The sequence below is a fragment of the Lolium perenne genome, chromosome 4, assembly GCF_019359855.2.
Source record: "Lolium perenne isolate Kyuss_39 chromosome 4, Kyuss_2.0, whole genome shotgun sequence".
Classification (NCBI taxonomy): domain Eukaryota; kingdom Viridiplantae; phylum Streptophyta; class Magnoliopsida; order Poales; family Poaceae; genus Lolium; species Lolium perenne.
The window spans coordinates 83,770,095-83,842,183 of record NC_067247.2 but is presented as its reverse complement, the minus strand read 5'-3'; the positions used below and the strand labels follow the sequence as shown (position 1 = coordinate 83,842,183).

The window sequence follows — 72,089 nt, the reverse complement described above, 5'->3', positions numbered from 1 at the left end:
GCCAAGGCCTGGGTCGCGCCAGCCACATGTGTGGGCCCCCTGTGGCCCTCCTCTGGTCCCTCTCGGGTGTTCTGGAAGCTTCGTGGAGTTCTAAGATGCTGGGCGTTGATTTCGTCCAATTTCGAGAATATTTCCTTACTAGGATTTCTGAAACCAAAAACAGCAGAAAACAGGAACTGGCACTTCGGCATCTCGTCAATAGGTTAGTTCCGGAAAACACATAAAATCATCATAAAGTATGTATAAAACATGTAGGTATTGTCAATAAAGTGGCATGGAACATAAGAAATTATCGATACGTCGGAGACGTATCAGCATCCACAAGCTTAGTTCCTACTCGTCCTCGAGTAGGTAAACGATAACAAAGATAATTTCTGAAGTGACATGCTACTAACATGATCTCAATCATACTATTGTAAAGCATATGAGATGAATGCAGCGATTCAAGACAATGGTAATGCAATGAGTAAACAACTGAATCATATAGCGAACACTTTTCATGAATAGTACTTTCAAGACAAGCATCAATAAGTCTTGCATAAGAGTTAACTCATAAAGCAATAATTTCATAGTAGAGGTATTGAAGCAACACAAAGGAAGATTAAATTTCAGCGGTTGCTTTCAACTTGTAACATGTATATCTCATGGATATTGTCAACATAAAGTAATATAATAAGTGCAATATGCAAGTATGTAAGAATCAATGCACAGTTAACACAAGTGTTTGCTTCTAAGACAGAAGGAGATGGGTAAACTGACTCAACATGAAAGTAGAAGGAAGACCCTTCGCAGAGGGAAGCATTGATTGCTATATTTGTGCTAGAGCTTTTATTTTGAAAACAAGAAACAATTTTGTCAACGGTAGTAATAAAGCATATGTATTATGTAAATTATATCCTACAAGTTGCAAGCCTCATGCATAGATTACCAATAGTGCCCGCACCTTGTCCTAATTAGCTCGGATTACCTGGATTATCACCGCAATACATATGTTTTAACCAAGTGTCACAAAGGGGTACCTCTATGTCACTTTGTACAAAGGTCTAAGGAGAAAGCTCGCATTGGATTTCTCGCTTTTGATTATTCTCAACTTAGACATCCATACCGGGACAACATAGACAACAGATAATGGACTCCTCTTTAATGCTTAAGCATTCAACAATTATTAATTTTCTCATATGAGATTGAGGATATTTTTCCAAAACTGAAACTTCCACCATGGATCATGGCTTTAGTTAGCGGCCCAATGTTCTTCTCTAACAGTATGCATGCTCAAACCATTCAACTCATGGTAAATCGCCCTTACTTCAGACAAGACGGACATGCATAGCAACTCACATGATATTCAACAAAGAGTAGTTGATGGCGTCACCAGGAACATGGTTATCGCACAGCAAGCAACTTATAAGAGATAAAATGCATAAGTACATATTCAATACCACAATAGTTTTTAGGCTATTTGTCCCATGAGCTATATATTGTAAAGATAGAGGATAGAAATTTGAAGGTAGCACTCAAGCAATTTACTTTGGAATGGCGGAGAAATACCATGTAGTAGGTAGGTATGGTGGACACAAGTGGCATAGTGGTTGGCTCAAGGATTTTGGATGCATGAGAAGTATTCCCTCTCGATACAAGGTTTAGGCTAGCAAGGTTATTTGAAACAAACACAAGTATGAAGCGGTGCAGCAAAACTCACATAAAAGACATATTGTAAACATTATAAGACTCTACACCGTCTTCCTTGTTGTTCAAACTCTTACTAGAAATTATCTAGACCTTAGAGAGACCAATTATGCAAACCAAATTTTAGCAAGCTCTATGTATTTCTTCATTAATAGGTGCAAAGTATATGATGCAAGAGCTTAATCATGAGCACAAAAATTGCCAAGTATCACATTGCTCAAGATATTATACCAATTATCACATGTAGCATTTTCTGTTTCCAACTATATAACAATTAACGAAGCAGTTTCAACCTTCGCCATGAAAATTAAAAGCTAAGAACACATGTGTTCATATGAACCAGCGGAGCGTGTCTCTCTCCCACACAAGCATGCATTTATTCAAACAAAAACAAAAATAAAAACAAATAGACGCTCCAAGTAAAGTACATAAGATGTGACGGAATAAAAATATAGTTTCACTAGAGGAACTTGATAATGTTGTCGATGAAGAAGGGGATGCCTTGGGCATCCCCAAGCTTAGATGCTTGAGTATTCTTGAAATATGCAGGGATGAACCACGGGGGCATCCCCAAGCTTAGAGCTTTCACTCTCCTTGATCATATTGTATCATCCTCCTCTCTTGACCCTTGAAAACTTCCTCCACACCAAACTCGAAACAAACTCATTAGAGGGTTAGTGCATAATCAAAAATTCACATGTTCAGAGGTGACACAATCATTCTTAACACTTCTGGACATTGCTCAAAGCTTCCGAAAGTTAATGGAACAAAGAAATCCATTCAACACAGCAAAAGAGGCAATGCGAAACAAAAGGCAGAATCTGTCAAAACAGAACAGTCCGTAAAGAAGAATTTCTAAGAGGCACCAGAATTGCTCAAATGAAAATGCTCAAATTTAATGAAAGTTGCGTACATATCTGAGGATCACTCACGTAAATTGGCAGAATTTTTTGAGTTACCTATAGAGAATTCAACCCAGATTCGTGACAGCAAGAAATCTGTTTCTGTGCAGTAATCCAAATCTAGTATGAACCTTACTATCAAAGACTTTACTTGGCACAACGATGCAACAAAATTAAGATAAGGAGAGGTTGCTACAGTTATAACAACTTCCAAGACACAAATATAAAACAAAGTTGCTGTAGTAAAATAAACACATGGGTTATCTCCCAAGAAGTGCTTTCTTTATAGCCATTAAGATGGGCTCAGCAGTTTTAATGATGCACTCGCAAGAAATAGTATTTGAAGCAAAAGAGAGCATCAAGAGGCAAATTCAAAACATATTTAAGTCTAACATGCTTCCTATGAAAAGGAATCTTGTAAATAAACAAGTTCATGAAGAGCAAAGTAACAAGCATAGGAAGGTAGAACAAGTGTAGCTTCAAAAATTTCAGCACATAGAGAGGTGTTTTAGTAACATGAAAATTTCTACAACCATATTTTCCTCTCTCATAATAACTTTCAGTAGCATCATGAGCAAACTCAACAATATAACTATCACATAAAGCATTCTTATCATGAGTCTCATGCATAAAATTATTACTCTCCACATAAGCATAATCAATTTTATTAGTTGTAGTGGGAGCAAATTCAACAAAGTAGCTATCATTATTATTCTCATCATCAAATATAGGAGGCATATCGTAATCATAATCAAATTTATCCTCCATAACAGGCGGCACCAAAAGACTACTATCATTATAATCATCATAAATAGGAGGCAAAGTATCATCAAAGTAAATTTTCTCCTCAATGCTTGGGGGACTAAAAAGATCATGCTCATCAAAACCAACTTCCCCAAGCTTAGAATTTTCCATATCATTAGCAACAATGGTGTTCAAAGTGTTCATACTAATATGTTCCATGGGTTTTTTAATTTTCGCATCAAACCATCCATGTCTTAACTCAGGAAATAATTTTAAAAGCTCACTGTTGCTTTCCATTATGCCAAACTAGTGTAAACAAGAAACAAAAAGATGCAATTGCAGGATCTAAAGGAAATAGCTTCGAGTACTTACAACGGCGCCGAAAAATAGCTTAGTAGCCGAGATCCGGAGTGTGAGTACCTTTTACCTTTCCTCCCCGGCAACGGCTCCAGAAAAGTGCTTGATGTCTACGGGTGCTTCTATTCTTGTAGACAGTGTTGGGCCTCCAAGAGCAGAGGTTTGTAGAATAGCAGCAAGTTTCCCTTAAGTGGATCACCCAAGGTTTATCAAACTCAGGGAGGAAGAGGTCAAAGATATCCCTCTCAAGCAACCCTGCAACCACAAAGCAAGAAGTCTCTTGTGTCCCCAACACACCAAATACACTTGTCAGATGTATAGGTGCACTAGTTCGGCGAAGAGATAGTGAAATACAAGTAGTATGGATGTATATGAGTGGTAATAGCAATCTGAATAAAATATGGCAGCGAGTAAGCATGCAACAAAACAGTAAACAAACGGAGATTCGATGCTTGGAAGCAAGGCCTAGGGATCCTGCTTTCACTAGTGGACACTCTCAACAATGATCACATAATAGGACTACTCTACACCCTCTTGTTGGATGATGAACACCACTAATTGTGTAGGATTATACGAACCCTCAATGCCGGAGTTAACAAGCTCCACAATATTCGATATTCATATTTAAATAACCTTAGAGTGCAAGATAGATCAACACAATTACACTGAGAACTAACATAGCATGCACATTGTCACCATCACACTATGAAGGAGGCATAGATCACATCAATACTATCATAACAATAGTTAACTTCATAATCTACAAGAGATTACAATCATAACCTACGCCAAGTACTACACGATGCACACACTGTCACCATTACACCGTGCAGGAGGAATAGAGTACTTTAATAACATCACTAGAGTAGCACATAGATGATATTCAACTAGATCACATAAAGAGAGAGATGAACCACATAGCTACAGCGGAGCCCTCAGCCCCGATGGAGAACTACTCTCTCCTCATGGGAGACAGCAGCGTTGATGAAGATGGCGGTGGTGTCGATGGAGAGGCCTTCCGGGGGCACTTCCCCGTCCCGGCGGCGTGCCGGAACAGAGACTCCTGTCCCCCAGATCTTGGCTTCACGATGGTGGCGGCTCTGGATGGTTTCTCGTACCGTGGCTTTTCCGTATCGATGTTTTAGGTCAGGGACCTTTAAATAGGCGAAGAGGCGGAGTCGGAGGGGGTACAGAGCCGCCACACAATAGGGCGGCGCGGCCAAGGCCTGGGCCACGCCAGCCACATGTGTGGGCCCCCTGTGGCCCTCCTCTGGTCCCTCTCGGGTGTTCTGGAAGCTTCGTGGAGTTCTAAGATGCTGGGCGTTGATTTCGTCCAATTCCGAGAATATTTCCTTACTAGGATTTCTGAAACCAAAAACAGCAGAAAACAGGAACTGGCACTTCGGCATCTCGTCAATAGGTTAGTTCCGGAAAACACATAAAATCATCATAAAGTATGTATAAAACATGTAGGTATTGTCAATAAAGTGGCATGGAACATAAGAAATTATCGATACGTCGGAGACGTATACTCCCGAACTCCGATTCGAATGAAACCAATTTTGTTTGGAAGATAACAACAAATGCTATCCTATAGAAAGTGCAAACTCAAGAATCTGTAGGAGGGAATTTTATCATGAATATAAAAGGTAGAACCTTATATCATGAATAACCGGTAAAATCACCCAACCTTGAAAACTCAATAGAAGATGCATGCGAACTCCGTTTTCGATGAACTTGGGCTTGTTGTAAAGCTAGCAACAAGCTCAAGAACCTTACACATAGAAACACCAAGAAGCAATAAGGATATGCCAAGTATGCAAAGGGTTGAGCTCCCTAAGACGATGTGATCAAGTTACCCAACCGAAAGCCCCTCTTGATAGTGCGGCTATCTATCCTATAATCCGGTCTCCCAACAACCACCTTGAGACCGGTAAAAGGAAAACCTAGAAAGGCCATACCTTTGCCTTGCGCATCCCGCTTGATCTTGATGATAACTCTTCAAGCTCTACTCAAACCGGAATGCCTCACTTGATCAATGTTGCTTAGTGAAGACTCACAAATGCTCCCCCATACACTATGATGGGAAAGCTCCATTGATGCATATCTTCACATGTCCATTATGACCAAATGGACGGCAAGCTTCAAGCATGTGATCCACTCAAGATGCTCATCTTGAACTTGCCCAACTCAACCTTGTATCTTCTCATACTCACTTAAGATAGAGCATGGCTAATATTGAGTTTCACATAAGAACCCCATCTTCATTTCTTCTTCTTGATCATATCACATATATATCTTCAAACCGATGATCTTGATGCCAATACACAAAGTATACCTTTATCTTCATGGCATCCATACTTGAATCCAACACATGGAATACAAGTAGTACCTATGGAATATTCCTTCATATAAACTCAATGAAAACATTAGTCCATAGGGGTTGCCATTAATTACCAAAACCACACATAGGGGCAATATACCCTTACAATCTCCCCCATTTTGGTAATTGATGACAATCACAATAAGAGGGTTTATATAATGAATATTAGAAACAAGTACGCAACTTATCCGAGAATAAGTTGTATACAAGAGGTTGTATTTGATATGGTCAAGTAACACAAAGCTACTAGCCCATATCAAAACCGGCTCTACTCACACAACTACAACAAATGCACGGGATGTGAGTAGAACTAATATATATAGAGAAAACTCCCCCACAATGTATGCACGTGTGATGAACATGAATTCATTGCATACATTGTCAAGATTAACCTTTGGGATAATTTCCACTATATATATACAACCATGCAAGACATATAAATATGGAATGCATGAGAGGCAAAACACTTAAGCACAAACCAAACTTAAGTATAAAACCGTTCCCTTAAACCCTCTAAACTTCTCCCCCATTGGCATCGAGTGCCAAAATGGGTGAAAAATTTAGAAAGCCAATATAGTGTGAGTCCCTCCCCAAGGTGTGCACTTCTCATAATTTGAGTGGAATCAAATGCACATATCCAATGATGAATACTTGAAGGGAGTCAAACTATATTGAGGATCAAAGATTGCATAAGAATAACATGATGGAGAAAGTTTTTCACAAATAAAGCAAGCAATCAAAGATCCAATTGGACAAACAAAGATATCATGATAAGAGAGATATAGTGCTCTAAATAAAATAAGAAAGCTCCCCAAGGTTCGTGCACAATTTATAATGTTTGCATCTGAATACAATATGCACAAACATGGAATCCTCACTCCCTATATATCATTTAGAACACAACTAAGATAAAGAAAATATGCTTATCAAGAACAACTTGAGTCCAACAATTACGAGATATGAGTGCGTGAAGAAAAACAAATAAACCAAGCACTCATAAATCTTCTTTACCAACAACACTAAAATCAAAAGGATAAGAAGATGGTTGGCAAAGAACAAGGATATGAAGTTGATGGATTAACGCTCTCATGTATATGAGTTTCTAAAGTGGACAAGACGATCCATAAAGAAACATGCACACACAAGAGATTAATAAAATAAATAAGACAAGATATCCAAGATGAAGTCATAAAATATACCAAAAGATGTTTGCTTAAGAAGCATATATAGCCTATGGCTCCAATTTTCACTTATGGTATATGAATGAGCTTCAACCAAGAAAATCTCAAAAACATCACAACTAACGATAAGGGAAGTAAAGCTAGTTGGAATGTTTTGAGAGAGGCAACAAGTATCACAAATAGAAATTTATTTCGCAATTTTTTATCAAAATTGCACATAAGAATTCTTTGAGGAATTGATATGCAATAAATTGCTAGAGGGCATATTTGGGTAGGTGAATCATAAACATGATTTATATATATTCCCAACATATGCATCTTCTCAAATCACTCAAATGTACAATAAGAAGTTTTACTTTAAAAAGGATTTTTTTAAGAACCGCAATATTTTCGAAATAAATAATTTGATGCCAAGATACAACCTACAAGAGGTTGGATGCTATATGAGAATGCATGAATAAGATACTTGTTACCGAGATAGCAATGGCTTGATGTAGTAGATAAGAGTTCATCGATCATCCTAGCTTGACTCCGATTCTCATATGGTGACAACAGCTTCCTTATAGATGAGACAAGCCTCCATTGCATCTCCAATGTACCTAAAACATCATTCAAGTACATCTTTGTCCCCAAACTTATTGGGTCCAACATGGTTAGACTAACCACAATACATAGGATACACTCCATATCAATATGTGCATATTTAGATGAAATTTGAATTTCATGCACATCTTAGCCATTTAGGATTTGATGGAGTATACCCTATACAATGGATCAAAGAAAGAAAGCATGCTAAGAATATAAACAAATTACATATAAGCATGCATAAAGACTTTAAAGATCCAAGGAAAATATACTTTGGAAAAAACACAAAATGAATTGAAGAAGGCATAAAGATGCGACCAAACAAATTTGTTGTCCAAAATATATCAAAGACGCAAATCACAAAAGATTTGTTCAACAAAGTTCAACAAACAAACTAAGAAGAAACTATTGAGCATAAAGGATGAAATAAAGAAAACATTCTTAAGGATTTATCTCATTCAACAAATAAAGCATAGAAGAAGGAATGAGATAGCAAAACTCCCAAAAGAGAGCAAGGTTCGAGCAAATAAACCAAACCCTCCACACTTTTCACAATGGCATAATGTACCGTAAGGAAAAGGTATGTATTCCAAAACAAACACTTGATATGAATCAAGAGGATTTATCAAAAGATTTTTCAAAGGGACAAGGAAGACATATGGGAGCAACAAGGATTTGTTGGAAATAAAATAAGGCAATAAGAAACAATCCAAGGTGAAGGTGATCCATAGATTCAACCACATACAAGGTTATCAATTGTCAAAGACAATGAGTATATTGGAAATAATTTCCGGTGGTGTATTGACAATGATAGTAAGGATCATCTTCACAATAAAAGGCATAGGATTAATGTTTATAGGATTAAGCACTATGCATGGACGAAGATTCTTGATGGCTTCAACTAGTCAACCAATCACGCATAGCAATGATTAGAAAGACTTGAAGCAAATGGTGTCCCAAATAAAATATAGAGATATGTATTTGAGGAAAAACCGCACCAAGAATTTCTTATTCAAACAAGAACCCACAAGATGAGTAATAAAAGATTTTTAATAGGAATGGAGCTTGTTTGAGCAAACATGCCACCTAGGAATAAGATAATTAAGAGCATCAACTCTAAGTGGCATAACCTCATATGTTCACATTTTCTAGGCTTGTGATATGTACAAAACATATTACTCCCCCATAATGTGATAAAACATTTCTTCTAAACAAGAGGCAACTAAAATTCAACTAGAGATGATTAATGGATATTTAGAATTTGAATTTCTCATGAGTATGACACACCACATAGTGACTAGATAATCTTGCAATATCAATACTAAGTGGTGATACCCATATACACACATTTTATAGAAGGAGAAATGCACAAAGCATAACACTCCCCCAAAATGGGATGTTCCATTAATCACTCAAAGAGAGCCAAATAAGATGTCATCAAGATGCATTAGGCTCACAACAATACACAAGTATATGAAGAGTCAAACAAACATACTTGAATACACAAGATAGGTAAGTAAGACACAACACATACACACACATATTTGGTACAAAACCAAACATGCAAAGGGGGCAAGTCACTTACAATAAATATGATGAGTTGAAGTATAAGTTACCGCAAAGAGGAACATTGGATATAAGATATAGATGATAATCCATACGACTTGGCTTGGTCAAAATATAATATATGAAGATCCCTTAATTCTTCATGAAGTAGCCAAGTCTCCAATGCCCTCCATATGCACCTATTTATCAAGTTTGAGCTTGTTGGTCCCCAACCAAGTTGGGTCCTAAGAGGTTAGTCACAATAGGCTTGGCAACCCAAATGGTCATTTTCTTGAAACCACTTTGAGTTCCAACAAACATGGCAAACACATTGCCATCCTTATCCTTCCCTAGAGAATAATCATCATCAACAATTATAGGGTTAGATAAGGTACCACCTAAGCATGAAGAAGCAAGATGCCCCTTCTCACGGCATAAGTAGCAAGTGTTCCCCTTTTTCTTCTTTATTGATTTCTTCTCTTGGGGAACTTTATCTTGATTCTTCTTGGGCATTGGCCTATCTTCAACTTGAGGTCGAGCTTGAGCTTGAGCTTGACCTTGTGGCCGTTTCCCTTGTTGCTTCTCACTTAAGTGCTTCTTCTTCATTGGGCATGATCTAACATGGTGCCCTTCAACTTTGCACTTGAAGCAAACCAACTTGGCCGGATCCTTGACTTTGTCTTGGCCCTTCTTCTTGTTGCTCTTGCTCTTGGACTTGATCTTGTTATTGGAGTTGAATCCAAGTCCACTCTTGTCATTGGGGGATTGTTGCACACTCAACATCTTGTCAAGTGCGGATTTCCCTTCATGATGCTTTTCCAAGTCTTTCTTCAAAGAAAGGACTTGGGCCTCAAGCTCTTTTATTTCCTCTACATGGTTAGTAGAAATACAAGTACTAGAGGAAGTAGAAGCTTCATTGTTAGAGCAACAAGGCAAAGTGAGTAATCCAACACAAGGTGTATCACTAGTTTGACTAGATGGATTACAAGGACTAGCACATGGCAATATAGCATTTGTAGTAGAGATTGTGCTAATGTCCACATGAGGCTCATAAGATGTTACCTTAGTGATACTAGCCTCATGAGCTAACTTTAGCCCATCATAGGAAATTAGAAGGTCATCATGAGAGCCCGAGAGCTTTTTATGACTTTCTTCCAATTCCCTATAATTGCTAGTTAGCAACTCAAGTTGAGCCCTTAACTCAACATTCTCCTTTAAGATAGATGCTTCACAAGAATTAGAATTAGTAGCACAAGCATCAACAATAGTTTTCTCATTTTCATGCATATAGGATTCAATTTTTTGTGTAAGCATAAAATTAGTATGCTTCTCATATTTTAGCTCATGCTTGAGGAGAGTGAATCTCATTTCCCCATTTTCAACATGGGACTCCAACTCCACTATGGTTTCCCTATATTTATTCAAGGTATCCATAGAGTGTTCGAGATTAGCACGAGCTTCTTTATTACCATGAAGAGAAGCATATACCATTGCCATATTATGCACCAAGGTATTATATTCATCATCATTATCATCATCATCATTCTCATCGTTAGAGGATGTGTTAGGAGTCAAAGTAGGAGATACCTTTGATCCTTTTGCCATAAGGCACATGTGCAAACCGGAGAATGAAGATGAAGATATTCTTGAATCCTCATTTGAAATCGTGTCTTGATCCATAGAGTGTTCGGTTTCCTCTACATTGTTAGTTAACAACCAACTAGAGGAAATAGAAGCATTTTGATTATGGGAACAAGACAAGGTAAGCATATCATCATGAGATCTATGTAAGCAATTTACACATGATATGCAAGAACTATCAACACAAGCATGTAGATTATTTTCAATGCAAGATGTGTTTAAGTCCATAGAGGAAACATTACAATGAGATAGAGATGAAGAGTCATCACTATTGAGCACAATATCAACATTGCAATTTCCCTCACCACACACCATATCATTACCTTGTGTCTTGCAACACGTTGGTGAAGTGGAAGAAGATGATAACTCATCACGACCGGAGGTGGAAGCAACTTGGAGCTCTTCATGATGTGAAGGGGAAGAGAGATCCTCGGAGTCACCACCGACCGATTAAGAAGTGGATCCACCAAACATTTCCTTAAGCTTGATCCACATCTCATGAGACGACTTTCGCTTTATATATATCAAGAACCTACGAAAATCAGGTCTCAAGGAGAATAAAAGCTCATTAGATACTTGAGCTTCAAGATGTAAGTTTTTCTCATCCTCTAAAGATAGATTTTGAGAATCCATCGGAGGAGAAAAACCGACATCTAGAAATTGCTCTATATTTGGACACAAGGTCCGAAGATTACAAAGCAAGCAATTTCGCCACAAAAGATAATTTGTGCCATTAAAGACAATTGTGTCATTGTGCACTATACTAGCCGACATCTTTACTCTCAAGGCGGTGAAGCCTTAAACAAGGAGAGACCTTGCTCTGATACCAATTGAAAGATCGAGATGTCGCCTAGAGGGGGGGTGAATAGGCAATTAAAAACTCTTGCGGATTTGTCTTGTAAGAATGCGGAATTAAACTATCGTTTAGCTTACAAGCACAAACCCTAAATATGCTAAGCTCAACTAAGTGTAACAATATCAACTAGAGCTAAGCAAGATAGGCACAAGATATATGTAGCACAAGTGATAGCAAGATATATGTACTTCAAGCACGATGGCTATCACAAGGAAAGAGAGCTCGGGTATAGAAATAACCGAGACACGCGGAGATGAGGGTGTATTCCCGTGTTCCCTTCCTTTGCAAGAAGGTACGTCACGTTTGGAGGAGTGGAGGTCCCACGAAGGATTCCCCGCGCCACGAAGGCTCACCCTATTCTCCGAACCACACCCACGATGGATATTGGCCCTTTCCTTATGGTTAGATTTTCCTCCGCTCCGGAGATGGCAAGCTCCACAACCACTTCACAAGCTCCACGAAGGAGAAGCCCGGGCCTCTTCACAATCTTCTTGAAGAGATCACCGGAGCACCAACCGCCAAGCCAACTAGGAGGTCTCCCTCCAAGAGTAACAAGCTCACGGTCTCTCACTCGAACTAATCGTGGTGGATAGCTCAACACTATGCAATGATGCAAAGCAAGAACACTAGAGGTGTTCAAGTCCTTCACTCTCAAATCCCACCCAAGCAACAAATGCTAAGATCGATGAGATTGGAGAGGAAGAGCAATGGGGAAAGTCAACAAAAGACTCCAAGATCTAGATCCAAAGGGTTCCCCTCACTTAGAGGAGAAAATGATTGGTGGGGATGTAGATCTAGATCTCCTCTCTTAGATCCCTCAAGAAATAGCAAGAGTTATGGGAGGAATCAAAGGGGAGAGCAAGTTCTTCAAAATGCAACAATGGAGGAGAGAGAATGGGAAGAACTAACTTGCTCAAGGTGGAAGAAGGGCTATTTATAGTCCAAGGAGAAAAATAACCGTTGGGGAAAAAGCTGTGTGAAAATCGTAGGAAAAACGGCCCAAAAAGGTGGCCCAGCCGGCTGCCAAACCGGCTGACCGGTTTTGGCGCTGAGGTGGCCTGCGGCCCATCCGGTCCGGCCGGCCCAGCAACCGGGCTGAGCAGCAGCCGCGCTGTGCGTCGAATAGCGTAGGCCGCGCGGGGGAGGCAGGCCGTGTGGGCCGAGTGCGGTGAGGCGGCCCGGTTGGGAAACCGGTCGGGCTGGGGGCAGCGTCGGGCAGTCCGGTCGCGGACCGGGCCTGCGGCCGGTCACGGGCCAAACGCCACTGGACACGGTCCGGTTGGCACAGGCTCCCGGGCTGGTCACGGCCGGGTGGGCCGGCGCTTGGCCCGGTAGGCCGGTCGGCCGGCCGGCTGCCCCTCCTCCTTTCCTTTTTTTCTTTTTATTCTTTTCTCTTTTTCCTTTTTCTTTAATAACAATTGCTCCCGAACTCCGATTCGAATGAAACCAATTTTGTTTGGAAGATAACAACAAATGCTATCCTATAGAAAGTGCAAACTCAAGAATCCGTAGGAGGGAATTTTATCATGAATATAAAAGGTAGAACCTTATATCATGAATAACCGGTAAAATCACCCAACCTTGAAAACGCAATAGAAGATGCATGCGAACTCCGTTTTCGATGAACTTGGGCTTGTTGTAAAGCTAGCAACAAGCTCAAGAACCTTACACATAGAAAAACAAAAAAACAATATGGATATGCCAAGTATGAAAAGGGTTGAGCTCCCTAAGACGATGTGATCAAGTTACCCAACCGAAAGCCCCTCTTGATAGTGCGGCTATCTATCCTATAATCTGGTCTCCCAACAACCACCTTGAGACCGGTAAAAGGAAAACCTAGCAAGGCCATACCTTTGCCTTGCGCATCCCGCTTGATCTTGATGATAACTCTTCAAGCTCTACTCAAACCGGAATGCCTCACTTGATCAATGTTGCTTAGTGAAGACTCACAAATGCTCCCCCATACACTATGATGGGAAAGCTCCATTGATGCATATCTTCACATGTCCATTATGACCAAATGGACGGCAAGCTTCAAGCATGTGATCCACTCAAGATGCTCATCTTGAACTTGCCCAACTCAACCTTGTATCTTCTCATACTCACTTAAGATAGAGCATGGCTAATATTGAGTTTCACATAAGAACCCCATCTTCATTTCTTCTTCTTGATCATATCACATATATATCTTCAAACCGATGATCTTGATGCCAATACACAAAGTATACATTTATCTTCATGGCATCCATACTTGAATCCAACACATGGAATACAAGTAGTACCTATGGAATATTCCTTCATATAAACTCAATGAAAACATTAGTCCATAGGGGTTGTCATTAATTACCAAAACCACACATAGGGGCAATATACCCTTACACCTCAGCACTGGAGCGGGACACGGTAAGTTGGACATGTGATAACGATCACACGTGAGACCGCTTCTTCTGGCTCCATATCTATCACTACCTGCACGTTGTGCACGATCCGTTTTAGATGGATCTCCCCTGTATTCTCTCCCTCTCCCTCGTGCATGTAATCTCCTATATGTAACCCCTCACGAGGATGAATACAACATAGAGTTTCAGCTGAATATAGACTCTTACATGGTATCAGGATAACGATCCTACCTACGCTTCCGCCATGACCGGCACCTCGTCGCCGGCCACCTCCCAAACCTCCTCTCTCTCTCCTCTCAGCCTGTCTCCCTCCCTAACCTCTCCACCATGTCTCCAGAGGCCCGTGTCAACTACCTCGCCGGTCTGAACATCGGCTTCTACGTCCACCACAAGCTCGACCTCGTCGGCGTCAACTACTCCATGTGGCGGTAGGACATGGAGCTCGCTATCGGGCTCCACGGTGTCGAGGATCACATCGCCGCCGACTTCGACGATCACGACGGCGATCGTGAGTGGCACCGCACCCAGTTCGTCGTCAAGCTGTGGATCTACAGCACCTGCACGCCGGAGTTCAAGCAGCTGATCATGGACACCAAGGCCACCGCTTTCGCCCTCTGGTCCACCATCGAGAACATGTTCACCAGCAACGTCTGCTCGCGCAAGGTGAAGCTCCTCTTCGAACTCCATGATCGGCATCAGGGCACCAAGTCCATCGCTGCGTACGCGTCTAGCCTCCAGCGGATCGCTCACGGCCTGCGCGACATCGGCAAGCCCATGGACGATGAAGATCTCGTCGTCTACCTCCTGCGCGGGCTCGACGGCCGCCACCGCACCGCGCGACAGCTCCTGGAAGAGCGGACCACCGTGCCGACCTTCGCGTCCGCCCAGTCGACGCTGCATCTCGACGAGGATCGCCTTGGTGGCCCTCGGGCCACCACTGAGCAGCCCACCTCCACCGTCTTCTACACCAACGGATCCCACGGCAGTCAGGGGTCCTATGGCGCGCCCTACGACGGTGGCCAGGGATCTGTGAAGGTCGGCACGGTGGTCCGCTCTTCCAGGAGCTGTCGCATGGTGCGGTGGCGGCCGTCGAGCCCGCGCAGGAGGTAGACGACGAGATCTTCATCGTCCATGGGCTTGCCGATGTCGCGCAGGCCGTGAGCGATCCGCTGGAGGCTGGACGCGTACGCAACGATGGACTTGGTGCCCTGACGCAGATCATGGAGTTCGGAGAGGAGCTTCACCTTGCCCGAGCGGACGTTGCTGGTGAACATGTTCTCGATGGTGGACCAGAGGGCGAAAGCGGTGGCCTTGCTGTCCATGATCAGCTGCTTGAACTCCGGCGTGCAGGTGTTGTAGATCCACAACTTGACGACGAACTGGGTGCGGCGCCACTCACGATCGCCATCGTGATCGTCGAAGTCGGCGGCGATGTGATCCTCGACGCCGTGGAGCCCGATAGCGAGCTCCATGTCGTGCCGCCACATGGAGTAGTTGACGCCGGCGAGGTCGAGCTTGTGGTGGACGTAGAAGCCGATGTTCAGGCCGACGAGGTAGTTGACACGGGCCTCTGGAGACATGGTGGAGAGGTTAGGGAGGGAGACAGGCTGAGAGGAGAGAGAGGAGGAGGTTTGGGAGGTTGCCGGCGACGAGGTGCCGGTCATGGCGGAAGCGTAGGTAGGATCGTTATCCTGATACCATGTAAGAGTCTATATTCAGTTGAAACTCTGTGTTGTATTCATCCTCGTGAGGGGTTACATATAGGAGATTACATGCACGAGGGAGAGGGAGAGAATACAGGGGAGATCCATCTAAAACGGATCGTGCACAAGTGCAGGTAGTGATAGATATGGAGCCAGAAGAAGCGGTCTCACGTGTGATTGTTATCACATGTCTAACACTGCCTTTGGCGTTCTTTGCTGTACTGCTTTTGAGTTTGCCGGTTCTAGCTTTTTCTAACAAAATAAAAATAGAATTGTAACAGAAGCGGACAACTGCTACGCCCGAAGTTGTAGGTCATGGTTTTAGCAAGCTGTAAACTGAACTACTTCGATTCTGAGAATCTAATTAATTTAAATTTAGTCCCTCGCGTAAAATTGCTTCGAGTAGCAAATCAGTCTTTTTTCCTCGAGGGTCTGCCATTAATCCTCACACAAGGTTCATCGGGCTTGCTTCTTGTTGTGCTCGATCAAAGAATGAGAAGCACTGAAACGAGTTGCTCGTCCAAGAAATCATAAAGATGAAACCAACAATGTCAGAAGTCACTTAAACCAACGAAGCGAAACTGAAAGGGTAATGAACCTGATCAACAGCGACAGAGATGAAAAGTATGTTAAATATAATAAACATGGTGCGTCCAACAGTTGAGAGAACGATGAGTTAGCATGCATATATCTTGGATTCAATCACCCTTATGCAAATGAATTTGGCAGAAGTATAACACGTTGTATGCGTAATTCTCATGATGCAAGTTGCCTATAGGGATTGGGGCACCGTGCCTTGCTCCTATAGGCTAAATTGGGCGCCAATCAATAGCAAGTTCGTTCATCTTTATCACATATGGTGACACCGCCCAACATGGCAAATTGCCCTGCTTTCATTCTTGTGTTATCTCATTATCTTGTGTTAATTGGCTTGATTAATGTTAATGGGAGCTAGAGCTATACCTAAGGCTGGTCATAGTGGTAAGTATCATATAGTAGTATCATGCATATGATACTATCTCTATAGTGGTTAGTATCATGAAGTAGTATCATAGTCATGCTATATTTATTGCTTTTTAGAATCTCAATGTAAATTTGTGCACAAGATTTGTTTGGCATTAACTTTTCTGTGACATGTGCTATGATACAGTATCTACCTATGTTACTCTAATCTCCTCTCTCCTCCTTAATTAGCTGCCACATCAGCATTTTTGTGGGACCAATGTGCATGATACTAGCTATGATACTAGCACTATGGCTAGCCTAAAAGCCTACATGACCGGTAATACCCACAATTAGAACCAACGGTGATCCTATTTCACCCCATTTGTTTATCATTTGTGTTGAAGGCATGTCGAGTTTGACAAGGAAGAGCACACAAGACGGCTCGCTGCAAGGAGTGCGGATCAAGAAAGAAGCACCCATAATTAATTGTTTTTCTGGTTATATGTACGACAGAATGCTACTAATATTTATTTATTTTTGAAAAGAGGGCAAAAGCCTTGGCCTATTCCATTGATTCACAATTTACATCAAATAAAAGAAAACATAAAGATACAACCCAAGCCTACTCTCTCGGCATCAAGTAATCCACCCGTTTAGCGCAGGCAAGGGCCCATAACTTAGCCTCGTTCCTAGTCTTCTCAAAAATCACCAACGGGGGTGCTTGCTTATCTCCCAAGTTCCATATGCTACCAATATTACAAGCATAGGAGGAAAGTGCCGAGTTTATCAAAAACATTCTATTGTTCAGCATTAGCGCGATTGGTTTATTTGAATATATCCTCCATTTTCTTTAGTAAGGGCTGCACCAGAAGACAGTCAAGGGGGGTGGTATTAAGAAAATCATTCAAATGACAAACGACGTTTTGAAAGTACAATGTGGTGAATCGAAACAAAGGGTAATTTAAGTGAGAGCTCATTTAAGTATTTCGTGCGGTCAAGAATTGAAGGAGGGATGACACATTCTTTCATCGTGGGGAAGGAAGTAGTAGTACTAATTAAGTCACTGGTGCAAGCCATCCCTGATGTACCGACATGCTTTTGCGACCATATAAATTCTCCCAAAAGGCAGTATTGGTGGGGGAAGCAAAATGGGCAAAATGATACCAAACCAAATCGAGTACCTTTGGGAGAAAATGACAGCTCCAAAATATTTGGGAGAGTTGGGTTTCAGATGCCAACATTTTTAGTCTTAACTCTTTCTGCTCGACAGGGACGGCGCTTACTTCAGCACCCAAATTCACTGACAGTGAGACTACTGAAAGCTATATACTGAGTATTAGAGTAACAAAAAGGACATTTCTCAAAATCGGATGGCAATTGTTGAAGGACGTGATGTGTTAAAGTTGGGTGAGATTAAGAAAAAAGTAGGTACTGGAAAAGCCAACGAGAATACGGGAAAAGAAATGGAGTCCTAGAGTTGGTTTCTGACCTCGTAGACTTGGCTAATAGAAATGGAAAAGTAATGGACAGTGAAGCCAGCTATTGCACATTCCACTAAGCTCCATGAACGAAGAAGATCGTTAGGATTGGCACTATGACAGAAATGGAGCCTTCCCACTTCTCAGTGAGATCCCAATACGGTAGCTAGGCACGAAGAGAAGATTGGCTTGAGCGAAGAGCAACTACTTCCGGTACAACAACTGCCTGGAGACTTCCCCAAAACTCAACCCCAACAGAGAAAGTCAGTTACAGTTCAGTATGAAGAAATCACCGGTATGTAAGTTATGTGGGCAGAAAACAGCACTTGGGATCATGCACCCCTAATTGCATCATGTATATTTTATCTTCATCCTCGAGAATTCATTGGTGTGCATGCAAACACTGGTTTGAAGGACAAATATAAAATTCCTGCATCCGCCAAATAAATTACTCTCCAATCCCTTTTAATTGACTCGGAGTTTAGTGCTCCCTCTGATTCATATTAATGGGCTCAACTTTGTCAAGATTCTTATGTATCTAGTTAAGTATTTAGATTAGATGCATGTGTATCTAGACAAAGTTAAGTCCATTAATATGAACCGGAGGGAGTACAAATTCTACTAAATCCGAGTCAATTAAAAAGGTTTGAAGGGAGTAGAGAAAAAGCAACAGAATGGGTGGATGGCTCGGGATATTTAGGCTATCACTATGTTTCATGTCCTTCAACAGCTCCAGAAGAGTATTTTACAGCAATATATAGCTTCCATCCACTAGCATAAATAGGTGACTTACACACTCTAGCAGATGCATTCTGCTTCGTCTGGTCTACGATTGAAATAGATAGATTGGTCTTCAGCCTGTTGTGCACTTCTGCATAGTGTGAATCCCTCCTCCCATTGAGATGCTACATGATACTAGCTAGTTTGTTGCCTCTGCGTGATAAAACGATTAGTCCTCATCAGCCTCAGGAATGTAGTCCCTAACCTTCACGTCAGCATCTTCTCCATACTGGATGCAACTGTCGATGTTTGACAGCACATATTGAATGCTGGAAAAGCAAGGATGGTAAGGGACATGAAAACAGAATCAGTATGTACAGACTCGAGACTAATTGATCCATACATGCCATGGAAATAACTGAGGGGTGATCTCAGCATGCTGTGGTATTACACATACTAATTAACCCAGCTATAGCACATGCAATTCAACTGAACAATCATCTCGCTATAGAAGCTTTCCCAATTCCCACCCAACTGTGTTCACTCCACAATTAGAAAACAAAAATCAAAGGCCAGACCAGTATATGACCGCAAAACACCATATTACTAGAGTAAATTGTGAAGTGTTCTACAAATATGATCTGTCAATGTTGCATCCGTAAGCATACTAGTATAAGCCGCATGTGCAGGGATCAAAATTTTAAGTGGCAAAGGGCATTTGACGCACACCCAAAAAACACTATGTAAAAAGGCTTTGACATTTGGGAATTGTAACCAAGAAAACAAACAGCATTACCTGCTCTCTTTTCTCAAGTCAAGTGGTATGAAATTCACCATGCTGTAATCATCGACCTACAAGATTGTAGTACTGGCATCAATATTGGATACCTAACGAACAAGAATATAGGAAAACAAATGGAAAAAATGAAGCACATGAAAGACAAGTGGCATCTCTATGCTGATATGTACAAAGAAATAAAACAAGGTAACTACATTAATACAGCCATCTATTCCAAATGTTGACCTAGAGCATGCCAACATGAATTTCTCGGTCTCGTACACCTTCACACACCGATAAATCAGCCCAAGGAAGAGCCCAAAAATGACACCACTATTAATAGGTAAACTGTATTATTTTTCCTAGACCATGAACTTCATGCTGGGCTTAACAAAATAATAAGTAACGATCAGAAAGTGGAATGCTATCACTACTGAAGGAGTAAAAGAAAGCATGTGTGCGAAAATCCCTGCAATCTTCACGAATCCATAGATACCTACTGTAGGTTCCTTCAAATAATGGTATTTGCACAAATCGAAGCTCTCTAAAGCTTTTTATCTACTTATAAGTTCGAGAAGTCCAGACTCCCCAATCACCATAGCCAAACATGGTATTCGCACAAATCAAAGCTCTCTAAAGCTTTTTATCTACTTATACGTTCAAGAAGTCCAGACTACCGAATCACCATAGCCAAACATAGTTTTGGTTATCTAGCTGGAATATAAATTGGCACGGGCTATCATGCTAGACAGGTTAAACTTCCTGGCCTAACTTCAAATAAAGCAAAGGCGAGTTGGCCACAGTTCATGGAATCACAACAGAAGTGCATCATGGAACTCAAAACATAATTTTTAAGCAAGTCAGTTTTACTAGTGCATGGTCAGAGCTCAGATGCCAGAACTTAATGGGTCGTTCTAAATGAAAACTTAAGCCATGTGTCATCAGAGAAAATCTAACCACGCTGATATTTTCATTAATATAAGTCCAATGCAGGAGATACAAGTCCAGTAATTATGAGTGTAGGACATAACAGACGTAGCTGACAGCAATATATTGACAGTTACAGGGCTACATGAAGGATGAAATTCTACAGAATTAAGAATTTCAGGTTCATAGAAGGCATACCAGATCAGCCAAAGCCTTGTTTAACTTGCCAAACCGAGGTGCCATCTCTCGATTCAGCTGTGACAGAAGAACTGCTGCCTCTGGGTTTAGATAGCTAGAAATACAAAAAAAAAAAAAAGTCGTACAAAAAGGGGCGACTTTAAAACGTTAGAGCGAAGCAAAGCGTAAAAGAATGATAGCATACTCTTCTACATCTTTTTTGTTTGAAACCAGGTCCATCTTCGAAAGGATGTTGATATGAGGAAGTTCAAGTTGAATCATAGCAGAAAGAGAAGCCATGCAACCACTAATGTATTTGGTTACATCACTGACAAACTGCACCAAGAAAAACAAACAGAAATCAGCCTGGGTTTGGAGTCCAATGTTGTCATAAAAGAAAACTGTATTAGTGATTCAAACCTGCGAATCCAAAAGATACACAGCGCAAACAGTGAAATTTTTCCGTTTCAGATACTCGACAAAGTTACGTAGAACTGGAACATGAGTGAAGAGTTCAATCTGGCCTGCCAAAACAATATGTGGAACCTTGGGTTAACCTTTTTAGGTAATGTTAAGCAAGCTAGGTATGTCAGACTTTCCATACAGTAAAACATGCTACAGAACCACAGAAGAGATGGATTAAGATGGCAACATGTACACAGTTAGTGCACAAGCATAACATAATAAGTAAAGAAAAACTCATTAGACTAGGCCCATGCAGGTGTTTATGTGTAAAGAATAGCAGGTGACATGAAGTTAACAAAATATAATTAGAGCATGAAAACAGGCATTATGACGATTACCTGGACAGTCAAACACAAGATAGTCATCGTCCAAATAGTTCTCCAATTGTTCATCCAACCAATCATCCAAATTGTCTTCAAGGTGCCTAAGGGTTTCTTAAGGAAACAACAACTGCCAGCATAAGATCCTCTAAAAAAAAATCGTTGCCAATATAAAAATGTTCACATCCTCTTGGAATTGCATGATCAAAATGAATTTGGTCAGAGCCTAGATTACAAATGTAGCTCTTTTTCTTTGACTTTTGAGTACAAAAACATAAGGGAATAATAAAATTGGCAGCACAACAGTGCCTATCAATCTTGTGCATAAAGAAACATTCCTAGCAAATGACTTGAACAAATGGAGCGGAAAATTGAAACAATAACTGAAAGTCATAGTATCTGCTATTGGGATAGCAAATCATGCGGGCAAAGTGAAAGTATTTGCTCTTGGAACATATGCATACAACTATTGCTGGTGAAAAGTAAGCAGAAGGTAAATATAATTTCTAGGCATAATGAAGCATATTTGCGACCATCCCACCAGGACGTAATAAAGCACTAGCATGATCTAGAGGATCGTCCAGATCCAGTGACAATTTACCAAGCAAGTAGGGTCTTCCAAAATTAATATGTACCACATCTGTGAGCCTCAGGGTACTCGCAGAACAATTGTCAGTGATGTGCTACAATAGCAAATCTGCCGCAGCAGCCTAATGTTGCAACTCCAACCCCATTATAGGTACCAAAGTGAAACGACAGGGGCACTTCATAACTAAATACTAGCTTGGAAGGAAGACAACAATCAACATGCTTTCACACAATAGGATACTCCATGCAGTAGATGAGGCCGCCGTTCGGCCCCATCCCAAGCTCCTCCATGACATCATCCAACGAAATGAGGTCTCTGATATCTACAAAAATAAGACCGAAAGAAGCTGAGTAAGAGGCATATCTAAATATGAGCACAGAGGCATAAAGAAATATAGTCTTACCGGTAGATACAGGGTAGCTGAAGTGCTCTGCGGCTGGATCCAGATTGACCATGTGAATCCTCCTGCCCACCGTCTCGCAGTGCTGGAACAGACCGGAGCAGTAGGTGGACTGCACAGCAATGACAGTAAATTAGAACACGCCATTTCTTCTAGGCTTGTCCCTAGTCGCTCTAACATCAGGTTCAACCCACTTCGATCAGGCGGGTTACCCCGAATATGTGTCGGTACATAGCTATCTCACTCCAGTGGACTTGACTAAACCCTAGATAAATAAATAAAAATTAGAAGTAAACAAGTATTTCGGCTGGAATCACCTAAAATACTAGGAAAGAAACCGAAACCCAGAAGCAATCAACAGCACAAAACAAACAATACTCCTCGACGGAATTGAATGGAGCATGAACCGAAAAGGAAGTGGGCGAGGGGGTAACCTTGCCGCTGCCGGCTGGGCCGATGACGAGCTGCGCGAAACCCATGGCGCCGCGGGGCTGTCGGACGAGTGGGGAGGGGGAGGGGGGTCGGGGTAGGGTTTAGAGAGAGGGGAAGGGGGTGCTGGGTTGAAGCAGGAGGGGGGATTAGAAGGCGGAGGAGATGGCGGCGGCGCACCAGACGAGGGCAGCGAGGAGGGTCCCGATTAGGCGGCGTCTCCCGGAGGTTGGTCGGCGTTGGCTGGCTCGCGTCGCGGGGTTGGAGACGAGACGAGAGCAGAGGAGGGTTTGTGGCGGCTGGGAGTGGGAGTGGGAGTGGGAGTGGGAGTCGTGTGGAGCGTGTTGGGCTTGGGCCACAACTACACCGAGTCCGGACTACCGCTATACGCCGCGGGTCAATTTGCTTGCTTGCGAGCCGGTTTTCCAACCACTTTTTTGTGTTTTGGGCTGACAATCTGACATGAACCCTAAAGCTGCTTTGGGGAGGCTCGCGAGGAATGCCTAAATTGACCTTTTCCACTCGTGCAAGGCGCCGATGTGCGCAAAGAGAGAAATAGCTTGCGGTGGAGCAAGCGCCATGATGGCAGGAGCTGAAAAATTAGCTCCGTCGTTTGGCAAGATATGTAGCCTCATTATCCTCTTATTAGGTGTCATGCACGTCTCGGCTAATATGAACCTAATGTAATAGAAAAAAATAGAACAATGAATGTTCTTTTGAGATAAATACATAATGGTCTACTTTAACAATCGAAAGGATGTCATCAAAATTATAAGCTCCAGCGTGGCAGCGTAGCCGGTGAGAGAGATCAAGAGAACAAAGAATAGCATGGATCTTTGTGGTAATTAATGTAAGCGCATATTAATGTTCTTTTCTCACAACACCAACTTGTAAAAGGTATTAATGTAAGCGCATATCACAGACCGGGCAGACTGATCTTAATTAGTTTCAGCTCGGGCCTGTGGTCCGTACGCGTGCATATACATATTTATTTGTGGGCATGCACCCTGTGAAGCACCAATGATAAATCATGATGCCAAGTGCTAAACTATAGAGTGCTACTCTGAAACAAGTAGTTATATGAGCACATGCAAGATTGCGTGGTGGTGCTTTCTACCAAATCGCCTATGATAATTTGCAACGTGGAATATCTATAAGACATGTACTTAGGGACGTGCAGGGGACGGATACTAAGATACTCCATGACTCCAAACAGATACATAAATTCTGCTACACCATACTGGCACAACATGTTAAAACAAACTCCGGAAAAGAGGACTTGTGTATTTATCCCGAAACAACAATAATACCTCAATACTTTTCAGTAGTCTTGAAATCGTGCAAAACAGAATTCGTAATCTACGAATATAGATACACAGTTAATGAAGAATAATAGACTCAACTTTTACATGACAATATGAACAAAAAGGATCTCTTCGAGCTATAAATGATCAGCTTCAGTAACATAAGTACATCCTATTGGCTTGATGGTAAATTTACCTGAACCATTTCTTCATATGTGAACCGCTACTTATTGCTAGTAACATGAGTATTAGAAAACTTATTGCTTCCTGTTACTTAAGGCCTCTCCTAGAACAACCAAAAGAGCAAAGGAGATAATATTAGTTAACAGTATAACTGGTCTACTTAGGAGCCTCCACAGCGATTTGGCGCTCTTAACCGTCAGATCTTACTGCCAACGCTCCTGATCGTCTCTGTATTCACGCAGCTTCACTGAACTCGTTTAGCCCGTGAATTAGCGTCAAATGGGCCGGCCTACGTTTAAGGGCGGCTACTCGGCAGGTCGAATTAGACCATTTCTCATGGTTCGGGCCGCGATAAGCTCTGATGGGCCGGTCCTGCTTCAGACCTTCTATTTTCTTCCGCACCGGAGGTTTCCTTTCCTCTCCCCACCGCTGCCGTTTCCCCTTCGCCTGCTTTCTGCCCGCGATTGACGGCGGCCAAAAACCGGCAAGGCGAGGCAACGCGAGCACAACCGCAGTTGGGGTGCTTCCTATGGTGACCTGGGGCTTTCGCAAGGCGGTGGCGTCGCTGCAACCATCCTGCCCCACACGGTCTGTACGCGACGGCGAGCAGTCCAGCATATTCTTCGTGCCCCCAACCCCCAGCGTAGATGGCTGGGGATTAAAGAATTCCTAGAGTACGAGCTAACCCCTTGCAGTTTGATAAGTATCCTCACTGTTCATCATATCCTTTTGGTTGAACACTCAGGTCCAGCCTCGTTTCGCTATGCCATTTCACTTAGTTGATGTTTTATGGTTGTATTCCTAGCTAGCCTGCCAATATGATTCTGTGTGTCTTGTGTGCTCAATCCAATGGGGATGAGAACAGCAAGTCACTTAAGATCTATGTTTTGAGGCTAATTCACTTACGATATTGTTTGGAAAAATCTATCATTTCTACCATTTATTTAAGTTAGAATATACAATGCATGCCCACCCAATAACAGATATATTAATTTAGTATTTCTTGCAGGTACTTCCATGACGCTGAATCAGTTCTAGCTCTAGGCACTCATCCTATATATTGGACCTTCAGATACCACACCGTCTTCCTAGATTAGTACGGATCTGAGACGTGTGACCTGCTGAGGGAACAAGCGGGGCAACTTTGTACAAGAACTCGACCTCACAAGTCACAACCAGCCGACCACTAGATCCTCACTACCAGCGGGCACCGACCTTCACCTCGCCATGACGCTCGGCAACCACAGCGACCTCTTCGCCTCTGTGCAAGCTGATCTTGGTGACTGGTGAGCTCCTTTGCAACGCCTCACTACACCCCTCCTAATGCATGTACTCATTTTTCTTGTCCAAACTGGTGGTTGATGTAATGATGTATGTGAATTCTGAAGGCACTCTTCTGTTTGTGTGAATCAAGGTTCCTGATGTTTGTGAATCCCATAGCATGCACATGCCGTATTTGAAAGAGAATAAAGTACTTTAGTAGGGATTGAAGTTAACATATTAAATCTTCAGATTTGTACACCTTACTCCTATGCAAAAAATTCAATCACCAGACTATTGATTATGTTTGCTTCATGGCCACTTGTTACAGGAAGGGATTATGCCTGTTCTATTGGCAATCTGCAAGCCCAAACATTCCCCTTGCATGACTGCAGGGTTGGATGTCATTATAGTTTAATTTTCAGAGGGCAACAGAAAAGGTCGAAATATTATTTGTCTTACTACAATTTTGATGGCAACAACCAGTTTACTTCGTTATGTTTATACGGAAAACAACTGTTGGGTCTTCATGAATCACATTAATTTAAAAATGAAGCAGTCAAATCATTAATTAAATGTAAGACTGTTATCTCAAGGAGAAGGCATAATCTTACTTGCAAGTTTAAACATACAAAATCTATATTGTATTCCAATCAAAGTTCTGAACTGTGCATAATATCCCGATCTCTTGCGCGCTTCTCAGTCTAACCAATCTTGTACTTCCCTGATGCACGCGTTGAGAAGTGTTCTAGCTTGTTTGGTACTAGATTTTGAGCACATGAAAATTATTCAAGCTTTACTTTCTTATTATCTTAGTGCTTATCTTTGTTGGTGCAGAAGCAAGAGAGTTCACTGAAAGAAGCAGACAAATTACCAATGCCCGCACCCCGTCCTCGAGGTATTTAGAATTTGTTGTGTTCACAATTTAGCCCAGTATCATAATTAGATATGTTTTACAATCTGATCTGAAATATTTTGAACAATGCTCCTACGATTGGGAACCGAAAAATTCTAACCATAAAATCATGTACTATTATTGAAACACAACTAAATAAATGAAATTCTAAAACAAGAAAGAGTATGTAAAGTTTGATAAACCAGGGTCATGTACTTCTCAGTTCAAATGGTTTTAGTGGGCATATCGTCTACTATTGTGAAATATGTTGCTATATCCTCAACACGTATATTTTACAAATAAGCCACAGTACAACTCAATTATCGCGTTTCCTTTAGATTTCGTTTGGAGTATAATTTATTTTTGATTTCCTGGTCTCATCGAATCTTTAGTACTAATATTCCTATATAGCCCTTGATGCTCCTCAGTCGGCACTGTTGTATTCCCTTTTATTACACTGAAGTAACTCTTTTTACTTGGTTTTGTTTTCTGCAAGTATATGGGATACATTATACTCGCGAGTGCAAAATTTGAACCTTATCTAGGAGTAGTTCACATTGCCATAATGCGTGTTTTGATAATCTATGATGTCTAGCATCACTGAATTAAATTTGTTTCATTCACATGCTATCGTCTTCCTTTATGTATGCTCAATTGTTTCTATGCAATGTTACTGATGTAATGGTGCTTCTTTTATACGAAGTATGAATTGGAATGCAGTATATTCGTATTTCACATGATTACCTTACTGCGATCAGGGCATGTCGCATGCAGTATATTCGTATTTCACACATGCACCCTGGAATGTGAAACATGAGTTGCAGACAATGTTGCCAGTGAAGATGTTGTTTGTGGTCTGATCAAATTTGAATTGGAGTACTTGATCGAGTCATAAATGTTGTTGGCTTGAGATGTGCAGCAGGTGTTTGACATATATAATTTATTTAGTATTTTTTATGACTTGTCATGAAACAAACCCACAAATGAACAATTGCTCTTGTGACTTATAAATGAAGCACATGAGGCTCTTTTCTTAAAAAAAAGATAAGTTATTCTTCCTTAGTTTCATATATATTATGAGTTACATGCAATATTTATTATGTATTGGCATAGTTAATAGGAGAAGATCCTGCCTTTTCTTACCTTTTATTGGTATCCTAAAGTTTCTATCTTCTCTTAACTTTTGTTTGGTAGTGTAATGTTTGTGGTGTTAAATTGTACCCTCTAATAACAATTGAAAGCATCATTTTATTGTCTTTGTTTCATTTGGTTTCAACTAAAAATATTCAATTCTTAAAGAAAGTTCCTTACAGTAACTGTAATTTTAGCAGTTTCATCTTTATTCCGTAAGGATGGACGGGGCATGGCAATGCGAGCCACGGATAATGGTGCTAATTGAGCTGAATGAGCACATCGGCAGCGGCAGCAAGGACATCAATAGACTATGTTGAGCAGCTCAATACTATGGCTCCTCTATGGCTGACCTGATCTAGGACACGTATCTATTTTTGATTACGTATTAAGTCATTGTGGAGTAGAATGGTCACTCTATGCATTCTGATGGAGATGATTGTTGCTTTATGCAAGTGAACTTGGCAGTAGCTTCATTGTCATGGAAATTCAAGTTCTATCTTGGGTATGTCATATTAAACACTTATATTCCTCGCGTTCAACTCTTTCCTTGCTATATTATTGTCTTTTATTTATTTTTCATTGCCATGTTTTATTAATAATGAGCTTATAGAAATTCTATGATCCTATTCTTAAAGTTCACGGGCGCGGCAACGCGCGCTATCATGATCTAGTTAGTATTTATGCTCCAAACACAATCAAGATATAACAAGCAGGTTCATCACCTGAATGAACCGTAACCTTGGGTTAACAAAACGGTAGTCATCATAAACACTACCCTTTCTGCAGATTCATTCTCCTAACTTAGTGTGATAACAAATTCACTCCCAAACAATATAGAAAAGACAGAAAACAGAGGAATGTAAGGTGTTACTAACTTCAGTATTTACAACAATATGAAACCATTTGAGAAATGTAAAATCTCTCTAGGTGTCGTTAACTTCAAAATAGATGTAAGAAGACACAAAGAACACAACTATCATATCCTGCAATGGAGAATAAGCCCAATATAGGAAGTGGAAGATGGCACAACAATAGATTCTTCTTCCTATGACCTGTGTAATGCAATCTGTATTATATTAAATCAGGTATGCAAATCCTGTCTAAAATAAGTGTCACAACTTTGTCTACATACAAATGTATCCTGTAGGCCCTTGGCTCCAGCCATTGCCCACAGTGTCGCTTCCTCGTTGATCTTGGCAAGCAAGCTCTGAAGTATAAATTAAACTTAAGCATAGCACAACTTAGTAGGAACAATTTGGTGCAGAACTAATAGAGAAGGTAGAAGGAACTTAACACTGTATATTGTACTTGCATGAGCAAATGGTTGCAGATAAAATATACGCTATTGTGGAATTCCACTCGAAAATCATTGCACCGGACTGCAATACTATTGACCATGTATTAATTAGCTACTCCTACAAATTTCCGAAGCTCATTGAAGAAGAAAAGATCTGAACCTTCTATTTGTTAGATTGATTTGAAAGCTCAGATAAGATATATACCACACAATATATGGAGAGAGCAATTCGTGCGACATGGTAACTCACCTTCGAGACCTACTAATTCCCTGGGAACTCCTACATGTATTGTAGCTTTGGCTGGGAAATCACGGTCTTCAGGTTAGCCTATCAAAAATGGCCTTCAGGTGGTTCAGTAGAAAATGGCTAACGGAGAAGTCAATTGGTACATCAAAATGAACACCCGCGTTCGATCCAAACAGAACGGAGCACACATGTATGGATACAAATCCAAATTTGTGGATGATATGTAGTTCAAAAAGTGTAAGCAAGTGCTACCTGTGGAGTTGTGCCGTGGTTAATTTACAATACGGAATAAGAACTCACCTTTGTTTGTGGTTCCCCAAACACAAGTATACAGTGCAGAAGGGCATAAACATATTTCTACTAAAAAGCAGTCCTTTGTGCGTGGATTGGGTACTAATTGCAGCATGATTCAGTAATCAAAGTAGCTACTTGTAGATCGAAGTATACTCACGATGATATAGGATCGCATTGGTTAGACCCATTCCATCAAGATGTGTGGCCTTTGCAGAGCGGCTGCGGCAGATTTTGCATCTCCTGCGTGGAAAAACTGTCTCGCTGTTGCTTGCGGCTGCGGCCGTCCGTGTTTTTTGTGCGCGGCAGCAAGCGGGCATCGAGGTTTGGGCACGGAGGCACAGATCGTGGGCGGCTGGTGTGCGGGCGTGGAGGCGCAGGGCGCGGACGCCGTGGCGTGGGCGTGGGGTGCACAGGGCGGCGACCCGCTCGTGGGTGGAGATCGCGGACGGTGAAGGAGCACAACCTCGCACAAAGAACGGTTGCTGCGAGGAAAGCGAGATTAGCGGAGTAAGTTGCGTTGGATATCGGGTGGAAATCCAGAAGCGATGCCGCCACGTTTGACGGAGAAGTGGTGGGGAGAATGGAAAGATCACGTCCGTACGATGTGATTGGATGTACGGTGTAGATGTAATTTTCCTACGGCACTTCGTGCCTTTATAAGTAGTAGAGATAAGTCGGTCACCATTAGTGAAGAATACCTGTTCGAAAAAAAATAGTGAAGAATAAATCAACCCTCGCTTTTCCTGCGAACCTCTGGATGCCCTGCTCTGTCACACTGTCCTTTGAAGAGTGCATTGCGTGTAGCATACTATGTAGTGACATTGCCAAATATGGTTGTCAGCCCGATGATCTTAAAGAAAAAGTATTGTTCATATTATGCACCATGCAAGCTCTATAACGTTGCATATGAATTAGGAACAAATAAGAATTTCATCTAGCTTCCTAAACAAATCACCTGAGCAAGACCGAAAGAGTTCCATCATAAAAAAGTGTTCAGGCCATAACTACTAAATAAAGCATTAGCAAAAACAAATTATTAACACGACACCCAAACAGGGACCAGAAATGCCAAAATAAAAAAATAAGTCGGGGTTGGCCGGTGGCATGGTTGGCGGCGACAGCTCGTCTATTTACTGCCACACGCAGGCACGCCGAGGCCGCGCGCAGTGAGGAACTCGGCATCCTCTCGCCTTGCTTCAAATTCCAATATGTTCGCAGGTGCATCAAGCTTCTGCGCATGATTAAATAATTTCAAGAAATTAGCACAGTATGATGTATGTTCAGAATAAGCTAATTTTGGTTTTTGCCAATTTGCGGCCAATAATTCACACACTTAACACTTTTCAGTAATAATATAGCATATATTAGAATTATAACTTCAAGTAAGTGGTCAGAACAAATTACACATACGAGCTGTCAATTAACGGTCATCAGTTGTGATCCATGCACAGTATTAAAATATATGATTCCATAAATCAATTTACCGATCCACTCTAGCCAAGACTGGCTTCATCATACATTACATGGACTCAGTTGTTACAGTAAGGGTAATAATTGAACTACACACTATTTGCATCATCACACCGTTTGTAGCTATTTTTCGCAATAACTGAGAACTGAACTAAAAAATGGTCAAGGTCATTTAGCTCACCTTAGGTGACTGGTCCAAAATGAAGAAGCGTTTCTGCTTTGCACCATGTAAGTATATATGAATAACTCAATCACAAACATCACCAGAAAATACCTACCTGTGGATGTGGACCTCGGCATCGAAGCTTCCGTAGCGTGTCGCGGGAGCCCGTCGACACAGAGGCTACCACCTGCGTCACCTCCAAAGGTTGTGGTCATCAATGCGTGCACCAGCCTCTCTGTGTGGGGCTTCCACAACGGAACTCTAACCCGCCATGGACATGACGTCAGAGCTCATCTACCTGAGCAGCGAGGGGTAGTCAGTATACACATGTACGCATATATTGGAAAGTCTAATTGTATATATGTGTGTGACTACCAGAGCATGTAAAATGGGATGAACAGTGCATATTGCTTAAGTAGAGAACTAAAAATGCCACCACGCCAGAACAGATCACAAAATCTTCAGTCCTACTGCAATCTAATCAGGGGACTAACAAATCTCTACCTCTTTAGTGTACCTAACAAATGTATTGGAAAGTGAGCATGTGCAGAAAACAAATCCAATTGAAAATTTTCCTTTGTTGTTTAGTTCTGTCAGTTGAGATCTAGGACTTACGCAAGCTTTCTGTAAACAAAGAAGCCATTGTGGTGTTTGACACAGCACACTCTAGCCACACGAGTGGAATACTTGCTCCCTGCATATATTCAGACATATATACGATTGAGAGTCTTGAGGATATTTCAGTAGGCCATGGTAGTAGTGCTATGACAGAAGTTCCAACAATTTAATCATTTGATCATATAACCTTAAGAAAAAATAATTTGCCAAAATTTGAAGAGGAAACCTGGAGGAGACACTATCCAGCGTTAGACAGAGGCAGGGAAGCCTCCCTCTAAGATAAACTGACAGACCTTGGTGGCGAACGACAGATGAGCGGAGGCAGTGGCGTCCTCGCGTCAAGCAGGGCGACGGCGCGCAGGGCAGCAGTGAGGATACGCGTACAGCGGTGCAGGGGCGTCGGCATCCTCGAGTTGTGCAGGCCGGGCAGCGACGCGCTGGGCGGCGCCGGACTTGGAGGTTGGACGGCGCACTCGCCCGTCGGCGGGCTGGTGCGAGGCAAAGGGATGGTGTCGGCATGGCCGTGCTCCGCCGTAGAAGCTCAAGCTCCTCGGGCGTGGCCGGAGGAAGAGGGGTGGCGGCGACCTACACAACTCTTGCAGGCGATGAGGAGCCCACGGGAGGCCGGGAGACGGGATTCACCGGCGGGAGGCATGATGGGCAGAGAAGGCAGCGGGAACTCATGGGAGAGAGGGCGGCGGAGGATTCGGCCGGAGCGAGGAACCCTAGCCTGTACGCTTGGTTCTGGCAACAAAAGAGGACGGGGAGAGGGTAACGCTCGGGTTGGGCCCTTGGACAACAGACAGCCCATGCTGGAAATTGGACAAGCGAAACGACGGGGTGGGAGGGTAAAATCGTCTAAGAAAATATGCATGACGAAATCCAACGACCGGAGGAAACAGAACACGTTCTTCCTTTTAACTAGTACAAATGCCCGTGCGTTGCTACGGGTACTCAAATTTTATTTCTCAATGAATATATATATATAATCCACATCTTAGTATGAAACTTTAAAACAAATCAAGAATATCATAATATACTACATCATGATAATACCGAACGCAATAATAAGACATCATTGTTGTGCATCTGCGTGGTTCAAGTTCTAGATCTTCTTGTTGCTCTTTCACGGTAAGTCTCGCACCCGTGTTATGGACCGTCATAACTATCAACTCAACAATTTCTTATTTTGGATGTATAATAAATTTGTCTGTTCTTTGCAACATGAGAAAAACATGGCATTTGTTGTCAGTTAAGAAGCATGATAGTTAACCTTGTTGTGGTCCACCAAGCAAATTGCTCACCATCCTCCACTCATTCCCCTCAGCTCCTTGGTTGTCCATGTCACATTGCTCAAGCCTTGCGGTTTTAAAGGATAGACTATGCAGCGAACAATTTTTTTGGCTATTTGGTACAACTTGTTTTATTCTCTTACAAAAGTTCGCAACTCCTTGTGTTACAAAATCTCTCTCAAAATTTCAATCATAATAGAAGTATTTGTTTACAAGAACAGTTAGGTAGTATCATTTGTCCTTACAGGCTTACAAACTACTCTGCGGAGTGCATATCTCATAACTTGCATATGTTACAACTTTTTGTCCAATTAAGTTATCCTTTTCAATACTTTCATTTCTAAGCATGTTTTCTCTGTAAATTTTTCAACTTATCAGACTTTTCCATTTAACCATATAATTTCCTTCACAGATAGAAGTCAAAATCTTTTAACATCATAGGTCATTGACTTGTTATTTGACTATTATATTTAGATGTCTTGCATCAATACTAAATAAGTTCTGAACTAATTAAAGTACTACAAAACATGGGATTTGTGCTACGAAACGGAAATTCTTCTTCACATCCACCTCGTATTCATGCTAGTGTGGATGTCGAGTGAATCACATCTGAAACAACCACACATCAAAATGTCCATCGAATATTTGCATCTACTCATAGTACAGTTTCTAAGAGCTTTCAGATAATTTAGATAAATTCACTTCAGATAATTTAATGCAAGAGCTTCATTTCAAAGATAGAAAAAGATAGAGATCCACAAATATACATATTGGAACAAAATAAATTGTATGCATATATATCTCATAGGCACTCCACTTTATATCTGCAAACCCAAGGAAATTGTAAGCAGTCAATTCGAGCTCCTAGATCATTCTTTTGAATCAATTCCATAATACTTGGTGCATATTAATCCTAGCTAGGAGACAAACTTGAAGACAGAAAAATTTAGAGTGGCAAAGGGGCAATGCCTGATCTATACATAATCTTTGTCTTGAGCTGAAGTCGAGCGAGCCAGGTTCAAGCAACCGGCCTCCTAGTCATCATCCTACCTCTATTCTAGAGTTACTATCAATTAAACATAATCAGAAGTTAAATCAAGGGAACTGATAGCGAAGCCAAACTGCAACATTTTATTCTTATCAATTGACCGCTATATAAACAAATAGCATTTTCTTCTCATGCAATACGATGTTCAAAAGAGAATTCATCTGTACTTCTCAAATGGAGATAAGTACATGCACGTTGACAATCTCGATTTCAATTTGTAATTGGTCACTCGCAAGCACAAACCAGAATTGATATCCTAGAATTCATATAGTATAATTACTTTGAAGTGAGGCACTAAAAAATATCTGCATTAGCCATTGTCCTACAAAATTCAGTAAAGCAACATTTTCTCACTTTACCAAAAGTAAAGCAAAAAAAAAACGTGCAACTAAAACACAAAGGATGCAAACTCATGGGCATCTCAACAGTACACCAAATTAATTTGCAGGGTAGCGTCAATTATTTAATGTTCATCCATACTACTTGTTAAAGAATAAAAAGCTGGATGTCACTTAATTTAACCTAACACAAGTAATTTCATCTAGGAGCCAATCTAAAAAAATGATCGATAAATATGGCAGTTGACATCCAGGGATTTATAGACTTCAAAATGTAGGTACATATGTGCGAAATTTAATCTTAAACAAACAGTTTCGCATTGGTTAGCTTTGCTACCAAAACATATGTTTCCTGAAGGGACACGGTTTCACCTATGCAAGCACTAAAAAAGGGGACATATATAAACAAATAACCTTTTCCTTGGTCCAAGCTGTAGCTTGAAGTAACACATGAACATTATCATGGACAGATCAGCATTACAATCCCTGCATGTGTTGAATCCTTATAATGCAAGTAAACATGAGGCGTTTTGATCGAGACTAAATTCGGATTTACTGTACCGCGGTCGATGTTAACAGTGACCTCACACACAAGATGTTGATCATTGATACGTCTCCGACGTATCGATAATTTCTTATGTTCCATGCCACATTATTGATGTTATCTACATGTTTTATGCACACTTTATGTCATATTCGTGCATTTTCTGGAACTAACCTATTAACAAGATGCCGAAGTGTCGATTCTGTCATTGCTGTTTTTGGTTTCAGAAATCCTAGTAAGGAAATATTCTCGGAATTGGACGAAATCAACGCCCAGGGGCCTATTTTGCCACGAAGCTTCCAGAAGTCCGAAGACGAAACGAAGTGGGGCCACAGGGTGCCCAAACCCTAGGGCGGCGCGGCCCACCCCCTGGCCGCGCCGGCCTATGGTGTGGGGCCCCTGTGCCCCCTCCTGACTTGCCCTTCCGCCTACTTAAAGCCTCCGTGACGAAACCCCCGGTGCAAAGAGAGCCACGATACGGAAAACCTTCCAGAGACGCCGCCAACGCCGATCCCATCTCGGGGGATCCAGGAGATCGCCTCCGGCACCCTGCCGGAGAGGGGAATCATCTCCCGGAGGACTCTACGCCACCATGGTCGCCTCCGGTGTGATGTGTGAGTAGTCTACCCCTGGACTATGGGTCCATAGCAGTAGCTAGATGGTTGTCTTCTCCCCATTGTGCTATCATTGTCGGATCTTGTGAGCTGCCTAACATGATCAAGATCATCTATCTGTAATTTGTTCACCCAACATGCTGTTTATCTTATGGGAGAGACACCTCTAGTGAACTGTGGACCCCGGTCCAATTCTCTTTACTGAAATACAATCTACTGCAATACTTGTTCTACTGTTTTCTGCAAACAATCATCTTCCACACAATACGGTTAATCCTTTGTTACAGCAAGCCGGTGAGATTGACAACCTCACTGTTTCGTTGGGGCAAAGTACTTTGGTTGTGTTGTGCGGGTTCCACGTTGGCGCCGAATCCCTGGTGTTGCGCCGCACTACATCCCGCCGCCATCAACCTTCAACGTGCTTCTTGACTCCTACTGGTCCGATTAAACCTTGGTTTCTTACTGAGGAAACTTGCCGCCGTGCGCATCACACCTTCCTCTTGGGGTTCCCAACGGACGTGTCAACCACACGCATCAAGCAAATTTAAAGCGCCGCTTAAGTGAGATCAAGACACGCTGCAAGGGGAGTCTCACTTCTCAATCTCTTTACTTTGTTTTTGTCTTGCTTAGTTTTATTTACTACTTTGTTTGCTGCACTAAATCAAAATACAAAAAAATTAGTTGCTAGTTTTACTTTATTTGCTATCTTGTTTGCTATATCTAAAACACAAAAAAATTAGTTTACTTGCATTTACTTTATCTAGTTTGTTTTATTTACCGTTGCTAAAATGGCCAACCCTGAAAATACTAAGTTGTGTGACTTCACAACCACAAATAATAATGATTTCTTATGCACACCTATTGCTCCACCTGCTACTACAGCAGAATTCTTTGAAATTAAACCTGCTTTCTTGAATCTTGTTATGCGAGAGCAATTTTCTGCAGTATTAGTTCGATGATGTGCTGCCCATCTTAATAATTTTGTTGAACTATGTGAAATGCAAAAATATAAAGATGTAGATGGTGATATTATTAAACTAAAATTGTTCCCTTTCTCATTAAGAGGAAGAGCTAAAGATTGGTTGCTATCTCTGCCTAAGAATAGTATTGATTCATGGACTAAATGCAAGGATGCTTTTATTGGTAGATATTATCCCCCTGCTAAAATTATATCTTTGAGGAGTAGCATAATGAATTTTAAACAATTAGATACTGAACATGTTGCTCAAGCTTGGGAAAGAATGAAATCTCTGGTTAAAAATTGCCCAACTCATGGACTGACTACTTGGATGATCATCCAAACCTTCTATGCAGGACTAAATTTTTCTTCACGGAATTTATTGGATTCAGCTGCTGGAGGTACCTTTATGTCCATCACTCTTGGTGAAGCAACAAAGCTTCTTGATAATATGATGATCAATTACTCTGAATGGCACACGGAAAGAGCTCCACAAGGTAAGAAGGTAAATTACATTCGAAGAAACCTCTTCCTTGAGTGATAAGATTGATGCTATTATGTCTATGCTTGTGAATGATAGGACTAATATTGATCCTAATAATGTTCCATTAGCTTCATTGGTTGCACAAGAAGAACATGTTGATGTAAACTTCATTAAAAATAATAATTTCAACAACAATGCTTACCTAACAATTCTAGTAACAACTATAGGCCATATCCTTATAATAATGGCAACGGCTATGGTAATTCTTATGGGAATTCTTACAACAATAATAGGAGTTCACCCCCTGGACTTGAAGTCATGCTTAAAGAATTTATTAGTACACAAACTGCTTTTAACAAATCTGTTGAAAAAAAGCTTGGGAAAATTGATATACTTGCTTCTAAAGTCGATAGTCTTGCTTTGATGTTGCTCTTTTGAAATCGAAAGTTATGCCTAATGAAAATCATCATAATAAAATTGTTACTACAGCAAATGCCATCCAAGTTAGAATTAATGAGAATATAAGATTAATGGCTGAACTGCGTGCTAGGTGGGATAGAGAAGAAAATGAAAAACTAGCTAAAGAGAAGAATGTAGCTAAAGTTTGGACTATTACCACCACTAGTAATGCTAATGCTACACATGTTGCTGCACCTCCTACTATTAATAATAAAAGAATTGGTGTTAGCAATGTTTCCACTTCTAATGCAAAGCGAGAAACTCACAAAAGCTAAAGCTGAAATTGTGATAAAGCTGCTGAAATTTTTTCCAACATTGGGGATGATGATCCCATTGCTTTAGATTATAATGGTTTGAATTTTGATGATTGCCACATCTCTGAAGTTATAAAGTTCTTGCAAAAACTTGCTAAAAGTCCTAATGCTAGTGCTATAAATTTGGCTTTCACACATCATATTACAAATGCTCTCATAAAAGCTAGAGAAGAGAAACTAGAGCGTGAAGCCTCTATTCCTAAAAAGCTAGAGGATGGTTGGGAGCCCATCATTAAGATGAAGGTTAAAGATTTTGATTGTAATGCTTTATGTGATCTTGGTGCAAGTATTTCTGTTATGCCTAAGAAAATTTATAATATGCTTGACTTGCCACCGCTGGAAAATTGTTATTTGGATGTTAATCTTGCTGATCATTCTACAAAGAAACCTTTGGGTAAAGTTGATAATGTTCGCATTACCGTTAACAATAACCTTGTCCCCGTTGATTTTGTTGTCTTGGATATTGAATGCAATGCATCTTGTCCCATTATATTGGGAAGACCTTTTCTTCGAACTGTTGGTGCTATCATTGATATGAAGGAAGGTAATATAAAATATCAATTTCCTCTCAAGAAAGGTATGGAACACTTCCCTAGAAAGAGAATGAAGTTACCTTTTGATTCTATTATGAGAACAAATTATGATGTTGACACTTCGTCTCTTGATAATACTTGATACACACTTTCGCGCCTAATAAAGGCGTTAAAGAAAAGCGCTTATGGGAGACAACCCATGTTTTTACCTACAGTACTTTGTTTTTATTTTGTGTCTTGGAAGTTGTTTACTACTGTAGCAACCTCTCCTTATCTTAGTTTAGTGTTTTGTTGTGCCAAGTAAAGTCTTTGATAGTAAAGTAAGTACTAGATTTGGATTACTGCGCAGTTCCAGATTTCTTTGCTATCACGAATCTGGGTCTACCTCCCTGTAGGTAGCTCAGAAAATTAAGCCAATTTATGTGCATGATCCTCAGATATGTACGCAACTTTCATTAAATTTGAGCATTTTCATTTGAGCAAGTCTGGTGCCATTTTAAAATTCGTCAATACGAACTGTTCTGTTTTGACAGATTCTGCCTTTTATTTCGCATTGCCTCTTTTGCTATGTTGGATGAATTTCTTTGATCCACTAATGTCCAGTAGCTTTATGCAATGTCCAGAAGTGTTAAGAATGATTGTGTCACCTCTGAATATGTTAATTTTTATTGTGCACTAACCCTCTAATGAGTTGTTTCGAGTTTGGTGTGGAGGAAGTTTTCAAGGATCAAGAGAGGAGTATGATGCAACATGATCAAGGAGAGTGAAAGCTCTAAGCTTGGGGATGCCCCGGTGGTTCACCCCTGCATATTCTAAGAAGACTCAAGCGTCTAAGCTTGGGGATGCCCAAGGCATCCCCTTCTTCATCGACAACATTATCAGGTTCCTCCCCTGAAACTATATTTTTATTCCATCACATCTTATGTGCTTTGCTTGGAGCGTCGGTTTGTTTTGTTTTTTGTTTTGTTTGAATAAAATGGATCCTAGCATTCACTTTATGGGAGAGAGACACGCTCCGCTGTAGCATATGGACAAGTATGTCCTTGGTTTCTACTCATAGTATTCATGGCGAAGTTTCTCCTTCGTTAAATTGTTATATGGTTGGAATTGAAAAATGATACATGTAGTAATTGCTATTAATGTCTTGGGTAATGTGATACTTGGCAATTGTTGTGCTCATGTTTAAGCTCTTGCATCATATGCTTTGCACCCATTAATGAAGAAATACATAGAGCATGCTAAAATTTGGTTTGCATATTTGGTTTCTCTAAGGTCTAGATAATTTCTAGTATTGAGTTTGAACAACAAGGAAGACGGTGTAGAGTCTTATAATGTTTTCAATATGTCTTTTATGTGAGTTTTGCTGCACCGGTTCATCCTTGTGTTTGTTTCAAATAAGCCTTGCTAGCCTAAACCTTGTATCGAGAGGGAATACTTCTCATGCATCCAAAATACTTGAGCCAACCACTATACCATTTGTGTCCACCATACCTACCTACTACATGGTATTTTCCGCCATTCCAAAGTAAATTGCTTGAGTGCTACCTTTAAAATTCCATAATTCGCCTTACAATATATAGCTCATGGGACAAATAGCTTAAAAACTATTGTGGTATTGAATATGTAATTATGCACTTTATCTCTTAATAAGTTGCTTGTTGTGCGATAACCATGTTCACTGGGGACGCCATCAACTACTCTTTGTTGAATTTCATGTGAGTTGCTATGCATGTCCGTCTTGTCTGAAGTAAGAGAGATCTACCACCTTATGGTTAAGCATGCATATTGTTAGAGAAGAACATTGGGCCGCTAACTAAAGCCATGATCCATGGTGGAAGTTTCAGTGTTGGACATATATCCTCAATCTCAAATGAGAAAATTATTAATTGTTGTTACATGCTTATGCATAAAAGAGGAGTCCATTATCTGTTGTCTATGTTGTCCCGGTATGGATGTCTAAGTTGAAGAATAATCAATAGCGAGAAATCCAATGCGAGCTTTCTCCTTAGACCTTTGTACAGGCGGCATAGAGGTACCCATTTGTGACACTTGGTTGAAACAGTGCATTGTGATGATCCGGTAGTCCAAGCTAATTAGGACAAGGTGCGGGCACTATTAGTACACTATGCATGAGGCTTGCAACTTGTAAGATATAATTTACATGATACATATGCTTTATTACTACCGTTGACAAAATTGTTTCATGTTTTCAAAATCAAAGCTCTAGCACAAATATAGCAATCGATGCTTTTCCTCTATGGAGGACAATTCTTTTACTTTCAATGTTGAGTCAGTTCACCTATTTCTCTCCACCTCAAGAAGCAAACACTTGTGTGAACTGTGCATTGATTCCTACATACTTGCTTATTGCACTTGTTATATTACTCTATGTTGACAATATCCATGAGATATACATGTTACAAGTTGAAAGCAACCGCTGAAACTTAATCTTCTTTTGTGTTGCTTCAATGCCTTTACTTTGAATTATTGCTTTATGAGTTAACTCTTATGCAAGACTTATTGATGCTTGTCTTGAAGTGCTATTCATGAAAAGTCTTTGCTTTATGATTCACTTGTTTACTCATGTCATATACATTGTTTTGATCGCTGCATTCACTACATATGCTTTACAAATAGTATGATCAAGATTATGATGGCATGTCACTCCAGAAATTATCTGTGTTATCATTTTACCTGCTCGGGACGAGCAGAACTAAACTTGGGGATGCTGATACGTCTCCGACTTATCGATAATTTCTTATGTTCCATGCCACATTATTGATGTTATCTACATGTTTTATGCACACTTTATGTCATATTCGTGCATTTTCTGGAACTAACCTATTAACAAGATGCCGAAGTGCCAGTTGCTGTTTTCTGCTGTTTTTGGTTTCAGAAATCCTAGTAAGGAAATATTCTCGGAATTGGACGAAATCAACGCCCAGGGGCCTATTTTGCCACGAAGCTTCCAGAAGTCCGAAGACGAAACGAAGTGGGGCCACAGGGTGCCCAAACCCTAGGGCGGCGCGGCCCACCCCCTGGCCGCGCCGGCCTATGGTGTGGGGCCCCTGTGCCCCCTCCTGACTTGCCCTTCCGCCTACTTAAATCCTCCGTGACGAAACCCCCAGTACCGAGAGCCACGATACGGAAAACCTTCCAGAGACGCCGCCAACGCCGATCCCATCTCGGGGGATCCAGGAAATCGCCTCCGGCACCCTGCCGGAGAGGGGAATCATCTCCCGGAGGACTCTACGCCACCATGGTCGCCTCCGGTGTGATGTGTGAGTAGTCTACCCCTGGACTATGGGTCCATAGCAGTAGCTAGATGGTTGTCTTCTCCCCATTGTGCTATCATTGTCGGATCTTGTGAGCTGCCTAACATGATCAAGATCATCTATCTGTAATTTGTTCACCCAACATGCTGTTTGTCTTATGGGAGAGACACCTCTAGTGAACTGTGGACCCCGGTCCAATTCTCTTTACTGAAATACAATCTACTGCAATACTTGTTCTACTATTTTCTGCAAACAATCATCTTCCACACAATACGGTTAATCCTTTGTTACAGCAAGCCGGTGAGATTGACAACCTCACTGTTTCGTTTGGGCAAAGTACTTTGGTTGTGTTGTGCAGGTTCCACGTTGGCGCCGGAATCCCTGGTGTTGCGCCGCACTACATCCCGCCGCCATCAACCTTCAACGTGCTTCTTGACTCCTACTGGTCCGATTAAACCTTGGTTTCTTACTGAGGGAAACTTGCCGCTGTGCGCATCACACCTTCCTCTTGGGGTTCCCAACGGACGTGTCAACCACACGCATCAATCATGTCTTAGCTGGTTCTAGAACCCCACTCTTTATGTACGGAGGCCCTGTACATGCACAATAAATGCTGAAGGTTAATGCTTACCAACAAAAGAAGCCAAGAATGAGGGAACGGGTCAGATTACACCCAAAACTGGAATTCGTCGTTAGTTTTTTTATCATGTCAGCTCCCTAGAAAAGTTTGAAGAATTGTTGTGTTCAGAAGTTCAGGTAATTCAGAGTTAGGGGACTTGGTTCTTTGGGTGTTGTGGGAAAATAAATCCATGCTTTGATGCTCGTCCTTCTTCTAGTTGCGGCCAAACCTGAAATCCAAATGAATCAATCAGCTAGTGCAGCGACGGCAGATTATTCAGAGGCAGAGTAGGACAAAGCATGTCTCAATGGCATGTCATTGCACTGATTTGAGGAGCGCGTCGAGGAAGCGCTCGTGCTCCTCCGGGCGCCACGTCTCCCTCGGCCTGAGGAGCCGTCCTACCTTCCCACTGCCGGTCCCTCCCTCCCGGCGTGGGAGTCCATCTCCCTCATGGTTTCCCCGGGCTGCTCCACCTCTGGGAGACATTCCAGCCGCAAGAAGAAGGCGAGTAGGGAACAATGCCATCCTAGGGGGAGTAGGCAGCGATGCAGCATCTTGGTCGCCCATGACCCTGGATCCAGTCTCATCGCAAAGCTTCAGGCGCATGGAAATAAAATGTTGTTATGTTAGATGAATAAGTCGCAGGGTGATTGATCCATTCTTGACAAGACGCGATTATAAACAACATGTGGTTTATAAATAACCAAATCTACAGAATTATAATCCACAAGGCAAACTGTAAATAATTATTTTTTCTATTCAACTATTTTATTTATATGCAGGACTACAATAGTTTCAGGCTTGTGCCAAGTTCTAACCTATTAGTAATAGGTTCAGGCCACAGCTGTTTCCCTACAATAGTTTCAGTCAATTGTTTTCTCAAGAACATGTAAATTGAAACCCCATTCTTAAATATGAAGACAACAAACAATCTTCTCATTGTACAAAAATTCGAGATTATGAAACCAACAAGTTCTGCATTAGTTTGACAGCATTAGCCATTGTCCTACAAAATATCTGCATTAGCCATTGTCCTACAAAATTCAGTGCATCTTAGGCATGCTCCACGCATCCACCAAGAAAAGCCACATTTTCTCACTTCACCAAAAGTAAAGCCAAAAAAACATGCAACTAAAACACAAAGGATGCAAACTCATGGGCATCTCAACAGTACACCAAATTAATTTGCAGGGTAGTGTCAATTATTTAATGTTCATCCATACTACTTGTTAAAAGAATAAAAAGCTGGATGTCACTTAATTTAACCTAACACAAGTAATTTCATCTAGGAGCCAATCTAAAAAAATGAGCGATAAATATGGCAGTTGACATCCAGGGATTTATAGACTTCAAAATGTAGGTACATATGTGCGAAATTTAATCTTAAACCAACAGTTTCGCATTGGTTAGCCTTGCTGCCAAAACATATGTTTCCTGAAGGGACACGGTTTCACCTATGCAAGCACTAAAAAAGGGGACATATATAAACAAATAACATTTTTCTTGGTCCAAGCTGTAGCTTGAAGTAACACATGAACATTATCATGGACAGATCAGCATTACAATCCCTGCATGTGTTGAATCCTTATAATGCAAGTAAACATGAGGCCTTTTGATCGAGACTAAATTCGGATTTACCTCTACCGCGGTCGATGTTAATAGTGACCTCACACACAAGATGTTGATCATGTCTTAGCTGGTTCTAGAATCCCACTCTTTATGTACGGAGGCCTGTACATGCACAATAAATGCTGAAGGTTAATGCTTACCAACACAAGAAGCCAAGAATGAGGGAATGGGTCAGATTACACCCAAAACTGGAATTCATTGTTAGTTTTTTTATCATGTCAGCTCCCTAGAAAAGTTTGAAGAATTGTTGTGTTCAAAAGTTCAGGTAATTCAGAGTTAGGGGACTTGGTTCTTTGGGTGTTGTGGGAAAATAAATCCATGCTTTGATGCTCGTCCTTCTTCTAGTTGCGGCCAAACCTGAAATCCAAACCAATCAATCAGCTAGTGCAGCGACGGCAGATTATTCAGAGGCAGAGTAGGACAAAGCATGTCTCAATGGCATGTCGTTGCACTGATTTGAGGAGCGCGTTGAGGAAGCGCTCGTGCTCCTCCGGGCGCCACGTCTCCCTCGGCCTGAGGAGCCGTCCTACCTTCCCACTGCCGGTCCCTCCCTCCCGGCGTGGGAGTCCTTCTCCCTCATGGTTTCCCTGGGCTGCTCCACCTCTGGGAGACATTCCAACCGCAAGAAGAAGGCGAGTAGGGAACAATGCCATCCTAGGGGGAGTAGGCAGCGATGCAGCATCTTGGTCGCCCATGACCCTGGATCCAGTCTCATCGCAAAGCTTCAGGGGCATGGAAATAAAATGTTGTTATGTTAGATGAATAAGTCGCAGGGTGATTGATCCATTCTTGACAAGACGCGATTATAAACAACATGTGGTTTATAAATAACCAAATCTACAGAATTATAATCCACAAGGCAAACTTTAAATAATTATTTTTTCTATTCAACTATTTTATTTATATGCAGGACTACAATAGTTTTAGGCCTGTGCCAAGTTCTAACCTATTAGTAATAGTTTCAGGCCACAGCTGTTTCCCTACAATAGTTTCAGTCAATTGTTTTCTCAAGAACATGTAAATTGAAACCCCATTCTTAAATATGAAGACAACAAACAATCTTCTCATTGTACAAAAATTCGAGATTATGAAACCAACAAGTTCTGTATTAGTTTGACAGCATTAGCCATTGTCCTACAAAATATCTGCATTAGCCATTGTCCTACAAAATTCAGTGCATCTTAGGCATGCTCCACGCATCCACCAAGAAAAGCCACATTTTCTCACTTCACCAAAAGTAAAGCCAAAAAAACATGCAACTAAAACACAAAGGATGCAAACTCATGGGCATCTCAACAGTACACCAAATTAATTTGCAGGGTAGCGTCAATTATTTAATGTTCATCCATACTACTTGTTAAAGAATAAAAAGCTGGATGTCACTTAATTTAACCTAACACAAGTAATTTCATCTAGGAGCCAATCTAAAAAAATGAGCGATAAATATGGCAGTTGACATCCAGGGATTTATAGACTTCAAAATGTAGGTACATATGTGCGAAATTTAATCTTAAACCAACAGTTTCGCATTGGTTAGCCTTGCTGCCAAAACATATGTTTCCTGAAGGGACACGGTTTCACCTATGCAAGCACTAAAAAAGGGGACATATATAAACAAATAACATTTTTCTTGGTCCAAGCTGTAGCTTGAAGTAACACATGAACATTATCATGGACAGATCAGCATTACAATCCCTGCATGTGTTGAATCCTTATAATGCAAGTAAACATGAGGCGTTTTGATCGAGACTAAATTCGGATTTACCTCTACCGCGGTCGATGTTAACAGTGACCTCACACACAAGATGTTGATCATGTCTTAGCTGGTTCTAGAATCCCACTCTTTATGTACGGAGGCCTGTACATGCACAATAAATGCTGAAGGTTAATGCTTACCAACACAAGAAGCCAAGAATGAGGGAACGGGTCAGATTACACCCAAAACTGGAATTCATCGTTAGTTTTTTTTATCATGTCAGCTCCCTAGAAAAGTTTGAAGAATTGTTGTGTTCAAAAGTTCACGTAATTCAGAGTAAGGGGACTTGGTTGTTTGGGTGTTGTGGGAAAATAAATCCATGCTTTGATGCTCGTCCTTCTTCTAGTTGCGGCCAAACCTGAAATCCAAACCAATCAATCAGCTAGTGCAGCGACAGCAGATTATTCAGAGGCAGAGTAGGACAAAGCATGTCTCAATGGCATGTCGTTGCACTGATTTGAGGAGCGCGTCGAGGAAGCGCTCGTGCTCCTCCGGGCGCCACGTCTCCCTCGGCCTGAGGAGCCGTCCTACCTTCCCACTGCCGGTCCCTCCCTCCCGGCATGGGAGTCCTTCTCCCTCATGGTTTCCCCGGGCTGCTCCACCTCTGGGAGACATTCCAGCCGCAAGAAGAAGGCGAGTAGGGAACAATGCCATCCTAGGGGGAGTAGGCAGCGATGCAGCATCTTGGTCGCCCATGACCCTGGATCCAGTCTCATCGCAAAGCTTCAGGCGCATGGAAATAAAATGTTGTTATGTTAGATGAATAAGTCGCAGGGTGATTGATCCATTCTTGACAAGACGCGATTATAAACAACATGTGGTTTATAAATAACCAAATCCACAGAATTATAATCCACAAGGCAAACTGTAAATAATTTTTTTATTCAACTATTTTATTTATATGCAGGACTACAATAGTTTCAGGCTTGTGCCAAGTTCTAACCTATTAGCAATAGTTTCAGGCCACAACTGTTTCCATACAATAGTTTTAGTCAATTGTTTTCTCAAGAACATGTAAATTGAAACCCCATTCTTAAATATGAAAACAACAAACAATCTTCTCATTGTACAAAAATTCGAGATTATGAAACCAACAAGTTCTGTATTAGTTTGACAGCATACATGTGTTTTTTAAATAACCAGGTACACACAATTATAATCCACAAATCTAATGTGTTCACCCGCATATATGGGAAAATATGCTCACGTGCATCTAATGGGTAAAAGAACTGGAAAAGCAATACACTACGGACTGAACCATACATTCACGGTTGACTTTCTAAAAAATCATTCCCATGTGACAGTAAAGGATATCAAACAATTTAGGATTGGGATTCAGAGTTCTATTGTCTGGATGGTGGCGGCAGAGGTTTGCGTGCACCCAGATTCAGAGCAGAAGCTCATGGATCTTGGCTGGCTGATTGCAGGAGACAACATCGATTTTGCCAAGACCGAATCAAGAATCGGCATGTCGCTCAGCCTCAAGAAATAGGGGAGACCAGGAGACGGACCTTGGCGCGCTGGGAAGATGGTGTGCTCCGGTTTGCCCTCACCCTCGCTGTCTCCGCCTCGGCCTCGCCGGCGCCGAGGCTGCTCGGATCCGCTCCGCCGGTGGCTACTCTTCCGTCGATCCCCCAGTCCCCGTCAAGCCCTCGGCGCTAGGGTCTTCCATGTACTCCGCAGCCCCGGCCCCGGCGCCGAAGCCCTGAGCCTCCACCGAACAACGTGACCTACCGACGAGCCAGCGAACCGGCGAGATTCAGTGATTTGTGAGATGCAGTGTACTGCAGTAGGTGCGATGCGGTATCGTGAGTGATTTGTTAGGCTTGACCTATTTGTGCGCGAGAGACGCGGAACAAGGAGCGCGACAAAAGGCGACGACCTAGAAATAAATGAATCGGTACGGTGGCATCTATAAGTATTATGTTATTTAGTGGGAGGGTAAAATGGTCAGATGAAAATATGGAGGACGAAATCTTTGACCGGAGGAAACAGAACCAGTTCCTCCTTTTTATATATCCTTTTAATATAGTAGAGATACAATGGATTATATAGTAATTTCTCTCAATTTCAAACTTTCCGATAGCTTTGCAACTTGATATTTAAGTTGTTTAACTGAGGTAAGTGCACAGTTTGTGCCATCAATTGAAAATGCCTCTGAGTGCCCTACTTGACTAGCATCCATCAAAATTATTTTGCTACAGTAAGATAGAGGTACAAGTTGCAAAGATATTTATTTATTTTCTGTTTATACTACATGTTGAATTATATTCTTATATACTTGTTGGCATGCCACATCAGTATCCATATTTTATATGATAGATAGATGGGGTTCAGACTTGTGATTTTCAATAATACTAACTATGCTACCTATTTAGTATGTGTTATAATACAGTTTCAGTTGGTCAAGCCAAACCAAGGGTAAATGAAGTGGTGGTGATGACAATGTTAAACTAAGGGAAAATGAAGTATAAGGAGAGGTGGGGTGGAAGAATAGGCCGCGAGACATGACATCTGCAAAGAAGAAAAAAAGATGAGAAGGAGAGAGTCGATATTTATCCATATATGAACGGGAACCATATTATTTATGTTTCGCACACATTTATAGACTGAAATAATTGTTTACTGGTGAGTAATTTTTTTGCAATCCCGTGGCAACGCACGGGCATTTGTCCAAGTAGAAAAAGAAAGTTGCAAACACTTACCATCAAGGCCAGTTGTTTTCTTACAAATATACCCCATGCACTTTGGAATATAGCTAGAAATTACACCCCCCGTCGAACAGAAAAATGCCAAAACTACCATGGCGGAAAGCCAGCGAAAAGACACATGTCTCCTCCCACCGACGGAGCTGGCAAATCAAGCATCCCACCACTTCGTTTGATGTAAGTCTGCGGGATCACGTGGCGGGCCAGCGGAAGGATCCTCCCACATCATTGCACCTAGAGGGATGTACATTTTGCCATCTTAGACAACGGAAAAGGGTTCGACAACCACATGAGTGACAACCCTCCTCATATTTGGTGCATATTTTTCACGCTTACTTCACCGTTCGACGCTATAAAAGCGCCCCTTGCCCTATGCTGATAGCCATTGAAGCAGAAGTATCACACTTCTACTCACCATTTTGTGTGGAGCATGAGTACGTCTCCATCTAATCCGGAGGACAAGCTGAAGAAAATGAAGTTTGCCTCTCCATTGAAACGGGTTCAACCTCGTAAGTGTTGGTTCTCCTATATTTGTAAAATTATCATCAAGCTTCTCAGGTGGTGTTTACTCAAGAGCAAATAGATGACTTATACTCTATATATTGTTGTTTTGGGCTAAAAACATGGTTGAATTTGTCCGACTAGCCAATAACTGGAGCTCATACAAATGCATGCCCAACACCATCTGAAGATTTGTCACATCGGCTTCACCAAAATTGGGGGGATGGTAACAAAATGACAAGGGGGAAACTGACGGTACATCTCTACACCAATGTCTCCTTTTTTTGAACAAGGAAAGGTCCCGAAGGACCAAAAAGTGCATTCATTCCAGCTGTGGGTTACAATTTACAAAGAGGTCCAAACAAACTACAGAAAACCTACCAGGACCTACACTTTTACAAAAAGGACCCAGAAATAGAAAGATGAAAATCAATCGAGTCCTTCTCCACCGTGACCTTCAACTCTGCTCGACATCCTGGCCGGAATCGCCATCACCGGGGATGCACCACTTGGGACAATGCTCCGGGAACGCTAGGTCGGAGAAATCAGATGGCCTCCGCATTGGCATCATGCCTAGAGGTTGAAAAGCAGCCATCAACTTGCGGCTGAGGAGGGCCGCCCTTCGGCCATGAAGAGCAGGGGCAAGGTAGCTCTGGCTGCCGCAAGTCCCCTACTTAGAAATGCTTGTGACGGTAAAGCACACGTCCGTTGGGAACCCCAAGAGGAAGGTATGATGAGTACATCAGCGAGTTTTCCCTCAGTAAGAAACCAAGGTTATCGAACCAGTAGGAGATGAAGATCACGTGAAGGTTGTTGGTGAAGGAGTGTAGTGCGGCGCAACACCAGGGATTTCGATGCCAACGTGGAACCTGCACAACACAATCAAACTACTTTGCCCCAAATTAATAGTGAGGTTGTCAATCTCACCGGCTTGCTGAAAACAAAGGATTAAACGTATGGTGTGGAAAATTATGTTTGCTTGCAGAAAACAAAAGAGAACAATGATTGCAGTAGGTTGTATTTCAGATGTAAAAGAATGGACCGGGATCCACAGTTCACTAGTGGTGTCTATCCAATAAGATAAATAACATGTTGGGTAAACAAATTACAGTTGGGCAATTGACAAATAGAGAGGGCATAACAACGCACATACATATCATGATGACTACCTATAAGATTTACTTAGGGCATTACGACTGTTATCACCAGAATTTGACCGAGTCAGAGGTGGGCCGCGATCAAGATGGACTTGAAGATTATATACGGAAGAAATACGTGAATCGGCCTTATATGCAAAGTTTGGGCTAGTTTGCCCTTGTATCTGTAATATTAGTAGATCGCATCTTAGATTAGAAGATAGAGTTTGACCCGTGCACGGTTAGGTGCACGTCTAAATTAGAAAGTCCCCTGAACTATAAATATGTATCTAGGGTTTATGAAATAAACAACAACCAACGTTCAACCACAAAATCAATCTCGGCGCATCGCCAACTCCTTCGTCTCGAGGGTTTCTACCGGTAAGCATCATGCTGCCTAGATCGCATCTTGCGATCTAGGCAGCACAAGCTTCTTGTTGTTCATGCGTTGCTCGTACTGAAGCCTTTTTTATGGCGAGCAACGTAGTTATCTTAGATATGTTAGGGTTAGCATTGTTCTTCGTGTTATATGCTATCGTAGTGCAACCCTTGCATATCTGGCCGCCCTTACACCTATCTCAGGTGTAGGGGCGGCACCCCGCTTGATCATTATTTAGTAGATCCGATCCGTTACGGTTGCTCCTTGATTCTTCAAGGATTAGTTTAATATCTGCAATAGTTAGGCCTTACAAAGGGTTGGAGGATCCAGCGGCACGTAGGGTGTCGTTTGCTAGTCCTAGACAGGATGTTCCGGGGATCAACCTCGTGTTGGTTTTTAGGCCTTGTCTAGGGTCGGCTTACGATCACCGTGCGTGGCCGCGAGGCCCAATCGTGAGTAGGATGATCCGATTATGCGGTGAAAACCCTAAATCGTCGTAGATCGCTTTAGCTTTATCTTGATCAAGCAGGACCACCATATATTCGTGCACCTCGTAAGAATCATGGGTGGATCGGCTCCTTGAGCCGATTCACAGGATAACCTGAGAGCCGATCGAGGCTCGTATTTAATGTTTACGTGTATGCCATGCAGGAAACTAAGCGAGGCATCTCCATCACCTTCCTGACCAGGTATAGGTCAGGTGGCACGCCCTTGCACCAGCATCGGACGTGTGTACCAGAGGCTTTGCGGGCCGTCGCTCGGAGGGACCAGGGCCAGCCGCAGCCCTAAGTTGTTCCCGGCTCTACTGTGTTGCCCGTCGCTGCCCGCCGGTGGGTTTTGACCGCAACACATTCTGGCACGCCCGGTGGGACACATTCTGGCAAGGATGGAGACGAGGGCAGCTGCTCTCGTAGCAAGGACACAGAGGAGGCCGCTCCACGCGATCGGCTCCCTCACGATGGCAAGCGCTACGTCACAGAGGGAGAAGTGAAGAACATAAGATATCAGCGACCCCTCTCTGATCACCTCCTCAACAAGTATGTGAGTCAGTATGACCAACGCCGACGGTCCAGCGATGATGATGAAAGAGATCGTCTGGCTAGAGGAGCCAGAAGACATCGTCGGCATGATCGCGATGAGGAGGAGTGCGAGCGCCGTGCCAAGGAAAAGACAAGGGAGCAAGGCGATGAAGATAGGCATTGGGACTGCCCCTTCTTCAGACACTGCTGGGATTCAGGAATGAGCCGATTGCCCACAATCGGCAATTGCCCATAATGCAACCAGAAGAAGAAGGAGGCAGCCAACGTGTCCGTGTTCAAACGTCTAGGGCCTCTCCCACCACAAAGCAAACGCGCTGAGTCCCCTCGGATGGAAGATCTCGAGGATTCGGAAGACGAGGGAGAAGAAGAAGAAGACAAGTACCATCGTCCAAGGTGGTGCCCTGATGGACTCAGCCGTTCCCAAAAGCGTAGGGTTCAGCGATTGCGCGGCTTGGAGGAAGCCGAAAGGTTATACCTGCACACGCTAAGGAAGGCGCGGCCTGATCTGGCCGCGAAAATTCAGCGAACCCTGGATGAAGAGGGTCGACCACAAAAGGGGAGTATGGCGCCCCAAACGAAGGAAAGCCGGTGATGAGACATCGGCTGGCACAACGAGATGTAAGCCTCTTCTGGGCAATACAATCAAAATAGGGGCCAATTCAACAACCGCCCCCGTATTATCCTTGCCATACGTTTCGCCCGCATTCGGTGTCGATCTAGCGGGTGACGGAAGGCTAGAGTATAGGTTTACATCGGCTTGCGAGTTCAGGGAAATCAGCACTGGTCCTGACTGCAGAGCCGATGTTCAGGCATAATCCTACCGATAACCGCGGAGCCGATATCTGCAGTGACCTGACAGAATCGGCTCGGGGGGCACATGATCAGGCAGACAGACGCATAGGCAATGAAATATTAGGAGCCAATGGAAAATCGACCAGTAAAAAAAAATGTAGCAAGTACAGCCGAAGCAGATTCATCGACTTCTCAAGTCCAGCGAAACATTTGTCTCTGGAGGCCCTACTGAAGAAACGCGTCGAGGGCGTGAAGGGCGTCAACACGGATGCGATCTACCTCAGCGATCTCAGCCTCGTCGTCCTCGTCTTTACCCGTCACTAGCTGGCTGCTCAGGGTACGAATTTCAGCCAGATCGGTCTTCAGATCGGCTGTGAGGCCTTTTGCTTCATCTTCAGAACGGGCAATAAGAGCTTCCTTGTCTTGGATAAGCTGCTTGGTCACCCTGACCCTCTCTTCAAGGCTCTCCAGCTCCTTGCGCAGGGTCTCGAGTTCGGCGCGATTGGCAGAAGTGTCCGTCTTGGCGTCCAGAGCAGCCTTCTTCTCGTTGAGCCGTTGACACTTTTCCGCAATATCGGCTCTCAGTGGAAGCTGGGTGTGGCGAAGAGTAATCCTTTGTCGAGCCGATTGCACCCTTGATTTGAAGACCGACAGAGTAACAGCGGGCCAGAGCTTCACTTGCAGTGTCATAGGGAGATGGGGCTGGATATCTTCGAGGATGCTTTTGACTTCCTCGGAATTTTCAATCAGGGTCTCAGTTGAGGAAGAGAGCAAGTCTTTGAGACGCTGGAGTGGACCATGGACTATACTAGGGCTCGGCTCTCCACTTGCCTTGAAAGAAGTTGGTTCGATGGATTCTGGATCGAACGTCAGCAAGCTCGAGAGATCACAACCCCGATAGGGCAAACAAAGCGAGTTTAGCATACAATGAAGAAAGTGATGGAGCCAAGGGGGGGGCATACCTCTCCCAAGGTAGGAGGAACAGCCGATGTAGTGACGATCGGCTTTTCTGTGGACTTGGATAGGTCAGCCACTTGGGCAGCCGCGATCGTCGAGGTGGCTAGGTCCAGGGTGGCGGACGGCATCGGTACCTCCTCGACGTCTCCGCTAGAAGTTTCTTCAGTCTGCAGGAGGAAGTGGTTAGCCGATCCAAATGACAATGGGTTAGTATGAAGTGTGACCGGGGAGATAATTACATTTGAGACCTCCTGGCTTGATGGAGAGGCTCGTGGATTTTTACGAGCCCTTTTGACGCATCGACGCTTCGTGCGTGACCCCGATCTGGTCGGGGCTTGGGGAGCAGGAGGCTCGAGGATCGACCTTTTCTTAGAAGACGGCGCTGGTGAAGCCGTCTGGCTCTGGGTGGTGGACCTCTCGGAATTGCCCGAGCTCGAGTCCCCCTGGCTGGATTCTACGGCCCCGCTGGAGGTTTCTTCGATGGAAGTCTGTGGAAAAGAATACGAGCGTGTCGTAAAAGATTGGGAAAGCGGATAAATATGGACAGGGCATGAACCAACTTACATGCAAGCTTTCTTGGGCAGGAGCTTTACGCTTCAGGTTTTTTCTGGCAGCCACCTTCCTCACTGCCGTCCTCGCCTGAGTCGAGGCTCGGGGGGCAACTGGCCCCGAAGATGCTTTACGCTTGGGAGCCGATTTCGGTAAAATCGGCTGACTCTGCATTATGACTTTCTTCAGGGGTGGCGAGCTTTGGCAGAAGAGAACCACTGGTGCCGGAGGAAGGAATACGAAAGGGGAACCATCGGCTTGCGTGGGAGCCGGGCCATCTTGTTGCTGCCAGGAGATGGAATCAGGTCACAGACAATCACTATAATGCTGTTACAAGGAATGTTTAAGTGATGGTACCTGGTCTGCAGGGATGTCATACTCGGCATCAAGTTGTCTCAGCAGCGGTCCTAGAGCCCTCCTGAAGACGTGGGTCTTCCACATGGACCACCAAGTCTCGAAACCATCGGTAGTGGAGGAGAAATGGAGGTCGCGGGGAATTGGAATGGCCAGAGCATCAAAGAAGGTATAACACCTTTGGCCAGTAAGGATGTCAGGCAGTTCAGCTCTACTTGCTGTCAGGTGGTGTAAGAAGAAGTGTGGAGGCACCTGCCCGAGACCAAGCTGTCGGGCTACCACTACCGGCTGATAACACTCATAACCGGGCTTGATGATCCGGTTCGACGTACTCATGCCAACAGGGAGGAAGCAAGGACGAATCATGATAGAATACGAGATCTTTGAGTCTTTGGCGTCATCGGCGAAGTCATCCAATCGAAAGGAGACTGGGTTTTCAAAGTTCGCCGATTCAGTATAAGGAAAGAACAGGGGGTTGTCCAAACCTTGGAAGAAGATCTTGAACCACCCTGCTGCTTCCTTATAGATCAGCCTGCTGCCTGGGAGACTATACAGAGCTTGGCCGTAGCTGGTGCATCGGATCTCCTTTCCATTAACATCTGGAAAGGTGCAGGTGGTCAACGGTGGGAAGTCTGGGATCTGGTTCTGAAAGTATAGCTGGGCCCACAACTGAATAAACCACCAGGGGCCGCCGGTTTTGACTGTCTTTTGAGAGAACAGTTTGACAGACATCAGTTGAAGGGATCGATAGACCTCTCCAAGAAACAGTTTGCCCAGGCCAAGTTGGGTGCCTTTAGCAAGTTCATAGGCCAGGGAAAGGTAATTCTTGGTAGGGGCGAGTGATGGGCCACAGAATATGAAGTGCTCCAACCAGAAGTTCAGGAAGGCTGTGTGTTCTCTCTCTGTCACGGGGCCTTTGTTTTTCATATAACGATTGAGGTAGGCACCCCAGCTAGTACACTCTTTTTTAGAGGAAAGAGTGAAAGGGACTTTCGGCAGTTTAAATGCAGAAGGGCTGGGGGATGCAATGTCTAGGCCTGTGATCATGGCCACATCCAGCAGGGTCGGTATCATAGGGCCATGACCAAACATGAAGCAATTCAGTGCATCAGACCAGAAGTAGCCGATGGTTTTCAGAATATTTTCATTCTTCTCAAGGGGAGACAATGATAATGACAAGGCATCGGCTATCCCTATGGTTTCCCAAGTGGCATAATGAGTTTTGGATACCCTATTGTACCATGCCACCCAACCCTCAGGAGGATTAGGCCAGGCTCGCAGGCAGTCGGCCCAGGAAGTCAGATCTAAGTTCTGATTCACGAAGGGGATTCTGTTAGCTTCGCACGAAATTAAGAGGGCGGGACTCTCGGAAGAACGAGGACCGAGGCACATCGAATTTGCGAGAGAAGGATGTGGCAGAAGGATGCCTGAAACCTAAATTATTAGCGGAACAAAACATTAATTCAGGTGTTTGCTATTAATCCTATGTCGATTCGAATGGCGAGAGGAGGTTAGGGATTACCTTCAGACCAGAGGCCATGGCGTTGGTGTTGGATGATTCCGCCATTGGATGCGCTGTAGAAGTTGGGGGCGGCGCGGTCGAGGTCTGGGATGCAGGTGGTCTTGAGTTGGAACTGCTCAGGCGGCGATTTGGGGATCTGAGTTCGCTTTCTCAGACGGAGGTCGCAGGTTACCGTTTGGAGGGGCGGCTAGGTCGACCTTACTCGTATTTTTTATGATAGAGACCGGTGCGATGCCATCGGCTCTTTTGGGAGATTGTTTGTCTTTGACTATCGGCAAAAAAGTTGACTGGAAATACTTCTTCATTGATAAAGGAGGGTTTTTTACAATGAAGAGCCGATTGCTCAAGGAAAGAGGAACAAAAGGAGAGCCGATTGCTCACATACTACTGATCCTATGTCACTAATTCTCGCTGCCCTCGTCGTCGGCGTCGTAGCTGCCGCCGGCGCTACTTCTGGAGAACTCCTCGTCACTGCTGCCCCAGCCTTCGACCGGAGCTTCTTCCTCTTCGTCATCATCGTCATCTTCACTGTCCGCCCAAGCACGAAGGCGCTTCGCCGGCGGATACCCAGCGGAGGAAGAGGAATCGTCTTCTTCCTCTTCTTCCTCTACCTCCTCGTCTTCCTCTTCCTCCTCCTTATCGGAGGAAGTGGAGTTCCTCCATGAGTGGAGGTCATCTTCGCTTTCGCTTTCCAGTTCCCCTTCAATGAGGAACTGGAGGTCGCCCTCCCCATCAGTCAGGGGCATGTCGCCATCTGACATGAGGTCAAAGTCCCACTCGGGCTCCGACATCGGCTCGCTCGAGGAAGAAGATTGGAAAGAGAGGCCAGAGGAGACGGAGGAAGAAGAAGACATTGCTACAGGGAAAGAGGGCTTTTTGGTGCCGATAGCTAGAACAGAGGAAGGGGATGCAGTGGGCTAACCAATCGGCACGATTAAATAATAAGGAGCCTAGTGGAGATTTGATGCCATTGCAGTTTCTGTGGCACCCCGGGATCAGGGTTAGACAAATACCAGATCTTCGTCTGACATAAGCCTAACCTCGAGCTCGAGAGACTATAGTGAGAGAATCGGTAACACAACAGTGACTCTACGACTCAAAAGAATATATTACAACTCTTAGTAGAGTAAGATCCAAATTATTACACGCAGAGGTCACTGACCCAACATTCAACAAGCAACGGAAGCAAATTATGTTATTCTAAATAACAAGATAGCAAAGGGCTTAAGAAGCCATAACATAAAGCGACGTCCCAGCCCATAGGTCGCAGGCTGCTGCCTGGGAACTCCAAACTAACCATCGATGTTAACGTAGAAACCACCTTCGGCTGCAGAGACTTCATCTGAAACAAAAGCATGCAAAGCTGAGTACAGGGACTCAGCAAGACTTAGTACAACCTTTTAGCAAAGCGGGTATGCGGGCTTTCTGGTAGATCTTCTTTTGCGTAAAGCCAGTTTTCCTTTGTAAGATAAGAGAGAAGAGAAGCTCGACTACTCAGAACCTTTGAAAGGGGATAAGAGAGCGACATCTCTATCTCTATTGAACATCATATTGTATCCACCAAACGTCATCATCTCGAACCACTATCCTCGGATCACCCCCTCAACACCCGAAGAAGGTGTCCGTAAGCACACATTGGTTGCCAAGTTTTACGATTAGGTTCATGTTCTCTATGATCTCCACGTCCGTTCCCAAGTCGTCCATAACCGTGGACACGGCTTTTCGAAAAGATTCATAACCCTGCAGGGGTGCACAACTTTACCCACACGTGCCAACCGACTCTTAATGCCAATATATTAGCTCTCTTCCGTGGAAAGCCGGCAGAGGGTGGTCGACCACGACCTTTACCTTGCTGTCGCCGAGACCATGAGTCACGCGCTAAGGATTATTCCGCCGTAACGGGTCAAGTCCCGAAGTCGGTCCTTAACGATGTGAGCCGAGGTGGGTTTCCCCAGAGGCCGCAACCCCCAGCCACCACGACCACGCTTACCTGCCTGTTATGTACCTTTTCCCCCAAGCAAAATGCAATGCATATGACCAGGTAACGCGCAAACTATGTGACTCATGGAATCTACTAGGCAAGTTAGTGAGTCGAGAGGGTACCATAATAGGGCCTCGTGTGGTTGTACGCTCAGTCTTGGTTCAAGAGGCGAGAACTCGGTTCCTAGGGTCGGCAGAAACGAAACAACCCACCACATCCCAATGTGGCCTCTCGTCTGAGCCTTTAATCATGTTTATCATCATCTCCATACTTACCACGTCAACCTGTCATGCTAGATTCATTTCATTGTAAGGCTCCAGTCCGAAGACCGGAGTAGTAGCATAACAAACTAAGCATGGCTAAGCATAAGAGATAAAGGCTCTCGCGACGCTCACATGCCAAACCTAGTTATGCTAGGAGCAGTGGATCAGGGTATCGAGGCTACAAAGGTCGGACATGCAACAAATAGGGTAACTCTATCTACCGATAAAAGACAGTTGAATCGTATGCGATATGTAGGAACCACAGATAAAAGCATTTCGAAATCATAGATGAACCAGGTTAGGGCTTGCCTTGTCCCTCAGCGGATGAGTACTGTTCTTCGGTGGCGTTGACGTCGGACTCCGGCTCAGATCCTATTCGCGAAGAACCAAACACCGGAAAGGGGAAATAAACAATCACGACATGGCATAATGCAATGCGCATACAATATGAATGACATGTCAGGTTAATAGAATTTGGTAAACCCTAGGTGCAACATCGGATTAAAGGGGTTCCGGCATCGGACCCCGACATATGAGAGGGTTCGATTAGGGTTTCGCTAAATTTGCAAGTTCAAAGGTTGTAATGATGTATGAGATGCTCATAAACATGTAGGATTTCAAATTCTGAACAAATTGATATATAACACATCATTTTCTGAATTATTAAATAAAACAGAAAATAAAAAGGGGTGGGCTGACGTCATAATGACGTCAGCATGACGTCACTCTGGCCATGGCCGGCCAGGTTGGCCACGGCCTCGACGAAGCGGGGCGCTAGGGCCCAAGCGGGCGCGCGCGTTGGATGCGCGGGGTTCCCGCGAACCAGAAGAGGGCGGCGCCGCCCTCCAATGGCCGCCGGAGGGGCGTCTCCGGCGAGCTCGCGCGAGGGCCGGGCGAGCGCGCGACGCGGCGGCGGTACACGGCGAGCTAGGGCGGCGGCGGTTACCACGACGCTCGAAGCTCACCGCGGAGCTGTTGGCGAAGACGGCGTGGCGGAGGAGCTCGGTAGCGGCGGCGGTGGTCGCCGAAATCCCTCCCGGTGCGGGAGAAGAAGAGGGAGGTGGCGGCGATTGGGGGCGTCTCCGGTCGATTCACTGCAGGGGGAGGACGAGGGGAGCGAGGCGGAGCTCGTGGCGGTGTTGGCTGGGCGCGGGGAGGCGCCAAACGGCGGCGACGGCGAGCTCTAGCCGGCTAGGGTTTACCCGGCGAGCGCGCAGAGAGGAGGGGAGGAGAGAAGTGGGGAAATGGGGGTTCTCCCCTGGCCGGCGGCGGCCTTTATAGGCGGCCTGGGGGCGGCGGGAGCAATCCCGGCGGCCGGCGCCATCGGGCGGCCAAGGGCGCGCCAGGCAGCTGCGTCCCTGCCTGCCTGGAGAAGAAAGGGGTTTCTGAAAAACCCCACAGGTTTTCGAGGAAATCCCCTGGAAATTGTTAAATAAGAGAGAATTTGGGATTTTTGAGGGTATTTTAACCCATAAATTTAAGGGGATTTTTACATAAACTTTTGTGAGACCAAACCACAACATTTTGCAACATTGTTTCAACACATATTAGTGCAAATTTTCTCAATTTGAATGCAAATGCATGCATGCACATGACAACTTAGCAACATTATTTGATTAACAAAGTTGGTCTGTTACAGTTTCCGAGGAGATGATGCTAAAGCTATCAAATTTTGCAGAGAAGCTGAGAAGACAGGGCATCATGATGAAGGATACTGCAACGGTTCTGCTCTGCCATGACATGACCCGACGAAGAAAAAACAGAGTGATTTTGGAATTATCAATTCCAAAACCAGGGGGGCATGTGTTATCACCAGAATTTGACCGAGTCAGAGGTGGGCCGCGATCAAGATGGACTTGAAGATTATATACGGAAGAAATACGTGAATCGGCCTTATATGCAAAGTTTGGGCTAGTTTGCCCTTGTATCTGTAATATTAGTAGATCGCATCTTAGATTAGAAGATAGAGTTTGACCCGTGCACGGTTAGGTGCACGCCTAAATTAGAAAGTCCCCTGGACTATAAATATGTATCTAGGGTTTATGAAATAAACAACAACCAACGTTCAACCACAAAATCAATCTCGGCGCATCGCCAACTCCTTCGTCTCGAGGGTTTCTACCGGTAAGCATCATGCTGCCTAGATCGCATCTTGCGATCTAGGTAGCACAAGCTTCTTGTTGTTCATGCGTTGCTCGTACTGAAACCTTTTTGATGGCGAGCAATGTAGTTATCTTAGATATGTTAGGGTTAGCATTGTTCTTCGTGTTATATGCTATCGTAGTGCAACCCTTGCATATCTGGCCGCCCTTACACCTATCTCAGGTGTAGGGGCGGCACCCCGCTTGATCATTATTTAGTAGATCCGATCCGTTACGGTTGCTCCTTGATTCTTCAAGGATTAGTTTAATATCTGCAATAGTTAGGCCTTACAAAGGGTTGGAGGATCCAGCGGCACGTAGGGTGTCGTTTGCTAGTCCTAGACAGGATGTTCCGGGGATCAACCTCGTGTTGGTTTTTAGGCCTTGTCTAGGGTCGGCTTACGATCACCGTGCGTGGCCGCGAGGCCCAATCGTGAGTAGGATGATCCGATTATGCGGTGAAAACCCTAAATCGTCGTAGATCGCTTTAGCTTTATCTTGATCAAGCAGGACCACCATATATTCGTGCACCTCGTACGAATCATGGGTGGATCGGCTCCTTGAGCCGATTCACAGGATAACCTGAGAGCCGATCGAGGCTCGTATTTAATGTTTACGTGTATGCCATGCAGGAAACTAAGCGAGGCATCTCCATCACCTTCCTGACCAGGTATAGGTCAGGTGGCACGCCCTTGCACCAGCATCGGACGTGTGTACCAGAGGCTTTGCGGGCCGTCGCTCGGAGGGACCAGGGCCAGCCGCAGCCCTAAGTTGTTCCCGGCTCTACTGTGTTGCCCGTCGCTGCCCGCCGGTGGGTTTTGACCGCAACAACGACAAAGAACATAGACCTCCATCCAGCATGCATCTATGCCTAAAAAGTCCACCTTCGGGTTAGCATCCGCACCCCTTCCAGTATTAAGTTGCGAGCAACAGATAATTGCATTAAGTACTGTGCGTAATGTAAACAATACAAATATACTTAGACAAAGCATTGATGTTTTATCCCTAGTGGCAACAGCACATCCACAACCTTAGGGGTTGCTGTCACTCCCCCAGATTCAATGGAGACATGAACCCACTATCTAGCATAAATACCCCCTCTTGGAGTTACAAGTATCAACTTGGCCAGAGCCTCTACTAGCAACGGAGAGCATGCAAGATCATAAACAACATATATGATAGATCAATAATCAACTTGACATAGTATTCCATATTCATCGGATCCCAACAAACACAACATGTAGCATTACAAATAGATGATCTTGATCATGATAGGCAGCTCACAAGATCTAAACATGATTGCATAATAGGAGAAGACAACCATCTAGCTATTGTTATGGACCCATAGTCCAAGGATGAACTACTCACGCATCAGTCCGGAGGCGGGCATGGTGATGTAGAGCCCTCCGGTGATGATTCCCCTCTCCGGCAGGGTGCCGGAGGAGATCTTCTGAACCCCCCGAGTTAGGGTTGACGGCGGCGGCGTCTCTGGAACTGTTCTGGTATTTTGGCTCTCGGTACTAGGGTTTTCGGAGACGAATGAATAAATAGGCGAAGGGGCAGCGTTGGGGGAGCCAGGGGGCTCCCTCCCCACATCTTGGCGCGGAGGGCCCTGATGACCCACAAGTATAGGGGATTGCGGCAGTCTTCGCGGGAAGTAAAACCCAATTTATTGATTCGACACAAGGGGAGACAAAGAATACTTGAAAGCCTTAACAGCGGAGTTGTCAATTCAGCTGCACCTGGAAACAGACTTGCTCGCAAGAGTTTATCAGTAGTAACAGTTTATAGTAGTAGCAGTAGTGAAATAACAGCGGCAGAGTAACAAAGACAGCAGTAGTGATTACAGTAAACAGCAGGATTAAAATATTGTAGGCACAGGGATGGATGACGGGCGTTGCATGGATGAGAGAAACTCATGTAACAATCAAAGCAGGGCATTTGCAGATAATAATAAAGCTGTGTCCAAGTACAAAGTAATCCATAGGCATGTGTTCCATATATAGTCGTGCGTGTTCGCAATGAGAAACTTGCACAACATCTTTTGTCCTACCAGCCGGTGGCAGCCGGGCCTCTAGGGAATCTACTGGATATTAAGGTACTCCTTTTAATAGAGTACCGGAGCAAAGCATTAACACTCCGTGAACACATGTGATCCTCACATCACCGCCATCCCCTCCGGTTGTCCCGATTTCTGTCACTTCGGGGCCTTTGGTTTCGGACAGCGACATGTGTATACAACTTGCAGGTAAGATCATAAAACAATGCATATCATGATGAAATAATAACATGTTCAGATCTGAGATCATGGCACTCGGGCCCTAGTGACAAGCATTAAGCATAACAAGTTGCAACAATATCATCAAAGTACCAATTACGGACACTAGGCACTATGTCCTAACAATCTTATGCTATTACATGACCAATCTCATCCAATCCCTACCATCCCCTTCAGCCTACAGCGGGGGAATTACTCACACATGGATGGGGGAAACATTGCTGGTCGATGGAGAGGCGTCGGTGGTGATGATGGCGATGATCTCCTCCAATTCCCCGTCCCTGCGGAGTGCCAGAACGAAGTTTTTGGTCCCCGAGATGGAGTTTCGCGATGTGGCGGCGTTCTGGAGGGTTTCTGGCGACTTCGACTTCCTTCTCGCGATTTCTAGATCGAACCCCTTAAGTAGTCCAGAGGGGGGCGTCGGAGGCCGGCCGAGGGGGCTACACACTAGGGCGGCGCCCCCCCTGGGCCGCGCCGGCCTGGTGTGTGGGGCCCTCGGGCCTCCACCTGGCTTGCCCTTCTGGCTTCCCGAGTCTTCTGGTAAAATAGGCCCATTGATATAAATTCCGAGGATTTTCCCGAAAGTTGAATTTCTGCACAAAAACAAGACACCAGAGCAATTCTGCTGAAAACAGCGTTAGTCCGTGTTAGTTGTATCCAAAATACACAAATTAGAGGCAAAACAATAGCAAAAGTGTTCGGGAAAGTAGATACGTTTTGGACGTATCAACTCCCCCCAAGCTTAGCTTATTGCTTGTCCTCAAGCAATCTTTACTATTAAATGGGAGTTGGTCGTTTGACACTCAACGCACTTTGACGGTCGTCATTGAAAAGATCCTGGCCATCCAATCAGTCTCACGGTCTCCGTTTCGTCCGATCTAATTAGGAAACAATCTCACGCGCGATATCAATCTGTCGACACAAGCATTAAAATACTTGCCAAAATTTTTTTTAACGCTTCCCCAATCCGCGTCGTACATTATGAAAAATGTTTTAACGGGCATTCAACACATCTGCACGGTACAATTGCTCTAAAAACGCTAACTAAACATTGAAGAAATTGACACCGTTCGATTGGACTGCCAGTTTAGGAAGGAAGCAATCAGGAAATCGCTCGCACTATTCTCTTCCCAAACACTAATATCCCTACCAAATCGCCGCTCTCATTCCTACGGTAGCACAAACATATATTTGATTTCTTTCCTCGTTAGCTGTAATCTAGCTTCCAAATTCATTAGAAAAATCCATCTGATTTCCATTGCATCTCCAACCAACACGTTCATCTCTTCAGTCTCCCACGACGGCTCGACGCTGCTAGCGACTGGCGGCGGCTGCAATGGTACCCTCCCCCCTTCATCTTTCTCTCCATGTGCAGGCCTCCCTCCTCGCTCTACCTCGGTGCACATCGCAAAGGTTCATCCCTCATCTCTCTCTCCGCGCGGCAGGGAAAGACGATCTAACCTGCGCCCATGGCTTGGACTGGCACACGTCGGCTGGGAGCCGGATGTGCAGCACACAGGCACTGGCCTCCTTTATACGTACACGTCGGCTGGGAGCCGGATGTGCAGCACACGGGCACTGGCCTCCTTTATACTCACGCTCTTTGTCTCTTCATCCCTCTCTCTCTCCTATCTCTTACCGATATCCTCTCATATTTGCAGATCCCGTGGCCAATGATTTCTGTAGGAGGGATAAACATGATAGGAGAGGAGCTATTCCCCGTCGGAGGGGACAGGGGACAGAGAAAGACTAGACCAAATAGATAGGAATCTCGCGATTTTGGTAAATAGCATGACCAGCAGAGGAGCTTAGCCACCAGTGACATGATCCTTGCGAGAAGACAATCCTTTAGTGATCGATGCATTTTTCTTTCTCTTTTGCCATTCATGTTAGCTAATTATTTCTTTTCATCTTGCTTGCATAATATGAACAAGCAAATCCAGAGATTTGTGTTTATCTTTTTGAGGTATATTCTGTACCTCTTGATGCATCAGCTATTTACTGCATTTATATATTGGTACACCAAGGCAGGAACAAATAAAGGGAGTAAGGTAAATTCGTTGTGAAGCCCAAATGTTCCACTCTGTAGGTAAATTATGATTCATGAATGATTATACTTGTAAGGTTGCGTAATAGTCCTAATTAAATTAACCATCTGAAAAAACTAAGTCATTGAATTTAGTGCATTTGTTAGTCCATAATATTTTTTGGAAAGATATGTTGCTATTAATACTTCTTAGATAAAAATGCTTATGCATTTCTTACTGATTACGAGATGCAAATTTTGCCGATTGATGGCGTTTTAAGTGTTTTGAAAAAGGAAATGCACGGTTACTTGTTATGAATTATTTTCGAAATAACGCAAAAGAATTTATGTTTCATTGAGTGGAAACAAGACACTAGGGAGGGGTACAACCTCCACGGGAGGACACACAAAACACAGATGCACACGTCCGCGCGCACACGCACGTGCACACGCACATACATACACACACACACCAAGCCACGCCCTCAAGAAGGGAACGACGCTAAGATGCCTCAGCTGACCAGTCCGGCAATGCGGACCTAGGGTTTTCCCTTGTGCTCGAGGAGGGAGTGTCATGACAGCGCCTCCAAGGAGGTAATGACGTCCTCGAGCATCGCCGTTGACAACACAGGTTATTGCCGCACAGGTATTTCGCCCTGACCTAAGTTATTTCGGGATGTAGGGAGTATTTTTTTACATATGTTTACGACCTGAGAAATTATTTCTTTGATACGCTTACTTATCTACCATTAAAATAAAGCCAGCGAAAATATACGAAACATATACCAGCATCGATGCGGGACATGTTCGTGTATGAGTTTGACAACCTGACTATGGCGGGCGGCGGAGGAAGCTGCGGATGGCGGTTGAGCTGCAGTGTCAGACACCCTCTCAGAGGAGGAGTGGCGCGCGTCGTCCCCGATGCAAAGAAAGATGAATATTTGAATCGGATATGTTTTCAAAACATTCAGAATTAAGAAGGATTTTTTTGTAAAAATGAATTACTATACATGTTGGATATGTTATTTCAGGACGTAGAGAGTATTTTTTATGGATTTTTACGAGCCGAGGAAGAACTTTTGGTACGTTTGCTTAAGTACTATGACAATGAAGTCGAAAAAACATATGTAACATATATCTAAGGAGTATATCTAAGGAGCATCGAAGAATATATACTTATTCATATAAAAAAATAGTCGAGTGTTTATTGCATATTCAGAGATGCCAATTATATTGTTATCAAAATATATTTTAAGGGATGTAAATCTTATAGTCTCTTAATTTGTTACAAAAGAAGATGCTCAAGTCAAGTTTTTCTAAATACGCTAGACATATTTTCAGTGTGTAGCTACATCTGTATCTAGAAAAAATTAAGTAGCTTAGTTTTAGAACAAAGAAAGTAGGTTCTTTGAATATATTGTGGCGATTTTCATACACGTGATTTTTGCAGGTATTGTATTGACATGCTGCAAGGAAACATATAGTAAGCCGTAGCAACGCACGGGCATTCAACTAGTTCAGTTAACAACTGAGTGCGATAAAATAACTTTCACGAACACATTTGCTCATATGATGTAAATATTCTCATGATATGGCTAACACTTAGGCAATTCAAAATAAGGTACATGCAAATAAGATCATCCAATAGCTATGTCAATCATGAAAAGGTACCAAGAATTAATAATAAGCATCATGAATCATGTCCATAAGCAGGATTGCAATGTTCATAAAAGAGTATGATAAAGTAGTATCTCGCTTGCCCGAATTTGAACAGCCAAACATAAATGCTCAGTCACCTCTGAGACTCATAGAAAGACTAGAAATAGAGATTGTCAAAGATAAAAGCATCAAAGTTATACCACAGTCAATCATATTTTGGAACAAGCATATTACACTAAGAATGATAGTTGTGTTCTCAAGAAAGTGCTCAAAGAAAGGATGGAGACACAACATAAAAGTAAAAGATTGACCCTTCGCAGAGGGAAGCAGGGATTAACATGCGCTAGAGCTTTTCATTTTTTAAACAGGAGTAAAATCATTTTGAGAGGTGTTTGTTGTTGTCAACGAATGGTAATGGGTACACAAACTACCTTGCCAACCAGACTTTCAAGAGCGGCTCCCATGAAGGACGTTATTTCTACCAGCAAGGTAGATCATCCCTCTTCTCTTTTGTTTACACATGTACTTTAGTTTTTATTATGAGTGACACTCCCCCAACCTTTGCTTACACAAGCCATGGCTAACCAAATCCTCGGGTGCCTTCCATCAATCTCATACCATGGAGGAGTGTCTATTTGCAAAATTAAGTTGCTTACTGATGAATCAGAGCAAAACATGTGAAGAGAATTATTAATGAAGTTATTAGTTGGGGCTGGGCACCCCGTTGCCAGCTCTTATTATGAAAGTCCGTCAAAAGCAAATGACAAGGTCGAAAGATAAACACCACATACTTCCTCATGAGCTATAAAACATTAACACAAATTGAGAAGCATTTTGAAGGTTTTAAAGGTAGCGCATGAGAATTTACTTGGAATGGTTTGAAATACCATGCATATGTATTTATAGTGGACACTTTGGAACAACTTGGTTTTCAGGTGTTTGGAAGCACGAGCAGCGTTCCCACTCAGTACAAGTGAAGGCTAGCAATAGACTGGGGAGCGACAAATCAAGAGAGAAAGCGATCCTTTGTCATAATCATGCTTGCGGCAAAATAAATTAACGGAGGCATAAAAGTGATACAAGAACTCTGAAGCAATGTAAATCATAGAGCCTTAATTGACTTTTGTTCAGTCATATGCATACGTGAGCACGTGCCAAGTCGATTCAAATGAATTATTCAGAGGAGGATACCACAATGTCATACCTATTTATGAATAAGACAATGCAAGCAAAACATCCATGACATGCTACTCATATTAATAGATTGGAACTGAGCATGAGAGATTATGAACTACTAGACTTTCTTAAATGACATATACCTCACATGAACCAACTAAGTATGCTCACATGGATGAGTATATGTACAAAAATGAAAACAAATAGAGTTCATACCAGCCTCTCACCACATTCGAATTGTCGGTCGTCATTATTGCCTTTCACTTGTGTAGCTTGGATAATATGAAATGAAAACCACGCTCCAGCCACCGAAGACCATTGAACTCAAAATGAACTTTACAAAACTAAAGAAGAACAACAAATATTTTTGGTGTTTTCGAATTAGAAACAAGAACAAAAGAAAACAAGCAAACAAAGCAAAATCTTTTTGGATTTTCTTATAGCAAACCAACGATAGCAAATAAAGCAAAATAAATGCAAGAACCAAAACAAACAAATGGTGAAGAGAAACGACAGAAATATTTTTGGTCTTTTTGTGTTTTAGGAAAGAAACAAAGCAAAAACAAGAAAATGAAAACTAGAAAAGTCACATAAACACAAAGCAGCAGGAATTCGTCAAACTTGACAACAGTACAGTAATCGATTTTTAAGAAATTCTTTCCCTGCTCAAATCGAAAAGTGTTCAACTAATGAAAGTTAGATAACAACCTGGGGAACATGCACAAAAATTGGCTTCGCAAAATATCGTTCTGGCTATTTTTGAAATTTTTTTTGGTAACAGTCCAGAATCTGTTTTCAGGCAGCACTTCCCCAAATATCATCTCCCTCTCATTAGAAAACCACTCAAAGAAACTAAACAAGTGTATACAAGTATCCAGCAACCATAATATGCAAAGAATGAGTGATGCCGGTATACCTCCCCCCAAGCTTAGGCTTTTGGCCTAAGTGGAGTTCAACCCCAGCGAGGGTCGCTGTTCCACGCCGGTGGATCATACATGGCGTAGTCATAGTGAGGTCCCTGTGCAGAAGAAAAGCGTGGAGGCTCCACATGTCCAAAATGTTGATGCGAAGAACTTGCTGCATCGGATGACGAGTCGAGGTGTTCCTCGGCCTCCTCCGTGTTGTCTCTTGCATGATGGCCTCCTCCCTCTATGTGTGCATTCAGTGCACCTTCTGTGACTGACCAATCCTCCCTGGAATCAAGGTTAAATAGAACAGGCGCAGGCAATCTTACTAGTTTTTCAGTTTTCTTAGTTGTTCTCCAAGTCTTCTTGTAAAATGTTATCTTGTAAGACAGGATACTCAAATTAGATGAATCAGAAACAAATTCATGTTTAATCATGGAGACTATGTCAAGTTTTTCTATGGAAAGTTGAATATCAAGATGGTGAGGTTCTACTCCATGCAAAGCTAGTAAACGAGGGGCGATGAGACCTCCACAAACTCCGCCCTTCTCACGGTTAGTAGCAAGTCTATAGACTATCAATGCACCCAAATTATAAGCCCTATTACTTTGCAGTGCAGCAGCTAGAAAAGCTAAATCCTGGATAGATAATTTACTACCATTCTTTCTAGCAAGAACGCACTTAGTAATGAAATAAGCAAAATAGCGGATAGCTGGGAGTTGAATGCTACTGATTTTACCACCATCCTCTGAGAAGCTCCTTCCATAACAAATCATCTCGAAGAGGCTTAAGAGCTCTCACGGCGATCCCCTTATCATCTCGCATGATCCCCATTGCGGTACTCTAATTGCTGTACAAAAATCATTGAATGGCAAGTTGACAGTTTTATTATAAATTTTGTACTGAACCATGGGGTTAGATTGCGACCAATTGAACTTAAAATCCTGCACAACAGACATAGTCAATTTTGCATATTGGCATGGTTCTCCGTCAACAAAATCATTCAACCCTGCACGAGAAATTAGATTCTGAACATCCCCCAAGATTCCTGCACTTCTCATGAAATCTGTGCACGGGTAGTAAGAGGGGTATACTCCCTCTTCGCGGTTCACTCTCATGACTTGTTGCACCTCCAATTCTTGTTGGTTTAGTTGATGTCTATTCCACTCCATTTTCTGAAATTTTCAACAAACATTATAAAATTTGATTTGGTGACATATAATTGAGGGGAACTACTATAGGAACTTGCTAGAGTACTAATCATGCATCAAAAATAGTTTATACAACTTAGAACAAGCATGCAAGCTCACTAATCATGTTACCTACAGCAGCAAAATATTCAAGATATACTCAACCAAACAAAATTCTACTTGGATAATTGGAGGAGTCACATACCGGAGAGCAAATGTGCCAAATTTCAGACAGAAATCTGGGCTGAGCAAAGAGATCGAGAAATCTTGAGCTCTTGAGCAGAAACGCGAGTGAGAGAAAGCTGGTGCTGGTTTTTTCGGGAGAGAGAAGAGTGTGGGAGGAAGAGATGCTAAAGTGGGGTAAGGGGGAGCCCACACACCAGGGTGGCGCGCCCCCCTTCCAGGCCGCGCCGGCCTGTGGGGTGCCACCCTGGGGTGCCCCACTGGTCATCCCCTGGTGCTCCCAGGTGCGTCTTCGAAAAATAGGACCAACGGTATAATTTTTGTGAATTTTTGAAAACTTTGAAAAATGCACATTTCTGGGTATTAAGTTTATTATTACTGGCCAGGAATTTTTTTGAAATCTCTATACAGCTAAGGAACTTTGCAAAACAAAAATGCTACAGCAAGTAAAACAAGTGGAGGAAGAAAGAGATGTTGTTTACCTCCTCTATGCATATAAAAAGTATTTGTTAACAAGGTTGATCAAGTCTTGCCACCAAATAAATTTTACATAGCATAAGAAGAAATAAACTTCAAATCAATCATGTTACCTTGAATTGTATTGATATGGATCCAATCATAATATGTTGATATCCTTCTTTAGGCTCATATATAGGACAATCGATAGTTCCAACTTTGATAGTTCTCACATTAGAAATGGTATTAACTCCACATACTTTATCAATCCTCTTGGGGAAATAGACGGTATGCTCCTTGTCATCAACATTGAAAGTAACTTTTCCTTTATTGCAATCAATAACAGCCCCTGCGGTGTTAAGAAAAGGTCTCCCAAGAATAATAGACATATTATCATCTTCAGGCATTTCCAACACAACAAAATCAGTTAATATCAAGCAGTTATTAGTAACTTGAACAGGAACATCCTCATATATACCAACAGGAATAGCAGTAGATTTATCAGCCATTTGCAAAGATATATCAGTAGGTATCAACTTATCTAGATAAAGTCTCTTATAAAGAGAAAAAGGCATAACACTAACACCGGCTCCCAACTCACATAGAGCAGTTCTAACGTAATTATTCTTAATAGAACAAGGAATAGTCGGTATACCTGGGTCGCCCAACTTCTTTGGAACTTTGCCATTGAAAGAGTAATTAGCAAGCATAGTGGAAATCTCCTCATTGGGGATTTTCCTTTTGTTAGTGACAATATCTTTCATATACTTTGAATAAGGAGGCAATTTAATAGCATCAGTCAAAGGGATTTGCAAGAATAAAGGTTTCATCCAATCACAAAATTTATTATAGTGTTCTTCTTCCTTTGATTTTAGTTTCTTAGCAGGAAAAGGCATTTGCTTTTGTACCCAAGGTTCCCTTTCATTACCATGTTTCTTAGCAATAAAATCTTCTTTAGTATACTTTTTATTTTTAGCATGCTTTTCAGGTTTATCTTCTACCTCTTCTTTATCAGAAGCATCATTCTTATCATTATCATTATCATTATCATGTTCATTACCACTTTCAGTTTCAGCATCAGAAATAGAAATACTATTTGGATCATTAACAGGTTCAGAGGATTCTACAGCATTTTTATGTTTCTTCTTCTTTTTCTTAGAAGGGGCACTACCTTCAATTCGTTGAGAATCTTGTTCAACTCTTTTGGGATGCCCTTCAGGATATAGAGGATCCTGGGTAGAGACACCGCCTCTAGTTGTTACTTCATAAGCATGTTTCTCTTTAGAATTATTTTTTAACAAGTCATTTTGCACCTTAGTGAGTTGATCAATTTGAGTTTGAACCATTTGAAAATGTTTAACAAGCATCTTAACATCATTGGAGGTTCTCTCCACAATATCATGCAAATTTCTAATAGCTTGAGAATTTTCCATTAGATGATTCTCTACTCTCATATTAAAATTTTCTTGTTTAACAATATAATTATAAAACTCATCTAAGCATTGAGCAGGAGGTTTTGAATACGGAATATCTTCCCTAGTAAAGCGTTGAAGGGAGTTTACCTCAATCAGGGATGAAGGGGGAATTATCTCACATATATCTTCTATGGGAGGTAAGTTTTTCACATCTTCGGATCTAATACCTTTCTCCTTAAGAGACTTCTTGGCTTCCCTCATATCTTCATCATTCAATTTAATTAAACCCCTCTTCTTCAATATTGGTGTCGGAGTTGGTTCAGGTGTATTCCAATCATCATGATTCCGACCTATTTTAGCAAATAATTCTTCAGCTTCGTCTGGAGTTCTTTTCCTGAAAACACAACCAGCACAACTATCCAAATATGCTCTAGACTCAACGGTTAGTCCACTATAGAATATATCAAGTAAATCATGCTTTTCCAAATCATGTCTAGGTCGATCGGGCCCTGATAAGAGAGCAAAATCTTGCCCATGCTT

General features: G+C 42.8%; 2 protein-coding genes and 2 long non-coding RNA genes across 4 annotated transcripts; 1 reads left to right on the top strand and 3 right to left on the bottom strand.

The window, feature by feature from the left end:
- Positions 1-15,286: 15,286 nt before the first annotated feature.
- LOC127346951 (uncharacterized) lies at positions 15,287-15,943 on the bottom strand. The gene has a single exon (XM_051373189.1). It carries the CDS (start codon positions 15,941-15,943, stop codon positions 15,287-15,289), a length of 657 nt encoding a protein of 218 aa, XP_051229149.1.
- A 3,145-nt stretch (positions 15,944-19,088) lies between these two features.
- On the bottom strand, positions 19,089-23,512 carry LOC127293161 (GPN-loop GTPase 3). The gene is made up of 9 exons (XM_051322729.2): positions 23,216-23,512; positions 22,785-22,893; positions 22,622-22,703; positions 21,811-21,896; positions 21,428-21,531; positions 21,213-21,343; positions 21,029-21,122; positions 19,922-19,977; positions 19,089-19,454 (listed from the first exon to the last, which is right to left on the bottom strand). Exons 1-9 carry the CDS (start codon positions 23,258-23,260, stop codon positions 19,355-19,357), a joined length of 807 nt encoding a protein of 268 aa, XP_051178689.1. The 5' UTR covers positions 23,261-23,512; the 3' UTR covers positions 19,089-19,354.
- Positions 23,513-25,137: 1,625 nt separating this feature from the next.
- On the top strand, positions 25,138-28,525 carry LOC127348475 (uncharacterized). Its single transcript, XR_007879793.1, has 5 exons — positions 25,138-25,371; positions 25,707-25,983; positions 26,289-26,397; positions 26,795-26,855; positions 28,184-28,525. It is a non-coding gene; the product is annotated as an uncharacterized lncRNA (long non-coding RNA).
- A 2,150-nt stretch (positions 28,526-30,675) lies between these two features.
- Positions 30,676-32,838, bottom strand: LOC127348474 (uncharacterized). Its single transcript, XR_007879791.1, has 3 exons — positions 32,073-32,838; positions 31,573-31,755; positions 30,676-31,055 (listed from the first exon to the last, which is right to left on the bottom strand). It is a non-coding gene; the product is annotated as an uncharacterized lncRNA (long non-coding RNA).
- Positions 32,839-72,089: the final 39,251 nt, after the last annotated feature.

What these genes read in the sequence shown, in the direction of transcription:
- LOC127293161 (XM_051322729.2), bottom strand. Translation starts at nt 23,260, where the DNA reads ATGGGTTTCGCGCAGCTCGTCATCGGCCCAGCCGGCAGCGGCAAG. An exon ending in AACAAAAAAGATGTAGAAGA is followed by an intron (nt 21,123 to 21,212) that starts GTATGCTATCAT and finishes TTGTATTTCTAG; the next exon opens with CTATCTAAACCCAGAGGCAG. An exon ending in GACTTGAGAAAAGAGAGCAG is followed by an intron (nt 19,455 to 19,921) that starts GTAATGCTGTTT and finishes TTGCTTTTCCAG; the next exon opens with CATTCAATATGTGCTGTCAA.
- LOC127346951 (XM_051373189.1), bottom strand. Translation starts at nt 15,943, where the DNA reads ATGACCGGCACCTCGTCGCCGGCAACCTCCCAAACCTCCTCCTCTCTC.